Source organism: Schistocerca serialis, chromosome 4, assembly GCF_023864345.2.
Source record: "Schistocerca serialis cubense isolate TAMUIC-IGC-003099 chromosome 4, iqSchSeri2.2, whole genome shotgun sequence".
NCBI lineage: Eukaryota > Metazoa > Arthropoda > Insecta > Orthoptera > Acrididae > Schistocerca > Schistocerca serialis.
Genome location: NC_064641.1, coordinates 807,544,759 through 807,616,847, shown reverse-complemented (window position 1 = coordinate 807,616,847; position 72,089 = coordinate 807,544,759).

Here is a 72,089-nt window from a genome sequence, read left to right as displayed (position 1 = left end):
AGCTGCAACATGGAGTTCAATTTAACATGTAGATGTGTATAATGAAATTAATACTAGAATCGTCCAGAAAGAGTGCTAATATCAGTGATGGTAATCTTGCGTGGACTTGCATGGATTTAGGTATTAAAAGTTTAAAACGTTAAGGCGACAACCAAGGACAAGCAAATGGAAACACAGCGAGAAATGCATGCAAGAACATAAATGTAGATGGCGTGGAATAGGAGCTGATTTGGGTGGCTGTGAAGTTGTTCTACATGATCCCCAAGGTTACTGTGTAAGCTCATATAACTACCATCGTTTGTATGCGCATTTCGATTAACAATGCCCATCCCTTAGAACAATATTTGCCTGCCCCGAATTGAGATGCTGTATTCTGACACGACAGCTCCCATAACAGCACAGTTCACATCGTCCAGGAGTAGTGCGACAAGTTTCATTTCGCACTGAATTTCTCGCAAAATTATTCAAAATGGCGGATCCAAAATGGTGGCCACAAATGTGGCAAGGTCGCACTGACGTCACGACGGAAAATTCAAATTTTTGGCGGGAAAATAGCGCTACTAGGCTATCTCTACTAGCCAAACTCCACCCTCTCCCCTTCCCCTACCCTCTCCCCCCACTCCCCTAAACTCCCTTCCCCTCTCCCATCTGAAAATTTGTGGGAGAAGGCCCCAGTCTATGCTGGCCTGCGAGGCAGGATGGGCATCTTTATTTAGTTCCCAGTTTGGTATACTGTTTATTTAATTAATTTGAGATATTATTGATAGACCACTGGACAGTAGCTCCCTCCTGAGTATTCACTTTGAGGTCTGAAGTCTAACTGACATAGTTCACAACATCACCACCAGCAGTTGCTGTTAGCTCCCGCCCTGCTGAGTGGCCACGAGGTTAGAGGTGCCACGTCACTATTCGTGCGACCCCTCTCGCCGAAGGTTCGAGTACTCCCTCGGGCATGGGTGTGAGTGTTGTCTTAGCCTCAGCAGTGTGTCCCTTAGGAACTCACACGCATTGGAACATTTGTCGCCCCCCCCCCCCCCAACTCCCCTCCCACCTACCGTGAATTAGTCCAAGATGGCGGATCACGGTAAAATGGAGTCTAAATTAGCTCACTCGGTATCTAGCTGCACTGGGAGGATGAATGTAATTGTTTACTGTGTACTATGTGTTAAATGTATAAGATATCTGTGCTAGAGAAGGAGGGTGTATTAGCTGTAACCATACTGTGTCCAGAGTCACTTGCACGATGCTTGGAAACCAATGATATTTCTTGAATGTACAAAGAAGTCAAATATGCTTCATTAAATAATGAAGATGTAGGAGGTTGTGGCGAAGTTACACCTTGCAACTCTGGCTGTTAAATGAGGTGCTGTAACTGTAGATCTGTTGATAAAAGGCCAGTCAGACTTCCAAAACAGAAGAGGCCAGACATTCAGCAACTCCACTGAAACCATCCATGTCTACAATTGAGCAAATGCCGGGTTGAATTTAATAAGTGTATTGCTTGTATGCACACAGATGAGGACTGTATACATAGCGTTCTACACAATGAGTGGAAGGTGCAGATAATGGACAACTGCATTTTGACAGATAATGTCAATGCAGTGGGATGGCGTGAGGATGCATTTCATAACACACACACAGAGATGCTTGGCTGGAACTGCCTAAGTTTCCGAAACTGCCTAACAGTCCACATCAACTTTGCCCTATTCACCAACGATCCATAGGTGTTCACCTTACGGTTAAGAGAACAACTGGCCTACTTCAAACACCACCACCAGAGGGTGGTGTTGGCCTTCCGCCCCTACTATTATGTAGTCCATGATTGCAGTGCTGAAAGAGAAGGGTGGGAACCAAATGACATGCTGAATTTGGTCACGTGATAGGCTTCAGCCAATAGGATGACAGTATTTGGTGACATCATGCGAGGACATATAGCGTGGGCTCAGCAGCTCTGTAGCCTCAATCTCAGTTAGCAGCAGCAGCAGAAGAAGAAGAAGAAGAAGAAGAAGTAGAACCATGAAACATCTGCAGCTGCACTGTAGAGAAATCCAGCACAGCCCTGTAGAACAGGAAGGGGTTGAAAAATAAGTATTCCATATCATGTCTTTCTCTGTAGTTAACATTATTATTGTTTAATTTTTTGTCTTGGTCTGTGTGTAATGCTTCGTTCTCCTCGTTCAGAAATAGTCGAGGCCTGGAGGAGCGAGCACCAACATGTCGATCTCTGCTGCATCCGGATTCACAGCAACCTCAGCTGCCAACTTACCAGGACCTGCTCCGACCTCTAAAACAACAATATCAAGCGTGTCTGAACCTGTAGCGACCACATGGGATCCTGTAACTTACTTAACCCACTTGCTGGAGCAGGACAAGAAGCTGTTATTGTCTGTCCCACTCATCAGTTTGAGTTATGCGGACTCCCATTCTATTCCTAAAGCTTTGAATGCTGTTGGTGGCTCTAAACTACAGCAAGATGGACTTCAGTAATGGTCAACAGCGTATCACCGATCCCACCAGAACATTCCTGTGATGGTGCAGGGGCAAATTGCAATTGCTGTGGATAAGGTTTCACTCATTGTCCACTTGATGGAGCAGGACAAGGAGCTGTTGTTGTCTGTCCCACTCAACAATTTGTGTGATGAAGATGTACGGTCTGCTCCCAGTGCCTTGAGTGCTGCTGGTGACCCTAAAAAAATAAGATGGAGCATAGTGCTGGTCACTGACACAGACTCATCCCTTTTCCCTTCCCACCAATATCCAATGTGGGGGTGGGAAAGAGATGGGACGGGACAATGGGGAGGGAGCATAGGGATATGGGTAGGAGAGGGTTGTGGAGTTAGTGCAGGGACAGAATGAAGATTCTATGGGTAAGAAAGTATCAAGTGTGCCCATACTTTTCAGTTCTACATACAGTGAAACTCCCAGTGGAACAAAACGTGTAATTGAGGGTGTAGAAGAACATCATGACTGGGGGTTGCTGTGAGGATAGCGATTGAAAATGCATCGAAGGATGTTAAAGTACCTATATGTAAGTTCGACTGGGACGAAATGTGTTGCTACGTATTTGTTAGCTAAAGAACATAATGAGGGGCAAACCAAGGGGTTCTTTCCTCACAAAGATTTGAAGAAATTTTATGGACTTAACCCCTAGTGACAGTTGATGGAACACAGAATGAGAATCTTTACTTAAGTAGTTTTAACACTTAAGTTGTATTACTATTTACTGTTATAATAATGTTCTGATCTTAGTGCATAAAAATGTATTCTTTGTTTAATAGTATAGAAATCCTAAAAATAATGGATACCAACCTCCCTCAAGTTTTGGAACATATGTTTAAGAAGATCTGGGACGAAGAAAGAATTCCTGAAGACTGGCAGTGTGCCCTGATACACCCACTACACAAAAAGGGGGATAAGATGAATGTTAATAATTATAGAGGGATCTCGCTACTACCAGTAGGATACAAAATTTTGTCAAGGAAATTACTTCAAATCGTGGAGCCAGTTCTGGATAAAAATATAGGTGAATATCAAGCAGGTTTTAGACAAGGTAGATCCTGTGTTGAACAAATATTTAACCTGAAAACACTAATTCGTTACAGAATCTCAAGAGGCCAGAGATTTGCAATAGTATTTGTAGATTTCAAAAAAGCATACGACTCGGTAGATAGAGAAACATTACTGAAAGTATTGGAAGAATTTGGGGTCGATACGAAAACAATTCAAATTATCAAACAGACGCTAACAAACAGTAAGGCCAAAGTTAAATTTATGGGTGGAATTTCAAGGAAGTTCGAAATTAAAACAGGTGTTAGACAAGGTGATGGTTTATCCCCAATCCTCTTCAACTGCGTACTGGAAAAGATATTGAGAATATGGAAAGAAGAACTCAAAGGCACCAAGAATGACATCAGAATTGGAACAAAAAAAGAAAAAATAGAAGTGGACTGTTTAGCTTTTGCAGACGATCTGGCAATAATTACAGAAAACGAAGAAATAGCTCAGAACTACCTGGAGAAACTACAAGAAGTTTCGGCCAGAGCTGGACTGCAGATTTCATTTGAAAAAACCGTGTATATGTCTAATCATAGAAATAACAAGAAAAATCTTATTACTAAATACGGCAATATTAAGAGAGTAGAAAAATTTAAGTATTTAGGTGAAATAATTCAAGTGAATGGTTTAGACAAGAGTGCAAACCAGGCGAGAGCAAGGAAAATGGAATTTGCTTTTCAAAAAACCAAAGACATATATAACAAAAAAAACATTTCGATTCAAGCTAAATTAAGACATTATAAAACTGTCATTAGACCAGAATGCCTGTATGCATCGGAGTGCCTAACTCTTAACAAAAAGGGGGAAATAGAAAACATGGAAAAGAAAGAAAGGAAAATTTTGAGAAAAATATTAGGACCGAGAAAGATTGGAGAAGAGTACAAGCTAAAGAGTAATAAGGAAATATACAAAACTATTGAGAAAGTGAGTGAGGCAATGCGTAAACGCAGACTAACGTTTTATGGTCACCTGTCGAGGATGGATGGAAACAGACTAACAAGAAAAGTGTTTGAACATAGTAACAGGAACGAAAAAACCAACAATAAATGGATACAGATGGTGAAAAAGGATTTGGCCTATTTTAATGTCACCCGTGAGTCAATCAGGGACAGGGAAAAGTTTAGACAAATAGTGAACGAAATTAAGTGTTTTCCAGAAGAAACGAAACTAAAGAATAATAACAGGAAATGGTCGGAAGAGCGGAGGAGGAACCACTCGAAAATGATGAGGAAATATTGGGAAGAGAGAAAAAAAGATCAAAAAGCCGGGCAAGTGAATTGTTGAACGTGGTCCAAAGATGGCCGAAATCGAAAGAAGAAGAAGAAGTATAGTAGTTAATGCTATTTTTTAATAACTGGTTCTGTCATTTTTTGAGTGCCTCTCATGTTATTGTTGGTAAACAGAGGAGTTAGACTGAGATCAAGCACAATGAGCTGTTGAATTTTTTTGTAAATTACATTTTTGCGGTGCGACAATTACAGCGCCATCTAACACAAAGCGAAATAAATGGCCCAACTAAAACATTCATATTTCTTTACTTACTACACGCATATGTAACAAAAATGAGGGTTAATTTTTTAAAAAAACGCAGTTGATATCCGTTTGACCTATGGTAGCGCCACCTAGCGGGCCAACCATACCGCCATCTGGTTTTCCCCTTCAAGCTAGACATGTTTCGTTCTTTGTAGTTTTTTCTTTTCATGCTTATTTCTTGAGATATTTGGCCCAGTCACTATCAATGGACCAACCTGTATGAAGCACTTGTAAGTAACCTATTACAGAATTTACGTAATCTTGTCACACACACACACACACACACACACACACACATATATATATATATATATATATATATATATATATATATATATATATATATATATACACATGTGTGTGTGTAACATTCTCAATCATAAAAAGGACAGAAGGAAAAGAAAATAAGGTCCACAGAAAAGACCCAAAACCCTGGTCCATAGAAACCATCTAAGAGAAAAATTCCAAAGGTCTAATGTTAGCATATCTTGAAGTTACCTGGAATGCTTACAATCGTTACATATCTGGTCTATTTTGCCACTAAAGTTTACTCGAGGTGGCCATGAATAATACCCATATTTCACATAAAATCAAGAATTCCTGTTTTAAAGCCGAGAAAATTAAATAAAATAATAATGCTAATAAGGGCCAGTAGAATAGAGTAGAATATGCAAAGTAGCAAGGGGGCTTTATTCAAAGCGTTTCTAACCAACGTCCCCTTTGTTTGACAAATCCAAATCATGTACTACTAACTTCCTTAGCTCTTGAGAGCCTTAGTGTTGAAAATTTTAGAGTTCAGGCTTATAGTGTTTCATTCCTCAGTATTTGTGTCTCTTTGTGAGGTGGCCTCAATTTCCCCCCTTACGTACACTCATCCACATGATTTGCCGTGATCTACAAACACAATTAGGTATCATGTGATAGTTTGTACATCGCATATATGAATATATTAAATTGATTGTCATTGTCACATACGCCTTGTAAATAATTCTTAACGTTTATTGTATGAAAGGTGACAGTGTCTTTAGTATCATACTAGTAGAGGTTGGAGCGACAGTGGAAATTAAGTGGCAGGCAGAATTCAAGCTCTGTGTGGAAGGTCTGCACAGGTGTACGTCCTGCTTAAACACAGGAAGTAGCTAGGTGGAAGTCATGGCACCTGAGCTCTGGAGCACTATAGGGTGACGGCCAGCAGCTATTGTAGTAGGGCTGGAAGGATAACCGCATAATACTTTATAACTCTGTAAATATTGGAGGCAGGAGAGAGGAACGAAGAAGCATCGCCTCGGAAACCATGCAGGCTGGGTTATTTCCAAGGATGTTTACTCAGAGGCGTACCATTATATGAGTATCGGTTTTTCTTCACAAACTTTACGCGCTGGACGACAAAAGACTAAAAATATGGTCAGTTGGCATTCGGAAGAATCTATAGAGAGGGAGAATATTGCGTGGTTTTGGGAATATGATTCGTTTGGGGAATTACGAGGGTGGGGAGCAGTGCCTTGCTGGGAAGCCACAGCGGAGAGATGAGGTCTTCTGTTGTGAGCGCCTGTGTGTGATGGTCACTCTATATCAGCTTTGTTGATAGAGACAGACTTGCTGTTTTAGCTCTCAGGGGAGTTTATAGTTAGAACAGTTAGGCATTGTACTGTTGCAAACCTCCAGGTTGTAAGTCGTCGTTGATTTCAGTCCAGCATTCAGTACTTGAGAGCTCTTCGTCTGCCTGTTTTTATGTTGAGACATTAGCTGATATCTGTCCTTGTGGCTGGGATTTCGCGTTTCTGATCTGTAGAACACAGAGAGGAGAAGACAGTATTAGAGTATGTTAGTCAGAGGACCGCCTTCTGCTATTCTAGTGTTTGAAAGAGTTTATTGGTGGCTGGAGTTCTTCCATCGTTCCAGACGAATATGAGAACCATCACTTCGACATACTGGATGCAGTATATATGGTGATATCGCAAACTGCTTCGGATTATTAGGGCTATAAAAGCTAATCAGCTGTGATCACATTAGTTTATTTCTACTGTGGTTCCACACGACCATAGATCTTCTTTGAAAGTAGTGTCTCCTTGTGTTTGGTACATAGATGAAGACATTTATTTCACATTATTGAAATTAGAGTGCACAGCCATAATAAGGAGCAAAGTTGGGAAATTGATTAGTAATTTTACTTAGGAAATATAAACTTTGTAATATAAAGGATTTTCTTTAATGTACAATAAATATATAAGCAGGAACAACGTTTATCATTTAGTAGTATTAGTTGCCTTAATCATTCATTTATGTTATAATGTATATATTAAAGTCCATTAAGATATCCTAAGATCTGCTTCAGGGGGTAGTCAGACAGGGCCAAATCTTCATTTTAGCATTTATTATTTTCCATTGTGCATATTTATTTTTACACCCACCTGGAGTAGCATCTTGGATATGGCGACCCTGCTAGGATCCTACTTAGACTTTTCTGATAGTAGTCATAACGTGGTTTTGAAACCTCAGAAATTTTGAAAAAAATTTTTTTTTCCATTTCATGTTTAGGTGTTATTGATAGTGGTCACCAGCTTGCATGTATAGTTTGTAGTGGTAAAGTTACCCAAGAACATTAAAAATAATATTAGTGTATTTTAACATATTTCTTTTGTTAGGCAACGTGCTCTTGCCCAATGGCTGTAATTCAGTGATATTCATGTAATGAGTGCCTGTTAGACCGTCAGCGAGACGCACTGTGTGTTAATGCTACTAATATGGCGAGTACACCTTTCGCTTGTTACACATTTTTATGAGCTTCAAACAGGAGCGACTTCAGTTATCTATGTAGTTAGTAGTTTACTTTTGTAATTTCCTGCGTGTTCGAGGACTTTCTAGGCCCAATAACAGTGTAGTGTACAGTACCGCCTTTGCTATCGACCGTTGCATCAACCCTCGCATCGTACAGGCTTTTGTTTCTTTGGTTAGAATAGCTCAGTGTCAGTTAGATCGGCACTGAAAGAGCGCTTCGATCTCCTGCTGCTAATAAGGCAAGTACACCATTCGTTTGTTGCATATTTTTACGAGCTTAAAACAGGAGCGGCTGCAGTAATGCATAGAAACTGTGATTGTTGTGCACAGATACGAGCTGAGTTGGCGATCCTTCACTCACAGCTCAAGGCTGCGTTGACGTCCATCACACAGCTTGAGGCTCCTGGTAAGGGGAATCATTGTGGGGGTTCAAGTGTGGGGATGCAAGGGACGTCAAGCATGTCCCACGTGACCCCGATCGGTCCACTGCTGTGACTGCCCTGGGTACTGCCTTCACTGAGGTTGACCCCTCACCTGCGGTCGAGTGGGATATCATTCCAAAGTCTGGCAGGCAGCGAAAAACTTTCTGAGGGGCCAATCGTAGGGCCTCCACAGTTCGTTTGACGAACAGCTTTCAGGTGTTAACTGTGGCTGATGATGTCTCTGAGCCAGATACAATCGATCACTCCGTTCCAGAGGAAGCTTCCCGGCCCACAAGGTTTGGGCATTCACAGAGGGTGTGTTTACTGGTAGTTGGCAGCTCCAACGGTTGTCGCGTAATTGGGCCCCTTAGGAACAAGGCTGCCAAGCAGGGAAGGAAGCCAGTGTGAACTCCATGTGCATTCCAAGGGGGAATCGTTCTGGACGTGGAAAGTGTGCTTCCGGAGGCTATGAAGAGTACAGCGTGCAGCCAGCTGCAAGTGGTGGCTCATGTCAGTACCAATGAGACGTGTTGCTTTGGATCGGAGCAGATTTAGTTTGGTTTCGGGAGGCTAGCGGAAATGGTAAAGACTGCCATTCTTGCTTCCGAGATTAAGGCAGAGCTCACCATCTGCAGCATTGTCGTTAGAAGTGACTGTGGTCCTTTGGTGCAGAGCCGAGTGAAGGGTTTGAATCAGAGGCTCAGGCGGTTCTGTGACCGTGTAGGCTGCAGATTCCTTGACTTGCGCCATTGGGTGGTGGGTTTCCAGGTCCTGCTTAATAGGTCGGGAGTCCACTACACACAGGAGGCTGTGTGGAAGGCAGTGGCTGTTTGGAATGGACTGGACGGTTTTTTAGGTTAGAGGGTCTCAGGGAACCAGAGAAGAGGCGTCCGTCTAAAAGTGGGCAGGTAAAATACAGTAAGGTAGTTATAGAAACGATCGGTATTGTAGTTGTAAATTTTCGTAGCTGTATTGGGAAAGAACCAGAGATTAAAGCCCAAATAGAAAACACTGAAGTTCACATAGCTTTAGGTACAGAGAGCTGGCTAAAGCCGGAAATAAGTTCAGCGGAAATGTTTTCAAATGATGTAACAGTGTTCAGAAAGGGTAGGGTAAATACAGTTGGTGGTGGAGTATTTATTGCTGTCAAGTGGTAGTTTGTCTTCTAGCAAAATTGAAATAGATAGTTCGTGTGAAATGAATGTAGTCCAGTTAACTCGGATGATGCTGAGGGAATTAGATTAGGAAATGAGACACTTAAAGTAGTAAAGGAGTTTTGTTATTTGGGGAGAAAAATATCTGATGATAGTCGAAGTAGAGAGGATATAAAATGTTGACTGGCAATGGTAAGGAAAGCCTTTCTGAAGAAGAGAAATTTGTTAACATCGAGTATAGATTTATGTGCAGGAAGTCATTTCTGGAAGTATTTCTATGGAGTGTAGCCATGTATGGAAGTGCAACACGGACGATAAATAGTTTGGACAAGAAGAGAATAGAAGCTTTCGAAATGTGGTGCTACAGAAGAATGCTGAAGATTAGATGGGTAGAAACTAATGAGCAGGTATTGAATAGAATTGGGGATAAGAGGAGTTTGTGGCACAACTTGACTAGAAGAAGGGATCTGTTGGTAGGGCATGTTCTGAGGCATCAAGAGGTCACCAATTTAGTATTGGAGGGCAGCGTGGAGGGTAAAAGTCGTAGAGGGAGAAAAAGAGATGAGTACACTAAGCAGATTCAGAAGGACGTAGGCTGCAGTACGTACTGGGAGATGAAGAAGCTTGCACAGGATAGAGTAGCATGGAGTGCTGCATCAAACCAGTCTCAGGACTGAAGACCACAACAACAACAACAATATGGGTAGAGGTTATACCTGACAATCTGACTAAACTATTAATTGGAGCGTTTTTCCGACCTCCCGATTCAGAAGATGTAGTTGCTGAACAGTTCAATGAAAACTTGTGTCTCATTTAAAATAAGTACATCACACATATAGTTATTATCGGTGGTGAGTGCAATCTACCCTCGGTATGCTGGAAAAATTATACGTTTTGAAGCCGGCGGCAGGCACAAAACGTCATCCGAAATTGTACTGAATGCTATCTCTGAAATTTATTGAGAACAATAAGTTCATGAGCCCACACGAAGCGTAAATGGTTGTGAAACATACATGACCTTTTAGCAACAAATAATCCTGGACAAATAATGAGTATTGAGACGAATGCAGGGATTAGCGACCACAAGGCAGTTGCTGCTAGGCCGAATACCGTAACACCTACAACCCTCAAAAAGAAATCCAAAGTATATCTATTTAAAAAAAGCAATACAAATGCTCTTAACGCCTTTTTAAGAGACAGTCTTGACTCCTTCCGATGTGATCATGTAAGTGTAGAAAAGTTGTGGAATGTTTTCAAAGAGATAGTATCGACAGCAGTTTAGCGATATATACCACATAAATTAATAAGTGATGGTACTGAGCCCCATGGTACACAAAACGGTTCAGATCGTTGTTGCAGAAGCAACGAAAAAAGCATGCCAAATTTAAATGTATGTAAATACTCAAGATTGGCAAAGTCATACAGAAGTTCGAAATATTGCTCGTACTTCAATGCGAGATGCTTTTAATAATTTCCACAATGAAATTCTGTCTCGAAATCTGGCAGAAAACCAAAAGAGATTCTGGTCATTCGTAAAGCACACCAGTGGCAAGACGCAATCAATACCTTCACTGCGCGATGACAACGTTGAAGTCACTAATGACAGTGCCACTAAAGCAGAGTTATTAAACACGGTTTTCTGAAACTCCGTCACCAAAGAAGACGAAGTAAATATTCCTGAATTCCAATCAAGATCTGCCAAGATGAGAAACATAGAAGTAGATATCCTCGGTGTAACAAAGCACCTTAAATCATTTAATAAAGGTAAGGCCTCCGTTCCAGATTGCATACCAGTCACGTTCCTCTCAGAGAATGCTGATAAAATAGCTCCATATTTACAATTATACCCAACCACTTGCTCACAGAAAGATCCGTACCTAAAGTCTGGAAAATTGCTCATCACACCAATACCCAAAAAGGGAAGTAGGAGTGATCCGCTGAAGTACAGGTCTATAACGTTAACGTCGATTTGGAGTAGGGTTTTGGAACATTATGATGTACCTCGAAGAAAACGATTTATTGACACATAGTCAGCACTGATTCAGAAAATATCGCTCTTGTGAAACACAACTAGCTCTTTATACTTATGAACTAATGAGTGCTATCGACAGCATATTTCAAATTAGTTCCATATTTTTAGATTTCCAGAAGGCTTTCGACACCGTTCCTTACAAGCGTCTTCTAACCAAACAGCGTGTCTACGGAGTATCGCCTCAGTTGTGCCACTGGATTCGTAATTTCGTGTCAGAAATGTCACAGTTCGTAGTACTAGACGGAAAATCAAGGAGTAAAACAGAAGCAATATCTGGCGTTCCCCAGGGAAGTGTTATATGCCCTCTAGTTTTCCTGATCACTTTTAATGACATAGGTGACAAACTGAGTAGCTGTCTTAGATTGCTTGCAGATGATGCTGTCATTTACCTTCTTGTAAAGTCATCAGATGGTCAAAACGACTTGCAAAATTATTTACGTAAGATATCTGTATGGTGCAAAAAGTGGTAATTGACCCTGAATAAAGAAAAGTTTGAAGATATTCATATGAGTACTAAAAAATGTCAGCTAAATTTCGATTACACGATGAGTCACACAAATGTGAAGGCTGGAAATTGAACTAAATACTAAGGGATTGCAGTTACAAACGACCCACATTGGAACGACCACATAGATAAAACTGTGGGGAGAGAAAACTAAAGACTGCGATTCATTGGCAGAACTCTTAGAAAGTGCCACAGGTCTACTAACGTGACTGCTTACACCACGCTTGTCCGCCGGATTCTGGAGTATTTCTGAGCTGTGTGGGATCCGCATCAGGTGGGACTGACGGAAGACATCGAAAAGTACAAAGAGGGGCAGATCGCTTTATATAATCGGGAAATAGGGGAGATAGTGGCACAGACATGACACGTGAATTGGAGTGGCAATCATTAAAACAAAGTTGTTTTTCCTTGCGACGGGATCTTCTCATGAAATTTCAATCACCAATTTTCTCCTCCGATTGCGAAAACATTCTCTTACCACCCACCTACATAGGGAGAAATGATCATCACGATGAAATAAGAGAAATCAGGGCTCGCACAGAAAAATTTAAGTGCTCGTTTTTCCCGCGTACCGTTCGAGAGTGGAACGGTAGAGAGCGAGCTTGAAGGTGATTCATTGAACCCTTTTCCAGGCACTTTATTGTGAATAGCAGAGTAATCACTTACATGTAGATGATGTACTTATTGTCAAAACTGCTCATTCATGATGTTGTCATTAGCTTAGCTTTTTTGTTGTAGATATTTATCTTATGTGCCATTACACACTAAATGCGGATATTGTAAACTGAGTGTATTTTAAGAGAATTTTTTATCAGGGAGTCCATGTTAACTAGGACGAAAGCACACTTAGTAGCACAACAGAGCACTAGTTGTAACAATATAGAAATGGCAGATACACGGGGTAGTCAAGAAAGCCTATGGGATGAGAAAGAGTTAGCTAGGTTAGCAGCACAAGGCACTGATGAGGAGAATACCGATCCAAGGTAATTTTCTGAGCATGACACAGTGCAGCCCATGGTGGGCAATTTGATAGCGAAGCTGAGGAACAGTGACACACTGATGCAATCGTAAAGATACGGGAATATAATGTAGGGAGTACACGTGAACGCAGAACAACTAAGAATAGTAGTAGATCGCCGTCAGCGGCAGCATCACAAGGCAGCTTATCAGGGGCACGTGGTGACGACTTTCTTGAACACCAAGAAATGGAAAGGGAAAAGACGAGAAGATCACCCAAGAGTATAGGAAGAGAAGATGTAGAAAACACAGGTGTGTCGGATATGCTTGCATACCTAAAAGAACTGGGGAGTAATATTCAGAAGGTCAGCTCAGAAATGGGAAGTAAAATTCAAAACGGTTGTGCAGAAATGGGAAGCAACATTCTAAACGTCAGTGCTGAAGTGGCAAGTAAAATCCAGAACGTTAGTGCTCAAATGGGTAGTAAAATTCAAAGCGTTAGTGCCGAAACTCAATCAATGAAACATGAAACGAGGGAAGTGAAAAATGAGGTAGTGACGCTCAGTAGAAAACAAGAACAAGAGATTACGGAGGCCAGAAGAACCGCGAGCGAGGCGCGAATACTAGCGAGGGGGCAAAGCGGATTGCTACTGAAACACTACAGAAAATGTAAAATACGACAAAGATAGGTAGATGTGCATTAACGAAGTTGCAGAGGTGCGTGAAACAAGTAGAAATAACGCAGCTGCAAAAGACGGAAATTCCACCAAATAAGGCATTGACCAAGGAGCTCTCCCAATTTAAACAGAACATAGAGAGCGAAAGTAAGCAATTATCTCAGGAAACCAGGTCGCAACGAAGGCAAAAATAACCTCTCAGATAAGAAGTAGTGGGCGATTTGGATACAACAGAAACCGAAAGGACGAGTTCAAACTCTACACGATCAAGTCCAAGCCCAGACGATATTATAATGTGCTCGAATGTAAGAGTTGCTCGTCAGCTACAGACTGAAAGTGTATCTGCAGAGAAACGAAATATCGCTAGATATATGGTCCCCGCATCTACACAGGCACAACTGGGTCGCAAATTGCGAATACGGAGCACAGCAATGAAATATTTCGTATGTATAATTATTACCCAATAATGAGCGCCACGAAGCATTTTTCCACTGATGAGAACGTAACAGGGAGTAGAAGAGAGGAAGCCCAAAGTAATGGTGAACCGGAAACGTTAGCGCCAAATGAGAATGTGATAGGCTGAGCGGGAAGAAACTCTAATGAAATTTTCCATTTTAAGCATTTCATCTCTGTACGAAATTTTCAGCACTACAAAGACGAGGGTAATGTTTTACACCCGAAAACTTTCATTGGACAATTTGATTTATCATTACCTCCTCACTGGCCTTTGATGCACAAACGGGACTCCGTGTGCTCACATATCGAGGGAACAACGGCCGAAAGCACGCGGAACATTGCCAAAACGTGCACGTCATACGAAGAGTTTCGTGACGCGTTTTTAAACAAATATTGGTCCAAGGTGACACAGGACAGGATCAAACAGGAAATAATGGTGAGCAGAGATTTGGAGAGGTGATGGTTAGGTAGACCGGTGAAGTTTTTTGAAAACTTGGCCAAGAAGAATCAGTATTAGGACGACCCATGCATACCGGCTGAGATCGAGAGATTGTGTTACATTAACTTGCCAATGTGCTACCAGAAAACGCTCATCGCCGATGTGGAGGTGATGCAGAAGGATTCAAGGGTATCCTATTATAGTTAGAGTTGGCTTTCAACGAGCATCAGGCGCGAGAAGAACGTAGGCACAGAGACGTGCAAGTTGAAAGAAGGGAGAACAACGGAGGTAATAATAGAGGCCATAATTGGCAGAACAATGTAAATCGTCCACCTCACCAAAATATGGACCAGAGAGATCGTAGCAGGAATAATGGGCAATGGAGGAACTATGGCAGAGAATAAAGGCAACAAAATGACCGGAGATGGGAGCCATAAAATAATTGTGCATCGTGGGGCGACAATAGAGAAACTCGTTAACGGTCTGATGAAGGATGGGATGGAATGAATAGCAACAGGAATCGGGAACAATAAATTGGAATTAGACCACCTAAACCTTGGAGAGCATGCCAAAATAACATAGAAAATGAACAATGACTAGACCAGACGACGGGCACTAGATAAAATGCGCCTGCAAACCGTCTCGGAAATAATAATATAAACATTATATAATATGAAGACATGAATGAGATATTACTTGACGAAAGGGAAGCGTTACTTAAATAAGGTGGTAAAAATTAAAATTGGAGTAATTAGGAGTACTGCTGTAATAGATAGTGGAAGTGAACTCTCAGATATTTCAGATAGGCTGTTCGCAAAATGCAAAGAGTCAGTTTATACACCGGTGCTCGCAGCACGAAACACAAAGGTACGAGGTGCGTTAGCTGGAAAGGGTATGGAAATACCACCACAACCACGTCTAGATTGTTTGCCAAGGACACCATATGACTGAAAAACTGTTTATAATACCGAAACTAACAGCTGATATAACAATCTGTGTAGATTTTCTTTCAGCGTAGAAAGCTATCATCGATATACGAAGAGGGGAGTTAACGTTGGGGAGAGGGAATGAAATAAAAATCAGATTTGATGAGAAGGCAATAGAAGGTCAAATTCCGTCCAGCTGTTTAGACCTGCAATTCACGGGTCAACATGCAGTTCAGAGGGAAGAGTGTAAAAAAGATAATGAGAATAGAGCAGAGTTAAAGTCAGAACGCGAGCATATTAATGAAATTAACTGTAGCAATGATGTGAAACTCGAGAATCTGGAGTAGACAATAAGGATAGAAAAGGGTTGGAGCTTTCCCTCAAAAGTAGCACAGAGTTCTTCGTACCCAAAACCGGATTCATTAAGGGGTATCAATATAAGTTTGAGGTAAAGAAACATATACCATTTCGGGTACCCCCTCATACCATCCCATGGTCATACCGGGAAAGGTTTCTAAGTGAACTATGAAGAATGGAGGACGAAGGTGCAATTGAGGCCGCGAGATCTGAGTATAATAGTCCACTACTCTTAGTAGACAAAGAGGACGGTAGAATTAGAATGGTGTTAGACACACGAAAAATAAATAGCAATCGGATCGCCCTGAAAGACATGAGGAGCTCCTTCAAAGATTTCACGGGGTTTCAGTGGTTTCCTCACTTGATTTGCGCTCGAGCATTTGGCAAACAGAGATCGATCCTGAATGCCGAAAATACACGGCCTTTATTGCCTTCGGTAGGTGTTTTAAATTCAAAAGGCTCTCTTTTGGATGGAACTTATCTTCAGTTGCATTTATCAGGGGATTCAGCAAAATATTGAGTGAAGAGTTGAAAGAGAAGCTCACGTGTTATGTAGGCAATATATTGATAGCAGAAAAGACGTGGGAGAGACATAACAAACTCTTAGAAGATGTGTGAATCTTCAGGTTTTCGCGGCGCAAAGACTGCTCCATTAAGTTTCGGGAATGCAGCCGCATAAATTCTGCTTCTTCTTCTAATATTTCGGCTGTATAACTTTCAGCCATCTTCAGAGAGAGCCGTACGACTGACGCTCCAGCGCTCGCTCCATAAGGAGATTTTAGCTTTGTTTCACCATGTGATGACCTCCTCATATTTTTATTTAATAACGACTTTTTTGGACAGACTGACGGTGTTGCCATGGGTAGTCCTTTGTCACCCTTGGTGGCCAATTTATTTATGGAGGACTTCGAGGAGAAGGCCCTGGAGTCTGCTAGTTTGAAGCCTACAGTTTATTGGAGGTACGTTGACGACACCTTTGTAGTGTGGCCTCATGGCGAGGACAAATAGCAGGACTTCTTAAACCATCTGAATTCCATCCATGGACAAATTCAGTTTACAATGGAAGTGGAAAAGGAGGGATGTCTTCCATTTTTGGATGTCTTGGTTCGGCGCAAAGAAGATGGCACTCTGGGTCACGCAGTATATCGGAAACCGACCCATACGGACTTATATTTACATGCAAATAGCTGCTGTCACCATCCTTCGCAGACGAGCAGTGTTCTAAGAACTTTGGTACACCGAGCACACGTCATATCTGATGAAAGTAGTTTAAAAGACGAACTTTTACATCTGAAGAGAGTTTTTGAGGACAACGGGTATTCTCCACAACAGATACGTAAGGCACTACAAATAAAACCTAAGGTGTCGGTAAGGAATGCAGAAGATGACGAGGAAACATTTAAATCCATGGCTGTCCTGCCGTATGTGGGAAGCCTTTCATCCAAAATAGGACTGAACCTCACTAAACATAAAGTAAAAGTGATTTTTCGTCCACCGGCGAAGACGGCTGCACTCCTGGGTTCTGTTAAAGATGACTTACTACTCCGCAAGCCTGGAGTTTACAAGATACCATGTGAATGTGGCCTTTCATATATCGGACAAACGAATCGTACAGTCCAAGAGAGGTGTACGGAACATTGCAGGTACACTCGGCTCTTACAACCCAGTAAATCGGCTGTGGGGGAGCATTGTATTGATTCTGGTCACTCTATGGTATATAAAAATGTCAAAATTGTGACTTCTGTTTCATCTTTCTGGGACTCCGTAGTAAAAGAGGCCATTGAAATCCGCTTGGTGAAGAATTTAATTAATAGAGACAGCGGTTTCACATTAGATAAATCATGGAATCCGGCACTTTCAATATTGAACTTACAAAGACGTCGCTACAGTTCAGCTCCCAGTAATACATCGACCTCCCAGCATGGATCGAATGCGCAGCCACAGACGTAAATCATGCATATGTTACGTCTTTGCCGCCGATCAACATCACTGGCGCCTTGTTTATCTGTGGCCGCATGCGCAGTGGCGCGGTCCGCGAGTTTAAAGGGATGGAGCGAGCGCTGGAGCGTCAGTCGTACGGCTCTCTCTGAAGATGGCTGAAAGTTATACAGCCGAAATATTAGAAGAAGAAGCAGAATTTATGCGGCTGCATTCCCGAAACTTAATGGAGCAGTCTTAGAAGATGTGTTAAGCAGTGAAAAGACGTGGGGTGACCGCAAACATTGAGAAGTCTTCTTTTGGGAGCAGTAGCTTTCTGGGACATGTGATAACAAGAGAAGGGATTAGTTCCGAGCCAGAGAGGATGGCAGCAATTGCAAATTTTACCACTTCTGCAACCAAAAAACAACTGAGAGGATTTCTAGGAATAATAAATTTCTAGAAGAAGTTTATCTATGTGGAAACATAAGCAAGTCTCCGACGCTGCCAATTAACAGGAAAAGGAAGACCCTAAGTTTGGGATGAGTGTGCACACCAATAATTCAATAATTTGAAGGTGGCACTCGTCAATGCTCCTATTTTATCACATCCTGACTTATTACAGGATTTTTTCATGGCCACTGATAGCACGAAGACCGGTCTGGAATTATGGAGTTATAGGAATTCGAACAAGATGGCAAATTAGTACAAAAACAATCACCTTTGGTACCAGGGTACTATCCAAAAGTGAAAGAAATTACTGTGTTACCGAACTTGAAGCTCTTGCATGGGGATTTAAGAAGTTCAGATACTTTCTGTTTGGTAGAAAAAACAAGTCTATACGGACCATAGGGCGCTAGAGTTTCTCCTAACCGCCAAACTTCCGCAAGGAAGACTAGCGAGATGGGTAGCTGTGCTTCAGGAATACGTTTCCTACGGTCTATGTACCTGGTCCGATAAACGTCATCGCTGACGCCCTGTCCCGCTCACCTCTTGGTATAACAGAAGAGAAGGCGAAGCATTAAAGCAAGAGCACTTTTCGTTTTTCTACCTTAAAGGCGCGGTATTTGAAAACATAGTTATCGATGCGGAATACCCAGAATGAGCAGGACAAGGAAGCAGAGTTAGTCAAAATAAAAGAAAAATGGAAGGATCGAACGTAGGCCTGCATAAGACAGCACTACCTCTTCAGAAAAGGGATTCTTTTTTATAGGGCAAACGTTAATGATTCGTTGTGGGTGGTGTGCATACCAAATGAGTTAATAAATATGCTTGTATGGTATACACACCTACGTTACGCACATTCCTGACCACGAAAATGTTATATGAAACATAGAGGCACGCATACGGAAAGTACTAGTCATCTGTAAAAACTTCGAAAAGGCGAAATACATAACCGTACGAACCCAGCGTCCTTTACATCCATTTATTCCTGAGAAGCTAAGGCATATCTCAGCGACGGATTTAATGGGACCATTACCCAAGACACCAAGGGGCCATCAATATATATATATACTGGAGTTCACATCCAAATTTGTGACGTTGACACCACTAAAAAGGGCGACTTGTGCAACCATACGTAGAGCCTTGTACAGAGACTTCATAAACCAAGTGGGAACTGAAGACGGTATTATCTCAGATTATGGAGCTCAATAAAAATCTGAGGTATGGAAAAGAACACTAAGGAGGTATAAGATAAACCCCATATTTATCAGTAAGTTACACCTCAGTCCGAACCCCGCAGCGAGAACGATGAAAGATTTGGGTAATTTATGTAGATTATACTGTGGAAAGGATCATGCTAGCTGGGATGTATTTCTTAAAGATTTTCAGGATGTGATAAACGAGCTTCCCCACAGTACTACGCTAATGCTACCTATGATGGTTCTGTTGAATAGGGACCCTCCAGATAAAATTCGAGGACTGATCGATTTTCCACAAAGGACGCGCCGACAACATACAGTCATAGTGGAGGAGGTTTTGCGCAATATTCGGATAGCTGGAGCGAAGCGCAAGGTGCGAGCAGGCCAAATGGCGCAAGTAAGGGTACTTGCAGTTGGACAAAAAGTCTTAGTTAAATCTTACGGGTTGTCCAAGAAACTAATGAAGCTGTGTCAAGAGTTCTTCAAGAGATACAGCGACCCTGTACATATAAGAAGACTAGCTCATGCAAATGAGGTTCAAATTCAGTCTGTGAAAACAGGAAAATCTTTGGCACTCCATCATGTGAGCCATCTCTAGCCGTTTATGGACTAAGCAGGGAGAATTGAAGGGAGCTTGTATGGCAAAAGCATAGTATCTTATATAGTTAGCAATTATGTAAGACACTGAACGGATCTGTAGATTTATCAAATTTTCTATAATACTATCATGTTAAAAGAGGTACTACAGTACATAAAAGGGCAGGAAGTCGTGGGTAAGAAAATTAGGGTATGTTTCTTGGTAGGTCATAACTATGTGCTCAACAGCTGAGCGTACAGTTTTAGAAGAAGAGAGTTTCAGATGTGCTATCTCTCCATGAAGGAATAAAGTGAAATTGAGAGACTTGTGGTACCGCAAAGTGCTATAAAGATGTGTGACAGATAAAAATTGTCAACCAATTGATGTGGAACAGTTCAGGAGAGAAGGTCAGAAAAAAAATAATTTGAAATGTGGATCTATTTTACATGTTTAGCAATAGGATCACAAACGAGTGACTTGCTAATAGGGTTTGCGGTGACACGCAGGTTGTCGATCAAGTATGATTTGTCTCCATTAAGAGAAACAGGACTTCAATAGGTGGCTAGCTCCACGTTTCTACGGGAGAGCGCACCGTTATTTGTATGTGTTTATGCTGTCCAAAGAGACGGAATAGTTGTGTGCATGGCGGCCATTTCTGCGGAATTCCGTATGAGCGCACCGAAATATTATTTGAGTATTAGAGGGACATGAAATGGAAGTGTAATGAGGGGATATAGACATGTAAAATGTAATAAAGGAACAGTACGAAACTGTACGTTCAAAGCACATGACACAGAGGGCAATACGTAAGGACATTGCAGTCGTGTTGATGAGCAGTGATTTTATATAATGCATGAAATCTTTATATTTCCAGGTACCACCAACAAAATACAGTATAACTTTATTAAGAAGAAAAGAAGAAAAGAAGATACCACCAGAGAACGTTAACAGCAGTAGATCCGAAAAGGGGGACAGAGATGGGAAGGTATTACTGAGTAAAACCATGAGAAAAGGTACGTGAAAGTGTGATTAAAATAAAAGATCAGTAATTGCACTTAAATTGCTATGTAGTATGATTCTCCACAGGAAGGACGCCAGGAGCATGAAATGAAGAAGAGGCCCACCTAATCATTTATATGTGTATGTTTGTGTGTGCTGACATGTACTTTATCGTTCAAAGATATTCATGACGGCAGCCACGACGGAACCAAGAGCCATCATATCGGACGATCGTGTGATACCCACTACAGTGTAGTAGTTAGACTTGTATAAACATCCTTCTGACCAGTAGTTTAAGAAGTAGTTAACAAGTAGTTTAACAAATAGTATAACAAATAGTTTAACAACTAGTATTTGCAATTATTAACATTTGGATTTGGTGATGATTAATTGTATTATTGTACGAACAACTATTAAACATTTAATTTTATAGGTTACAGGTGCCGACAGATATTTAATAATTCACTGAAATAGCTAGAGTAATATTCCTTTATAAGTAACATTAACTTGGTACATGAAACTTATCAAGATAATAATGGTAAAACGTGAGTGTCTTGGCTAATCATGCAAACAGAAAAGTAATGTAAGGGCAAATGACCTCACTAGTGAATGCATCTTAAAATTTTATATTTCATAAATGTCAGTAAATTGTGTTATGTATTGTACAGTATTTGTTGTAAACCGGAAACTAATTATGGACATTAGTGGGCACAGGATGCACAAATAAAAAACTTGGTCGGACACACTGGAAGCCACAATGCAGTGTGCGGTTGGAACGGACAGGAAACGAGGAACACTGTCGACCAGGACACAAACTGCTGACCCATTCATGCGGCTACCTGAAGATCTCGGGCGGCAGACAATGACGGCACAGCCAACATGGTGCAGCCACAGCAGCCCTGCTCGTACAGGTCAAGACAGTTGTTAAAACATCACTAATAACTTGTCTCCACCGTTGTACTACACGATCGAGTAGAGACAAACCAACTGCATACATAATACAGTCAGTTACGCCTGCAGTGCAACTGCTAATAGCTGTATGGAACTTTCAACTATGCTTTACTTCTGTGGTCCTTCGCCAGACAGAGGCTGATAACAACTTAACATATAGCAGTCAGTCAACTGGCACTGACTTCTGAGAAATATGAGTCACACACAGCGACTCAAGTTCAATTCTATAGTGTCACCAAACAGAGAACCTACCTGTCCTCAGTTACCGATATCCTTATCCAAAATACAACAGTTATATCAAGAGAAAGAAGCGGTATGAGGAACAGAAGAGTAGGAACACAAACATAGTAACCGAAGAAACATGAAGACCAGAAGAGTAGGAACACAAAAATAGTAACAGAAGAAACATGACAAACTAGATACAATTACACTTCTCTTAGCTGATGCAGAAGAATTCTGTGTGACCTATACGATCCTACCCGACTGTACCTCCCTCACACTGTGTGCAAATTCGATGAAAATTTGGCTGTTTCAAAACATACACCCACTTACCTGGCGATATAATCGGAGGATTCTTTCACATTATCAATATCGTGAGAGACTGATTACCTGACGGGATCAACAATCAGCCCAGGGTCCAAACACTGAGTTGTAACGGCGAAATGTCCCATCTCAAATAATTTCCGTGTCCTAAACATCACAAAAAAAAAACTGAAGCTTTCATCCCAGTACACAAATGAAGACGAAAGACTGTTGTGAAATCCGAATCAGTGTGTGACTCTTGATAAAAAAAAAGGTGCATAATGTAGTAAACACTGAACGGCTACACCTACAGACTAACAGTTTCCGATATCTATCATTGTGTAAACATTTTGTAGTTATTTTTCTGGGTAGTCTTAAAAACTATTTGTATGTATTCACGAAAACTATGTCTCACATTCTCTTTGATAATGCAATGTATTTCACTGTTTTTATATATTAGTGTATTTCCAAAATTTTATTAAATTATGTAAAATTATGACGTTATGGGTTTTTTAATGTTTTTTTGTATTACATTTAACACACTGTGAAGAAACACATTAGTTAAAGTTGGTGGTCGATTGTAACTCTTATTAGAAATATTAATTGTCACAGTAAATGTAAATGCAATTTGTCAAAGAACGCGCTAGACCATAAGATTTTGGAAATGTTGAAAGAGTATAAACATTAGGGAAACACTAGATTTGGTCAATCAGTTTGTGAAATGATACTTTTTTTGTGATGTAAGCATAGAGCATAAATATGACCAAGTAAAATTCGGCACAATGTTTCATAGAATTTCATATATTTGTATATTGAACAATAGATAACCTCTTGAATAATTGATGTAACTGCTTGCTTTTCATGTTAATGGATAAATAAAGCATATGTAATTTATTGGATGACCACTTGGAGAAGATTAGGATACTTTACTTTAATATTTCTAGCCTCAACCTATGTCTTAAGGATGGATGAATGACAGACATTGTGGGCCTTAAATGTAAAGGAAGATGGGAACTACCATGATTGAAAGAGCTTAAAAATTTTTGTAATTTTAGTTACATTTATTTGATATTATATACTCCAATTGTCTTTTCTCAGAACATTATAACAGATTATAATAAACATGTAACAAGGAAATTTATGGCAGTAAACCCATGAATGAATGCAGAAGAACATATCATGATTCAAGTGTTCCTCGCTCTCGTATTCTTTTTAGTTTGATTGTACAGACAGTCGATGGTTTTGTACTGGATGAGATAACACTATAAGAATTATCCCATCCTAGTACAAAGTAGTTCGTTAGGTGGGGGTATTTTAAGGTGGCTATAATTTTGCACCTTACAAGCTCTCATTCACATACTTATCCATGATCAACAAACATAATTAGGTATCATGTGACAGTTTGTACATCGTATATATGAATATATAAAGGAGACTGACATTGCCACGTACACCTTGTAAATAATTGTTAACGTTTATTGCATGAAAGGTGATGGAGTGTCTTTGTTATCATACGAGATTGGAGAGACAATGGAATTGAAACGGCAGGCATAACTCAAGCTCTGGCTGGAAGGCCCTCACAGGTGTTTGTCCTGCTTAAACACAGAAAGTAGGTGGACGGACGTCGTGGCACCTGAGCTCTGGAGCACAATAGGGAGACGGCCGGCCGCTATTATAGTAGGGCTGGAAGATTAACCAGATAATACTTCCGAACTCTGCAAATCTTGGACGCAGGTGAGAGGAACGAAGAAGCGGCAGCTCGAAAACTACGCAGACTGGTTTATTTCCAAGGATTTTTACTCAGAAGCGTACCATTGTACGAGTATAGGTTTTTACTAGTAAACTTTCCGCACTGGACGACAAAAGACTAAAATATCTTTGGTCGACTTTCGGAAGAATCTGTAGAGAGGGAGAATATTCCATGGTTTCGGGAATATGATTCGTTTTCTGAATTACGATGGTGAGGAGTGGAGCCTTGCTGGGAGGCCAGCGGTGGAGAGACGAAGTCTTCCGTTGTGAGCGCCCGTGTGTGATGGTCGCTCGATATCAGCTTTGTAGCTACAGATGGACTTGCTGTCTTTGCTCACAGGAGAGTTAATAGTGAGAACAGTTAGGCATTGTACTGTTGCGAACATATACGATTCTGGACTTCATCTCCAGGTGAGTAGTCGTTGAGTAGGCAGCGTTCAGTAATTGAGAGCACTTCCTCTGCCTATACTTACGCTGAGACGTTATCTGAACTCCGTCCTTAAATCTGGGAGTTCGCGTTTCTCAGTCTGTAGAACACAGAGAGGAGAAGAGAGTATTAGAGTATATTAGTCAGAGGACCGCCTCTGCCATCTTAGTGTATGGAAGAGTTTATTTGTGGCTTGAGTTCTTCCATCGTTGCAGACGAGTACGAGAAACATCACTACGAAGCACCGGACACAATACATATGGTGATTTCACAAATTCCTTTGGCTTATTAGGGCTATAGAAGCTAAACAGCTGTGATCACGTTAGTTTATTTGTACTGAGGTTCGACACCACCGTAGATCATCTTTGAAACTATTGTCTTCTTGTGTTTGGTACGTAGCTGACATCAGTCGTTTCGCGTTGTTGAAATTAGATCTCGCATTGATAGTAAGGGGCAGAGTTTGGCAACTGATTAGTAGTTTTACTTATGAAATGTAAACTTTGTAATATAAAGTTTTTTTCAATCTACAATACATATATAAGCAGGAACAGCGTTTATCATTTGATAATATTAGTTGCCTTAATCAATCATTTATGCGTAGGTTGTTATTTATATGTTAAAGTCCATTAAGAGATCCTGAGATGTGCTTCCTGGTGTAAACAGACAGGGCAAAAATCTTCATTTTAGCGTTTATTATTTTCCGTTGCGCACATTTATTTTTACACCCGCCTGGAGTAGCATCTTCACGTCGCGACTTGACTTTAGATTACACACCTTTTTCGGACATTTATTGCCAGGCTAAGGTGTGCCCATTCATATTAGTGAATCATATCAAAGAAACTGCGTTAATAAAAATTATAGTGTCCTACGATTTCAGACAAAGTATTACGAGAAATGAACCGTGTATTGGATTATCTCTTGTCAATAATAAAAATTACAGTTTATTACATATTTATATTAAAAGGACTAATTTTCAACAGACAAAACATCGTGCTGTGTAAAATGGACCCTGTTACTATTGAAGGAATTACTTCGGTGTGTATACGCTACGCAAATCAAATATATCAGTTCATTCTGAAACGTGAATCGGATGCCTAGTAATTCATATTGAGCATCTTTGGTGGCAACCTATAAACAGCTCAACTAGCCGAAAGTAATAATTTGCATTTAAGCTTATTAACGAAAACGTCTGACTCAAATTAGTGCAAAGAACCAACATATTCAACAAATATTAATGGCAGTAGCAAATAATATTCTGAAGATTGTATTCCAGTAAACCTACAGTTGAACACAGATGAATGAATGACTGATATTCATTGTGTTTTCAGTAGTTTACTCAGCTCTAGCAAGTGGACGAATTATGTTACCTAGGTACATCAACTTAGTGCTAGTACAGGTGAATGTGAATCACATTTGGGAAGATGTTGGAGTCCGAATAAAAAATAGAGAGTGTTGTTCGGAATAGATGTACTGCTATTCATATTGTTCATATTTTGGCACTGTTCGCTGCTCCAAGCAAAAGACGTGTGTTCTTGTTCTTCCACAATTTTGGGAGTTTTCACCGAGAAGAGATGCCGTTACAACATTCTTCTCCTGTATGCCAGTGTAGAAGCTGTCACAGTATCAGTGAAATAAAAAATGCACGCTATTCGCTAGTTTACTAACAAACAAAGTCCTACTTCTTGAATTTCCTGTGTGTGAGACAGCACATGGCCTATTTCGTTTGCGGATTCGAAGTTATAGATTCAAATATTTGATTGTTTGCGACTTTTTGTGGGTTATTATTCTCCTTGTCGTATTTATGAAGCGCTATATATAGGCTTTGGCCTCTCTTATGGATGTTTTTATCACAAGCTAATCGTTTATCCATTTAGATTATCATTTAATGTTACAGTACTTTATATAATTCTTTCCCTTGTCCTGTAAAGACGTTCAATTATTCGGGAACTGAAACTTCTTATCCAGCAATACCAAGATGGGAGCACTTATCATCATACTTGATATCGTCGTTAACCACATGTGGCACTGAAATTATATTCATTCACTTCCTGATGTTCTGTAAAATATCTTTCAAAATGTCAAATAACATATTACAAGCACCAGTACGTGCAGACACTGTTCTTAACTAATGGAGTCAGAATAATGTCTTGATCCCGAAATTAGCAGGAAATATCAATTCATTTCACACTTCTACATGATAGTCTACATTTTCTCTGATTTGGTTATATGTTCACATAAAACAGGTAGAAACTACTAATTAAACAACTTTATTTGGCAAATACCATCCAGTAGTTCTTAGAAACAACCTTTTACTCGCTAAAAGAGCAGGTTATATATCAGTAACTATTCAAATGCAATATTATTCACTTACTATCCACAAATATTCGTAGTTATTTACAAATTTAAAATTATTAAATCAGTTTATGTATGTTTCCAAAATCCCAGTTAGTGGAATGTCCTTAATATATCAAGAATAGTGTTGTCATTTACTAATTAATAATAAAGAATAAAATACTTATTAGCTATATCAGTCAAACAGTGTGAATATTGCTCCATCAGATCGTTATAGAGATATGATTTTCATTGACACATTGTCATTCCAGATTTCTAGTACTTCCACACAGTTTCCTTCAAGTGAGTGGAGGATAGATCATTGTCATCGATCACAGTGATTAATATCCTTTCCCGTTTTGATTACATAACTTTGCCTATTAATTTTATGTGCTGTCAGAGCACTTAATTTATAGTAGTACAGCGTAAATAACAAGATATAATAGTATTCAGTGACTATTATAAATATCTCCATAGCTTACATCTCATTACATGATATTCTCAGCTCCATACGAAAAAGATTTCAACAAATGATTTATCGAATTTTAGTTAATTCTTTAGATAATTTCCAATTTATGTGGTCCATTGCTGATGTAATTATGACATAAGAAGAACCTACACTGTTTAAGAAGAATAGTTTCATATTATGGCTGTGAATGAACAATACTTGAAACCCTGCTCCCAAGACGTCAGGCCAAAGTAAAAGTACATTTCTCTCTATTTAGCACACTTAAGCTTATCCTTTCACGAACATTTGCCATAACATTACTTACCTATCCAGTACCTTGATAATAGTTACATTGTGAACAAATTACCTGCTTCGACTTGAGACAGTATACATATTATCCTTCTCCTATGCACAAAAATTCTTATATAAATGTTCATTTATCCATCATGTAAATATCATACCTGGTGGAAGTTCGATACATTCGTCTCTTCCTACATTCCACCATCCTGACCAAATAGCTTCTAATGCCCATTAAGGCAGTGCCAATCGACGATTCCCCTTAAGGCACCCAGTTTAATATTACAGCGGTTGTATTACTTTTCTTCACTCACATTAGCACGTGCAGTCCTGTTGATGTACAGCAACTACACTGAAGAGCCAGAGAAACTGGTACACGTGCCCAACATCGTGTAGGGCCCCCCAAAGGGGACGCAGAATGCTGCAACACGATGTGGCTTGGATCGACTAAAATCTGAAATAGTGCTGGAGGGAACTAACACCATGGCCCCTGCAGGGTTGTCCATAGATCGTAAGAGTATGAGAGGGTAAAGATCTCTTCTGAACAACACGATGCCAGTCATCCTAGATATGTTCAATTACGTTCATGTCTGGGGAGTTGAGTGGCCTGCGGAAGTGTTTAAACTCAGAGAGTGTTCCTGGAGCCATTCTGGACGTGTCGCGTGTCGCGTTGTCCTGCTGGAGTTGCTCACAATGGACATGAATGGATGCAGTTGATCAGACAGGATTCTTAAGTGCGTGTCACTTGTGAGAGTCGTATCAAGACGTATCAGGGTCCCACATCACTGCAACTGCAGTGCTCCACACCATTACAGTGCCTCTACCAGCTTGAACAGTCCACAGCTGACATGCAGGGTCCACTGGATCATAGGTTCCCTCCATACCCAAACACGTCCATCCGCTCGATACAAATTGAATCGAGACTTGTCCGACTAGGCAACCTGTTTCCGTCATTAACAGGCCAATGTCGATGTTGATGGGAGTAAAACTTTCTGCCGTGCTGTCATCAAGGGTACACAAGTGGGCCTTCGGCTTCGAAAGCCCTTATCGATGATGACTCGTTGAATGATTCGCAGGCTGACACTTGTTGAGGGCCCAGTACTGAAATCTACAGCAATCTGTGGACGTCTGTCAAGATTAACGATTCTCATCAGTCTTCGTTGGTCCCCTTCTTGCAGGATCATTATCCAGCCTCAGCGATGTCAGATATATGTTTTTCCGGATTCCTGATACACTCGCGAAATGGTCGTACGGGAAAATCCCCACTTCATCTCTACCTCGGAGATGGTGTGTGCCATCACTCGCGCGCTCACTATACCACCAGGTTCAAACCCCCCTAAACCTTGATAACCTACCATTGTAGCAGCAGTAAGTGATCTGATAACTGCGCCAGACACTTATTTTGTTATACAGGTGTTGCCGACCGCAGCGCCACATTGTCCCCGTTTGCATATCATGTAATTGAATACGTTTCAGCGTAGTAACTAGTGCACCTACTTATTTATTAATGATAATAACATTCACAAATGAAAACAGAAATGAAGCTGCAATTTTGCTCAGGTTAGAAGGTCAAGTGTTAGTACATTTCCTAAAAAGAACGAAAATTACATATAAGAATGAGTTGGAATTGGGAAATAATTTCTTGAGATATCATGTAGAGAGTGAACTTCTCGTTCTTGTACCATTTTATTAGTGCCAGATTTTGTAAAAAGATTCAGAGGTCAGTGACCAAAGGCATGTAACTTTTAGTCCTATAGATGCAGGGATAAATCCCAGAATTCTTATTTTTTTATATTACAAAATTCTTTAACAGGAAGAGAAATATTGCTTTCCGGGCTTGAGGAACACTCATCACTAACAGTTAAAAACTAAGGAAATATTAGTTATTGAAATTAAATTGTTTATTGGTATACTGTAAGTATCTGAGGTCTGGTTGGATTAACATTTTTGTTCAACTTCAATGTCCGATACTATTTTAATCGACAACCGGAAAAAAATGTAAGGTGAGGAACAGATGGTAACGTAGATGATGAAAATCTTTATACACGGTGAACTAGCAGCCCGTTTACCAAATTTCACAAGCATTTGACACATATTGTCAGCAGATTTTCTCGTAAGGGTTATCATGGTCTACAGTTTGCTATTACAGCGCATTTTCATTTCGTTTGCTTTCTAATTGCTACTAATTTTGATATATTTATTGCACTGAAAGCGTCTGTGCGTAAAGACGTCGACGGCATGAGCTGTGCGTCGCGTTTTAAAGTACATTTCATTCATTCCCTCGCGAGGCTGTATGTTGACAAAAGTAGTTTTCGCCATAGTGCTCGCCCTAAAGTTAGAAATGGGTTTAATTTCCGGGTGACTACTTGTATGATGAAAGTTAGACACAGGATTACCAGTGAGGAGTTGGTCCATGTCCACCTCGATTTGTTTTACTGAATGTATTTTGGGAGTTTCAAAGCGACACTGTACTGAGCTTTTCCCGATGATACGGTCACCACATCTCAGTATCTTTGCACCTTCGCAAATTTTACACTTCTTTTCACCCTGTAGAGGGAGAAATGCAGTATACCGAACGTCATATTTGACATGTATTACTTCTACTGTCCCTCGAATAAAATGTAATGTTTTCGTTAATGTCATCACATATATTTATCCCAGTTTGTTTCTGTTTCGTAGTGTTACATACAGGTTTGTTCACAGCGGAATATGTCGAAGTACGTATAGTAGACTCTCATAGTCAAGGCAGAGTGAAAAGAAATTTGAACTGTTTCTGGATCGTATATTTTGCTTCAAATTCCATATTACTTCTCTTTCAACTTAACAGAATACAACATTTGCTCCTACCAATGTAGGATAAAGAACAATTTTAAACAACACTTTTTTAATAAGCTTAAAATTTTTGTTGTTGACGTACCGCTGGTCTTCGAGGAAATTGAGAACATGCAATGTTCATCCACAAAGTTTTATGGATTCCTGAAGAGACTCCTTCTAATAGAAGAAGGAAAATAACTTGCTCTTCTGTCACTACTTTGTCTCGTCATCGATCCAGTCACGGAAGTAGGCGACATTAGTGAACAGAACTACAGCCTGCGAAGCACCAGTACAACTGGCACGGCTGATGATGCCTATCTGCCGGTCACCGTAGGTCAGCGGTCCCCCGCTATCGCCATTGCACACGTCCGTGCCTGCAGTCTTTGGGCGTGCACAAATAATGGCTTCCGGCTCGGTGACGTCAAAGCCGGCTCCTGGCACGCACCACGTATAGTTGTCTACAATCATTTCCATCTTCCTCAACTTTGGCGGGCTGTTTTCATCTGGACCTGCCTTGCCCCATCCTAAAATGGTCCCCACAGTGCCGTTCTCCACTTTATTACTGGATAGCGGTAGCGTCACCACCTGTCGACACACGAAGCGCCACCACTGAATTAAAAATAAATAAGTGAATAACTTACTTACTAAACTACTGAATAGAATCCCAGCATATGACAAAAAATCGAGAAATTGCGATACTTCAGTATTCCCGTCTTCGTATGCTTCGTTAACTATGGGTTACCTGGAAAAAGTTGTGGCAGATGTTTGCACAAATCGGTGTTCAACCACACTTAATAGCACTGATCAGAAGTCTGATTTCTTCAGTGTATAGAGTGGTGTTAGACAGTGTTCTGTCTTCCCCACCGTACAACATCTATGCACAACATGGCATTAGGAGTGCTCCTGATGGTTGGACTAAAGGCATTTCAGTTGGTGGTAGAACTATTAACAACCTGCGACTTGCTTGTGGCCCGCCCTTTTAGCCAACACCGGATAAGAGTTTGCTGAGCTATTAATGGAGGTACAAGACAGTAGTCTTTCCTATGGACTGGACCTCAAACTCAACAAGTCCAAGGTTATGATAATTGAGCAAGGAGTACAGGTTTACCTCAAGATAGATTAAGGGAACAGGAAGTAGTGCATTCTTTCGTCTATCTTCAGTCAACCTTCCTGACACACGAAACTGTTAAGATGAGATAAGAACCTGGTTCACGCTATTGCGAGTGGCTATGAAGAAGCTCACCAAGAGCCGGCAGAACAGAGCGATAATGAACACCACAAAGGAGCGGCATGTTGAAACACTCGTATTTTCCGTCTTCTTTTATGGTTGCGAGACACGGGCTTTTCATGCCAGAGGCAGAGACAGAGGATCGATGTCATTGAGCTTTGGTGCTGACACACGATTCTACGTATAAAATGGACTAAGCGAAAAAGAAACGTATCCATTATTGAGCAACTCAGTATCTTCATGCGCTATTCTTCTCGTGTGAAATAAAATTGTGTAGTTCCTGGGCCGTATGGAGAAGAGGTGAAATTACCTATAGAAAATAATAATGGAAAAGAACATATAGGACAAGAGACCGAGGGGAAGAACAGGGAACAGTTGGACTGAGCAACTGAAGAGGCCCTGTGGTCTACCTCTTTGAAGACTATAAGAGACGCTGGTTACCATCTCGGATGGAGACGTTTGGTTCGTGGGGTCACGACACTCAGCATTTTTTTTTTTTTATTTATTGTTCCGTGGGACCACATTTAGGAGAAGTCTCCATGGTCATGGAACAAGTCAATACATGAAATTATAACACGATTGTAGAAACAGATAAAATGATATACAAGAAACATATTCAGGCGACAAGTCGTTAGTTTAAATAAAGAAAATCAAGAATGTAACACTGGAATTTGCTTAATTTTTTAGCTCTTCCAGGAGCTCCTCGACAGAATAGAAAGAGTGAGCCATGAGGAAACTCTTCAGTTTAGGCTTAAAAGTGTTTGGGCTACTGCTGAGATTTTTGAGTTCTTGTGGTAGCTTATTGAAAATGGATGCAGCAGAATACTGCACTCCTTTCTGCACAAGAGTCAAGGAAGTGCATTCCACATGCAGATTTGATTTCTGCCTAGTATTAACTGAGTGAAAGCTGCTAACTCTTGGGAATAAGCTAATATTGCTAACAACAAACGACATTAAAGAAAATACATACTGTGAGGGCAATGTCAAAATTCCCAGACTATTGAATAGGGGTCGACAAGAGGTTTTCGAACTTACACCATACATAGCTCGAACAGCCCGTTTTTGAGCCAAAAATACCCTTTTTGAATCAGAAGAATTACCCCAAAATATAATACCATATGACATAAGCATATGAAAATATGCGAAGTATACTACTTTTCGTGTTGAAATGTCACTTATTTCAGATACTGTTCTAATGGTAAATAAAGTGGCATTTAGTTTCTGAACAAGATCCTGAACATGGGCTTTCCACGACAGCTTACTATCTATCCGAACGCCTAGGAACTTGAACTGTTCCGTCTCGCTTATAACATGCCCATTCTGTGTGATTAAAATGTCAGTTCTTGTTGAATTATGGGTTAGAAACTGAAAAAACTGAGTCTTACTGTGATTTAGCATCAAATTATTTTCCACAGGCCATGAACTTATATCATGAACTACATTATTTGATAATGTTTCAATATTACACACTAGATCCTTCACCACCAACGTGGTGTCATCAGCAAACAGAAATATTTTTGAATCACCTATAATACTAGAAGGCATATCATTTACATAAATAAGAAACAGCAGTGGCCCCAGAACCGACCCTTGGGGAACGCCCCATTTAACAGTGCCCCATTGGGACTGAACATCATTACCACTCTCAATTTTGCGGAGGATTACCTTCTGCTTTCTGTTCTTAAAGTAGGAGGCGAACCAATTGTAAGCTACTCCCCTTACTCCATAATGTTCCAACTTCTGCAGTAATATTTTGTGGTCAACACAGTCAAAAGCCTTCGTTAAATCAAAGAAAACACCTAACGTTCGCAACCTTTTATTTAATCCGTCCAAAACCTCACAGAGAATAGAGACTATAGCATTTTCAGTTGTTAAGTCATTTCTAAAACCAAACTAAACATTTGACAGCAAATTATGTGAATTTAAATGCTGCAGTAACCTTGTATATACAACCCTCTCGATAACTTTAGCAAACACCGATGGCATAGAAATAGGTCTATAATTGTCAACATTATCCCTGTCTCCCTTTTTATAAAGTTGCTTCACTACCGAGTACTTTAATCGGTCAGGAAACCGACCACTCCTAAAGGAAAAGTTACAGATATGGCTGAGCTAACATATGTGGAACAATACTTCAGTATTCTGCTAGATACCCCGTCATATCCATGAGAGTTCTTGGTCTTTAGTGATTTAATTATTAACTCAATCTCCCTCTTGTCAGTATCATGGAGGAGCATTTCAGGTAACAGTCTCAGAACACTTTTTTCTAAGAGCGCTATATGATTCCCTGTTGGGACTACGTTTCTATTTAGTTCACCTGCTATATTCAGAAAGTGATTATTAAGTACTGTACATATTTGCGACTTATCAGTAACACGGACATCCCCACTACGCACTGATTCTATATCCTCGACCTGTCTCTGCAGACCAACCACTTCCTTTACGACTGACCATATGGTTTTAATTTTATCCTGAGACTTAGCTATTCTATCTGCATACCACATACTTTTTGCCTTCCTAATAACTTATTTAAGCACCTTACAATACTGTTTGTAATGGGCTGCTGCATTTAGATTTTGACTGTTTCTAACGTTTTGATATAACTGCCACTTTGTTCTACAAGATATTCTTATCCCTTTAGTCAGCCACCCAGGCTGCCTGTTTGTGCTAGTACCCTGTTTTGAACGTTCTAACGGAAAGCAACTTTCAAAGAGCACGAGAAAAGTCTTGAGGAAAGCGTTATATTTATCGTCTACAGCATCAGCACTATAAACATCTTGCCACTCTTGTTCCTTGATAAGGTTTATAAAAGTTGGTAACTATATTTAACACGTGTTGCAGCACAAAAATCTTTTAGACTTAAAATTTGTGCATCATGATCTGAAAGGCCATTCACCTTTTTGCTAACAGAATGCCCTTCTAATAATGACGAATGAACAAAAATATTGTCTATGGTTGTTCTACTGTTCCCTTGCACTCTCGTTGGAAAGAATACGGTTTGCATAAGATTATATGAATTAAGGAGGTCTACCAGCATCCTTTTCCTTGCACAATCACTTATACAATTAATATTGAAGTCACCACATATAACTAACTTTTTGTATTTCCTATAAAGGGAACCAAGAACCTCCTCTAGCTTTAGCAAAAATGTTGTGAAATCGGAGTCTGGGGATCTATAAATAACAACAGTAAGAAGTTTAGCTCCACTAAATTTAACCACACCTGCACAACATTCAAACACCTTTTCAGTGCAGTACTTTGAAACATCAATTGACTCAAATGGGATACCGTTTTTCACATACATGGCTACTCCCCCACACCGCAAAGAGCTCCTAGAAAAGCTGCCAGCCAACCTGTATCCTGGTAAAGGAAGCCTCTAAATTATCTCCTTATTTAAGAAGTGTTCAGATATACCAATAATTTCAGAGTCAACATCTATAAGCAGTTCACTAACTTTATCTCTAATACCTTGTATATTTTGATGAAATATACTAATTCCCTCATTAATCGGATACCCAAGCTTTGTAGAAAGTGGTTTCTTTGTTAGAGAGACTTCCCTTAAGTAGGAATACCTATCAGCTGACTTCAATCTAAAAAAGGTACAGCTCTAACACCCACAACTACCGGAATTTTCCCATGAGTGATCCCACCACCCCCACCTATGCGGTCACCTATAAATTTTGCCAACCTCCCCTTCCCATACCTGTTGAGGTGCAGGCCATGTCTAGTGAAACCCGTCCTACTGATAGACTCCACCGACACCACTGAAATGTGACTCATGCCTTCTGTCATCAGCGCACCCCCAAGTCTCATGTTATTAGGCCTGACGGCTGTATTAAGATGAGGCCGATCGTGACGCTGAAACAGTTCCACGAAATGCACATTCGTGTTGCCAGTCTCAGTGGCTATCTTTTCCAGGTCACCATCTATGTCATACTCCCCATCCCTATCAATACTATTACCAGCCCCACCCACAATCACTACCTGATCCTCTTTAGTAAAATCCCTACATAACCCCCCTATGTTAAAAGTCACCTGAGCCAATCCTGCATTAGGCTTCACTGCTGGGGACCTGGTACTCACTCCCCAAAACCTCCTGCAACTGCTGGCCTACACCTCTACCATGAGAACTACCTAACAGCAGAACCTTCTTCTTTCTCTTAGACTTTGCAACTGTCCTAGCCACCGTAACTGCTGAGGTCTGCTGCATACTTCCTACATCTACAGCTACTAGAGATTCCTCTCCACTAGACTCTGACAGTTGGTCATATCTATTACAAACACCAATAGTAAAACTATCTGAAAATCTCCTTCTCCTAGCAGATCTCTTGCCAACAGCCAGCTCCCATTCCCCAACCCCCTTCTCGCTCCTCATCCTATCTAGCTCCTCCTGTGCGTTTTTCAACTGCACCTGAAGGGCACAGATCTTACGCTCCTGCTCCTCTATCAACTTACTCTTGCTACATAACCTGAAGTTCTAGGAGAGGATCTCACCAGAATGCCCACTGGCTTCCCCACTGCATTCCCCCCAGTGAAAATACTTCGAACAAGTCTCACACCGCAATCCACTACTCACGAACCTACGGCAAAGCCCACACTTCTCACTCATGGTAAAATTTTACAATTATTGAAACAAGAAAACAACTTTATCTAAGTTCCGCTACTACAATAAGAAGATGTTAAAAACTGACTACAATTATCACAAAGGGAAGTAACTACTATTATTGACAGTATTAATCAACAACAAATGAGAATATAACAAAATACGAACACAGAAAGAAAATCAAACGTCTAATGACAGTAACGAAACTGAAAGCAGTTCGCAAAAATTTCTACTGAAGTTATTTCACCGGAAAACACCAAGAACACCGGTTGAAGACTACTAAAGTTCCTAAATAAACTACTATACACAAACAATTAATTAGTACTTAGCTTTCGATGCGCCGCTACAGCTGCAACTGGTCAGCGCGGAATGTAAACACGGGTAAGAGGTTAAGTTGATCGATACGAAACACTCACAAATATCAGGCCACAACACAAGAAATGCAGAGGTGAATGAAGAAACCACTAATAAGTCACTTATATAGTAAATATTATCACAAAAACAGTTAAAATATATATCTGAAACCTAAAAATAGATGAAAACTTAGAGAGCGATCTCACACGCAGTCACGCGCTTATGACGTCACACCAAAGACGCTCTGCAAGGACTTGTGATGATGATAATGATGAAGAAGATGATGACTGTAAAGTAAGTAAATTAATAAACTGTTCCGAAGAGAGTCGCCCCACATCTTGGTCAAGCAAGTACATGATTATATGAGTCGCTGTTCCAACTAAAGATTTATCAATGGAGATACCAAGAAAAAACCACTTATATGGTCATAAAAATACAAAACATTCCAAAAGTCGATTATAAACTTTTGCAATTCCATACTGAACTGTGTTGAGCCTTACTGAGAATGCATACATGGGCGCATGGACTGATTAATAGTATAGATAGTTATGTTGAAATTATTCGGACGTTTATATATAAATACATCTTCTTTTCTTTCCTCAGTAGGCGTTGTAATCAGTTTGATATCCAGTGTACATTAAAGCTATATTCTCTTACACCAAATTCGAGCAAACTGGGAGTAGGCGAGAATGGATCGCACTGTGATTTGAAGATTTGAATTAATGTGACAGATGATACTGCAAACGTGTAAGGGAAAGAGAGACATTACACGGATAAACAATATAGCTGAAGAATGTTAGCACCTAAATTTATCAGATCACCTATGACGGTTGGTGACTGGTCAGTTGTGAGGAGTTCAGTTTGTGAAAGGAGTGGGAAAGGAATAAAATGAATTTCCTTCTATTATTCGTTCATAAGGGCACAAATTAGTGGAAAATGTTTTCACTCAGTGTGTGTTGTATGTGCCCCAAAACATACTGCATTAGAATAACAGTTTCATATCTAATGCTTCCAACGGTTCTCTCTAGTGAGAGTAAGATAACATTGATTTCTGTGGGAATAAGTGCATGTATGTACATGCACGTGCTCCTTATTAATACTTAAGGAAGGTTACCTTCAGAACTGTCATACAGTTTAGTACATGGTATTTGGAAGCAACAGAGATCTATTGCATTCGTAAATCAGATCCAATAAGATTCTATATTACGGAAATAGCGTTCGTATTTGAGAAGTGCGGAACAATATCTCCAGCCGGAAAAGTTTTAATTTGTGATCTTCCATATCTTCATTTACATGTATACGTGTTTTAGTTAATCCATACCTTTCTGTGACTATTAATACGTACAAACTACTCGTTTTTAATGTTCTTTGTGGAAGAATGGCTTGAGTTTTCAAAGTTTTCTTCCATTTCCAGAATGAGATTTTTACTCTGCAGTGGAGTGTGCGCTGATACGAAACATCCTGGCGGATTAAAACTGTGTTGCGGACCGAGACTTGAACTCGGGGCCCTTGCATTTCGCGAGCAAGTGCTCTACCAACCGAGTGAGTCGTGCTTGGGTAGCTCAGTTGGTAGAACACTTGCCCGCGAAAGGCAAAGGTCCCCAGTTCGAGTCTCGGTCCGGCACACAGTTTTAATCCGCCAGGAAGTTTCTTCTTAAGTTCACTTAATTTTATTCACCCCAAGCAAAAGCATTCTGGTTGTGTCCAGTATATCAGCAATTCAGTATACTTCTGTTACAAAGTTGAATAATCCACACTACTAACCATTACAACCTTACTGGTGCTCAGAGGTATTTACACTATATTTTATTTGAAATTTGCGTAGATAATTGTTCTAAACGTTTAGTCTTGATCATAAAATACGCTTAAAAAATGAGAAAGTTCCTGCAGAGTTGATGACAACTTTAGTCACCATTGAATACTGTAAACAGGGCTTTATGTAACGACAAGAAAGAAGATTGCAAGTATTTTTATGGCAGCAGCTTGTTATTTCATTTCATCTGAAACGTGAGAATGTGTGGAAATGTAAAAATCACACGCAGTTTTTCAGAATAGGTAAACAGTGAAAAACCTATCCGGATCAACCGAAAATTCTCAAATTTACCCTAGTGGAAACTGTGTTGTTACTGCACTCCTTGTAGTTACCCGTCTTCGTTTCTCCTTTTCCTATCTGTTAATTTGTTTTTTCTTGTTCTATCTATTCAGTTGTCTCCATAAAGGTGAGGACTGTGAACCAGATCTCAGTTATCAGGCACCATTGACTCACAGATTCCGCAGTTACACTTCTCTTCTGAAACGAAGATTGATAATAACGTGTCACGGCTCTCTATACTATCCAACTTCGGACGCCGCATGCAACAAACACTTAAGCAAGAATACTCCATCAACACATTTTTATCGTAGGTTGTCTCCGAAACTGAGCTGTAAAAATCGTGCAGGTCAATTCTTACCATAAATGATCTATACTGTGCATTTAAACATTTTTGCTTTTCCTTTAGGCTCTACGGAACCGTTAAGCCTGTTCTTTGCTACATTTTCCGTCACTAACAGAGGACACCTTGATAACCGCATTGTCGTTCCACTGGATCAGTGAAAGCCGATCGAGACAAATCGCAACCTCTGTCCTCTCTTAGATTACTGGAACTGCTCTTACGTTGCTAATTTCATAGCTTTACCAACTTTCTTCCTTCATAGAGTGCCACTTACACCCCTATTTTGTCTGCACAATTGTTCCAACAATAGAACAGAAGTCGAAGACAGCGGTTCAACTTCCACATGCAATACATCGTGATTCACACAGTGGATATTCTTAAAATTCTTCTTACTCAAAGACTGCCTGTCGTCTAACAACCTGGACATGACAATTAGCAGCATTTGCTACTACACCGCATCCAACAGACAGGAAACATCATCTGTATCAACAGCAGTGACCTCATTTGAAGGAGTGACTCCAACTGACCTGATCTTGTCCCAGGACCTTTTATTCTTTATTAGAATAGATAAGACCGCCACCAATGAACAATTTGTCATCACTCGTAAAAAAAATAAAGACTCAGGTGTTTACTTACCACATTGGTCAGTGGCAGCTTTAGTTGACAAATGATTGTTAACTAATACTGCTTCAGCCAACTCTAAGACGTGTATATGAAGTAAATTCATTTACTTAGGTAGGTATTTGAACACAGAACGCATCAAGTTACTTTTAAAATTTATAAAAATTATAAAATGTACTATAATTTCTTTGGAAGTGTGTTTAACTCTAACAACCGACAGTTATAATATACTGTCAGCATTTCTGCAAAAATACACCAAAAGCAACAACAGAACATTACCAGTGATATAGTTGTAGATTCAGTAAACCAGTCTTTACAGCAATGCTCAAATTTGAAATATGTGTCTAGTGGAATTTTTAAAAGAATATGACAGATAAAGTTGTCAGTTATTATTTATTCATTAAAGTAGTGTAAGGACACATTTATCAAAATATCAAACTCCATTTATAAAATGAGGTCTTCCTTTCTTTATATAAATTCCATTAAAAATCCAGTGATAACGTAACTCTAGGAACTTCTATAAACAATGTATTAGATTTCACTTGTAATTCAAGTCATTTCTCTAAAGATTTGCAAACGGCAGGTTATCGAGGATTCCGTGGTTTGAGTAAATATCAGCAAAGTAGCAGATTCTATTTAGGAAGTGGCAATTGATTGTTCTCAGTATGAATTTATTATTCACACCTTTTTGTAGCGCATGAGGGACCAAAAAGGTGAACACGAAGTTTAGATGAGAGACAGCAAAGAATTGAGGTCGGAGAGCAGGACAATGAAGGCCAGAGAGAAGTGGGTCTTCAAATTAACGTTTTATTTTCGCGGTTACATTACCACCACGTCTACGGGATGAAGGTTAGTTTTGGTACATATTAAAACATGTACAAGATTAACGTGTTTGGTGTATTATCTTTGCTTCATATTTTATACTAACTATAGCTGAGGCATTGTTAATTGCATCGTTAAAGTGAGATCACTTAATGGCAAAACAAGTAACAAGATAAACGTTTTGGTATGTGCAACTGTTGACTTAAATAAAAATTATCTGTACAGATGTAAATACAGTTGTATAAACCATTTGATTAGTATAGCTTTTTCCTTGACGTAGTGTTGTTGTGCAATGGTGGCTAGCTATGTGTTGAACACTATGAGTCAATAAAATCGGCAATAATTGTAGTGATAACTCGTAAATCTTCCATTATAGTGATTCTATCAGGCGTCTAGAGGGGAGAACCTGTAAACGTCCACTTAGTCGATGTGACTGAATGGTCACAAGAACTACTATTCTCTAGGATATCAGTATCTGCTATTAATGTAGTACATACACTGCCTCTACTATCGTTAAAAATATGTCCTCTTCATACGTACTGAATAACTTCTTTTGATCCTTTATACACTTTTGCCTCTCAATTCAACATATGAAGAACTATCACGCACGTCTACTTTGTGTATTGTGGTAAGTTGTAGCCTTGGTCGTAATGACCCACTCCATTCTGGTGCTCGGTAGAGTGTGGCAGCATCCTTAGGCAAGAAGCACGGTTATGTAGAAATAAGGCAAAGACGATGATGTTTAAGAGTAGTAAAAGGATAACGGTAATTCATATGTGTTTCTATCTGGTAATAACGCCAAATTAATGAGGAACAATAAAACTTGGTAGCCCACATTTTAAGCCTCACCTGTAATTAATTGTATGTTGCCACACAAAATGAGTTTCTTAATGGAGTGTGGAATGCGTATGTACCACCACACCTGAACTATTGAAAATCTTTGACGAGCGACAGAGGCTATCATCAGTTCAAAAGTACTGTAGTAGTTGCCCTTCCGCTCAAGATTTTTGGTGGGCGTGGAAGTTGTGCAAGTGAAGTGGTGATGCCACAGGTTTAGGAAGCAAAGTTCAAGAGAGAGTGTGGGTGGCTATCATATGCCCTACAGAGTCAGTGAAACATATCTGGAATAACATTTGATTAATCCGTAAAGTGAAAAGAGTTATGTGTGTCTTCAGAGCTACAGGCGGCAGCCAGGTACAGAAGCCCACACTCCGCACAGAAGTGCTGATGAAATGTCAGCGAGTTGCCTTGCAGCTGCAACTAGTGTGTGCCATGGAGGGCGCTGTATTGGTGGCAACGGCAGGCGAGGAAAGGCTGATAAACCAAATGATCCACGATGACGCAGTGAGGTTAACACTCGGGCACTCTCGAAGTCGTCGTTAGGCGAATGTCGACTGCATATTGCAAACGGTTGGTATCATGCAGACGAAGCGCGCAAAGGTCGTCATCAAAGCGTAAAGCTATGCAGACGATACTACATCCAGCGTGGAAGTCAGTACTAGATGTCACGCCCAACAGGTGGTAGGTGGAAGTCTGCAGTAACTCGGTTTGGCCGTTCGACAAGGGAAGGCCCTGGATCGCCAGCATTATCGCCATCCATGGTGGCAAGGCAGAAGCGTCACCTTGCAGCGGCTAAGTTTCACTACAGGTGGTGCGCTGTTATGCCCGAGGCGCAGGAGACTGCATATCACGATTAGCCAGTCTGGAATTACTCTACTGGCCATTAAAATTGCTACACCATGAAGATGACGTGTTACAGAAGCGAAATTTAACCGAAAGGAAGAAGATGCTGTGATATGCAAATGATTAGCTTTTCAGAGCATTCACAAAAGGCAGGCTGCCGTGGCGACACCTACAACGTGCTGACATGAGGAAAGTTTCCAACCGATTTCTCATACACAAACAGCAGTTGACCGGCGCTGCCTAGTCATACGCTGTTGAGATGACTCGTGTAAGGAGGAGAAATGCGTACCATCACGTTTCCGTCTTTGATAAAGGTCGGATTGTAGTCTATCATGATTGCGGTTTAACGTATCGCGACGTTGCTGCTCGCGTTGGTCGAGATCCAATGACTATCAGCAGAATACGGAATCGGTGGGTTCAGGAGGATAATACGGAACGCCGTGCTGGATCCCAACAGCCTCGTATCACTAGCAGTCGAGATGATGGGCATCTTACCCACATGGCTGCAATGGATCGTGCAGCCACGTCTCGATCCCTGAGTCAACAGATGGGGATGTTTCCAAGACAACAACCATATGCACGAACAGTTCGACGACGTTTGCATCAGCATGGAATATCAGCTCGGAGACCATGGCTGCGGTTGCCCTTGACGCTGCATCACAGACAGGAGTGCCTGCGATGGTGTACTCAACGACGAACGTGGGTTCACGAATGGCAAAACGTCATTTTTTCGGATGAATCCAGGTTCTGTGCCGGCCAGAGTGGCCGTGCGGTTCTAGGCGCTGCAGTCTGGAAGCGAGCGACCGCTACGGTCGCAGGTTCTAATCCTGCCTCGGTCATGGACGTGTGTGATGTCCTTAGGTTAGGTAGGTTTAATTAGTTCTAAGTTATAGGCGACTGATTACGTCAGAAGTTAAGTCGCATAGTGCTCAGAGCCATTTGAACCATTCTTGACCTAGGTGCTGTTTACAGCTTCGTGATGGTCGCATCCGTGTTTGGCGACATCGCGGTGAACGCACATTGGAAGCGTGTATTAGTCATCGCCATACTGGCGTATCACCCGGCGTGATTGTATGGGGTGCCATTGGTTACACGTCTCGGTCACCTCTTGTTCGGATTAACGGCACTTTGAACAGTGGACGTTACATTTCAGATGTGTTACGAGCCGTGGCTCCACCCTTCATTACATCCCAACGAAACATTACATTTCAGCAGGATAATGCAGGACTGCATGTTACAGGTCCTGTGCGGGCCTTTCTGGATACAGAAAATGTTCGACTGCTGCCCTGGCCAGCACATTCTCCAGATCTCTCACAAATTGAAAACGTCTGGTCAATTGTGGCCGAGCAACTGGCTCGTCACAATACGCCAGTCAAAATTCGTGATGAACTGTGGTATAGTGTTGAAGCTGCATGGGCAGCTGTACCTGTACACGCCCAAGCTCTGCTTGACTCAATGCCCAGGCGTATCAAGGCCGCTATTACGGCCAGAGGTGGTTGTTCTGGGTACTGATTTCACAGGATCTATGCACCCAGATAGCGTGAAAATGTAGTCACATGTCAGTTCTAGTATAATATATCTGTGCAATGAATACCCGTTTATCGTCTGCATTTCTTCTTGGTGTAGCAGTTTTAATGGCCAGTAGCGTATTATAACTAGCGAGACTGTCAGTCTGTCAGAATCAGAGACGCAAATGGATGACCAGGCACTGACAGCCAGAAATAACGTAAGTCGCAGACGGGAAGCCGTGATTTGCGTTCATTATCTGGTGGCATCAGCAGAACTGCCCTATTTTGATGCCTCCATTACTGCACAATTTTATATGCAGAGAGAGGCGTGCCAGGATAATCCGTGCGCTGTGTGAGTCGCTGTACCAAGGTGGCTTAGTGGCTAACGCACCTACCTAGTAAACAAAAGACTCAGGTTCGAACCCCAGCCTTGGTACAAATTTTCACTTCGGTCTAAAAAAAAATTATATCTGTATGAGACAGTAAGGTCTCTGAAATTGTGTAATTTTGTTTGTATTTCATGTTTCACTTGCCATCGTATTTTCTGTCCATAGTAGTATAGCGTGGAGTGCCTGAACACGATTTTACTTGTTATGGCTAGTGCAAAGCTCGTTAAATGGAGCATTCGTTGCTGTAATACCGCGCGGTCTGCGCTTCTGGACTTCGTCTTTGTAACGTAGAACTAATGATGTGCCACAGATACATAGTGTCATCCGGGTCAGAATACTTGTCGTCTGCGTAAAGTCATAGCTTTAAAATGCATTTGTGCATCTGGGAATCGATTTTTGCCGCGCAACGTTGCTTCCCCTACCACGAAATTCGCGCAGAATCTTATTTTGGTGTACCCAGAACAACTGCAGATTAGGTAGATTACACTGGAACTACCTTATATAATGTGCAATACTGGTTAAAATCCTACGTGAGTGAATCACGTTACTTGCTGCCATTTAATTCAATTTTTTACTCTGGTAACAGGGTCGATATTCCACTCACTGTACTTGCTACAGTTCAATGACAGGTACTGTACAATCTAGTTCCTGTTTCTTAGTTATAGCGTCAAGCCATTGTATGGGGTTGTGGTGGAATGTTAGGTCCGGATGTCTGGCAACTTTGTGCCTCAAGCGTAAATAGAGTATACAAGTTGCTATGGTTATCTACTGAATGTACCAGTTTCGGATTCAAGCGTCATTAGGATAGGTTGGATTTTGACTAAGTAGGATATTCAAACATTTTTCTACGTAGTGCTTCATTGGTAGTGATAAACTGATCGTAGTTTTACCGGTAACGTTTGTGAGTAGAAGAATAGTTATCCCACCTATATCACAAGTCGTGCCATTGATCAAGTTACCATTATTCTGAAGTTCCATTCTTTCCATGCGTGTAGGTCTCCCATCTTCGTTAGAGTTAATGGTTATGGCCTGTAGTGTAAAGACTGAGTAAAAGCAGTGGTTTTCGACTTTCTGAAAGTGTCGTTGATGTTCTAGCACTTACATGGGGCGTTGTATCAAACTCATTCACTCCTTAGCAAGTAAACTTCGAACGACTGCGCATGTGTGCCGATTATTGGAATGAGACATATGGTAACGATTCTTGTTCTACAGCCTCGCGACTTATCCAATATCTTACAGCATGTACATTACCTCATTCTGAGATCAGTCTGAAGCTGCACCCACTAATTCCTGATTTTCCATTTCATTGGACATGGATGGACACTTTCACACCGATAATGGTTGTTTCTACGTACTACTGGGAATCGTATAAATATAAGCAGTGTCGATCACTCCGCCTTTACTTCTAAGTTGTTGCGTCAGAGAATATGTTAGATTCTCTTGTATTAAGTCAGTTACTCTGCTGAGAGTTCCTTCTGTGTTCGGTTTAATATTTCCAAAAGACGTTTCGGTGGCGTTAATCCTGAACTTAACTGTCCGTGTGCTGCATGATGGACTGCTCGTTGCATACCCGACGCTTTGAACTCTGGCGTCATTAATGATGTACGTCTACATCCACAACAGTCTATCGACAGTCGTCTTTTAATGCAATGCCCTTAATCGTTTCTTAATTATGGGTACGTTCTCATTTGTTGTTGCTACCCTAATACCAAAGCACTCCATGAGTTGCCCAGCTATCTCCCGTGTTATTCAAGTATTGTTCAACACATTCCCCTTCAGGTTCGTGAATTGTGTGTTGTAACGGTCTACCGATGTGTTCAGGTCCCACGGAACTTCTTCGTTTGCTGCCACAAATGAGGCTTTTAACATGCTCCCTTCCGCTTTGATCCATCCCCTTTCCGTCCATATCATTCATTGCCGCATTACATCTGTTGTTTGCAGCAACTGTTCCTTAAGTTCTTCATAAGATAATTCCAGTTCTAGGCACCCATCCAAATGTTTTTGAGAGAATGGGCTCTCTTAGTGTCTCCCCATGTAACTCGTAGGACCTGTCTTGAGGACTGCGAATATCGCTCTTATCTTTCCCAACTTCGAAACATAGTCCCCGTGTCCAATGGCGATCCATCAACAGGACGTCTGGCTACTTGAAAAAAAAAAAATACTGCAGAGCTCAATAGCTGCTTCAGGACTGCATAGCCTACTACTCTTCTTTGATGACCAGTTACATCCAATCGCATTTTTTGCTTTGTGGACCACCTGTTACAGTTAGAGACTAGTAACAGTATGGTCTGTGGAGTTGAATTGGCCCACCAGTAATTGGAGATATAGATATGTGTCCATATCTGTATGTTCACTCTTAACATATTAATGTATCCTCTTCTGAACCAAAAGTAAATGGTACAAGTGTTCCATTAAATCAGTCCAGAAGATCATACTCTGATCAGTCTAGAAAGGTTCTTGTTAATAACCTTAAGAAACCAGTTATTCACTAATGGTAAAGCAGCTGCAGCAGCCTGATGGTCACGAATTTCTGTAATCCTCATAAACCACGGCAAATGATCAATGATCATCAATATATAATTATTATAAACTGGATTCCTATTAAAAGGCTACAAATTATGAAGCCCTATTACTTGACGAAGTTTGGACGACACTGGCAATCTTTGAAGAGGAATATTTTTATGGCTTCCATCAGCCCGTTGCACACATAGTACATAGTTAAATACATAGAGGCACAATATGATTCCTTGTTCATCACCAAAAATGTTTTGGCTACGCTCTTATCTGCCCCTCTTTGGTAATCATGACCCGACAACACATATTCATCTGCCTGTTGCAATTCTTCGTTCCCCAGCGTCATGCATATCATTTTTCTGATATGCATTTTAACTCCTGGTACATTATGAATTGTGGTTGTCACTCAAATTTCTGAGAGTTAGCGTCATTTGCTTCCGTTCTCATCCAGTCACCAACAGTTTTTCCAAGTGCTTCCACTGCTCCGACCTTGCGGCTCAGAGTACATGTATTTGTGTGATTTTTACCATGTTTATGAATGACTTCATAGTCGAACTCACTCAAATGAAGACCTTACCAAGGAAGCCTGCTAGAGGAATCCCTCGTCCCCAACAGATATTTCCGTGAAGCGTGGTCTGTTACAACTACGAATCTTCCCGCACAGGTAGGTGATCCCACGAATCACTGCTAACATTTATTTCTCTGTGGCAGAGTATTTGTTTACCAATTTTTGTAGCTGTTGTGATGAGTATGCAAGAGGATGCTCTTTACCATCTATGTTCTGTCTGAGAATATATTCAGGAGCACTACTACTAGCTATTTGTATATTTGCAGTGCTTGAAATTTGTTGCGGCATTCCATTCATTATTATGCCCTCTAATTGCTTCAACATCTCCTGTGCCTCTGCTTGCTGCTGGCTTTGACCTAACGCGCTTTATTCAGTTTCGGAACTACGAAACGTTGCAGCTGATGATGGTAGTCCAGCAGCTCGTTAATGCGCATGGTGCAGCTGCATATACTCCGCCACAATAGCCAACCACATCCGCGGTAGGGTCCCCGTGAATTCCTCCATTCCAAGCTTTCAATGAACAACAGGAGGAATGGAAAGAATACTACGCTCAGTTCGACGTTCATTGTGCTACACATTAAGTGCAAGGTACTGTGGAACTTCCTTATATCTTGTCAGTCGCCGGAACAGTAGTTTAGCACCTTGGTCAGTAATTTTTCTCGACTAGTTGCTTGTTCCTGAAGATTTAGTTTTCAATCACACTAAGTATTATGAGGATCAGGTACAGGTTTCTGCAGCTCGTTGCAAGGTCTTTCGATTGAGGAAAATGCCGTAACAGACATATTGTCAGAGGGTAATTGAAATTTAGGGTTTTATAAAGTAGCTGCGGTGAGCACTATATTATTTGTGATGCAATTACGTATAACGTGCCAGATAATAGGATTCGTAAACAAATTCTTAAACACTCTGATCCTACTTTGAAACAGGTGTTAAAAATTATGGAACATCAGAACTTATGTGATAGTGCCATGGTATTATTTGAGGTAGCTTCTGTTCGCAGCGTAACACAAAGTGACAAACAGGCGCAGCACCTGAGACCGACCGCCTTACACAAACAGGCCATCATACTGTGGACAGAGCGAACAAGTGTCAACGTGTATGTCTATTCTGAAACGTGTCCTTCGCAGTACTCTACTTGCTTTGTGGATCTTCAGGTTCTGGCGGTGCAAAGACTGTTCCATTAAGTTTCGGGTGTGCAGCCTGTAATGGTACTTGAATTATGTAACCATTACGGCACCTCACCTCAACCTCTCGATACCAGCAATATTCTACTGTGTTTCTGTAAAATAGTTATATATTTCATTGACAACATTCAGATTTGATTTCATTAATGTAGAGGTACTGCGATACATCGAATATGTATATATTACAATGATATTATTCTTTCTTTTGTCACTATCATCTTTCACGTACTTGTAACTCTGATTTTTGGGCGCGTAAGCGGTTATTAGAGAGTCAAGCTTTGGTCGTCATGTTAAAAAGACACAAATTGTAGTCAGTTTATGAAATGTGAACTTTAACAGTGAGGAAGATATTTTCAAGTATGTTTTATATTGTGACGTGATAACTAGGAACGAGTTACGTGATATTGCAGCAAAAGTAATAAAAAATAAGTGTAACTTAAATTCGGAGTGCAGATTACTTTTTTACATCACCATTGCCCTAACTTGCAAAAGTTTAATCTTCAAGAATGGTTTATGAAACACATCTATAAAACTTTTGAATATCGCAGAATAGCACCGAGGCCTCTTTGCATTGAGCTTGGAATCATCACTACGTAGATTGTCGACGATTGAGTCATGAGTTCACAGCGAGAGCACCGTGGGAAACACGAAAAGATGCGTGCCTAGTTTATCCATTATTTCAAGATATGACTTAATTAACTGTGCTCTAATGACACCTGCCACATAATATAACTTCGCTGTGTCCCGAAAATGCCATATTTAGCAGCGTGAGTAACACTATAATCATAATTAATTTTTGACCTTTGTTGTGGTAGGGTTGTTAGAAGCCGCCAGAATTCTCCTTCATCTTCTAATATTGCGGCTTTATAACGTTGAGCCATCTTCAGGTTGAGCCGCAAGACTGCCGCTCCAGTACTCGCTTCGTCCCTTTATACGCATGTACCACGCAATTGCGCATGCAGCCACAGATGCAAACGCACCAGGGACGTTGGACGGCGGCAGAGACGTGCACAATGCGCACGTAAGGGACTGAATTTTGCACCCATGCTACAGGTTCTGCCATTACCTTCGTTTATCAGCGCCACTGAAGAAGCGGGTCGACCACTTCCCTCGGATTCAGCAGAGGAAATAAGACGTGAAACATGCCGTGCAATTATGAAGGCTTGCCCACAAAGGAGCAATTTATCTGTGGCAGAGAGGGCTGCAGTACGTATGTTTCGCAAGTATACTCAGACGGTGCTGCTCCTAGCGGATAAAGGAGATTCTACTGTTTTATTGTCTCGGGGCGAATGCCATGACAAGATGTACAATTTATTGAGTGACAGCATGTACCGGAAGATCTGCCGGGATTCAACTAATAGAGTGACTCTCCCTTCCCACCAGAAGTTGTTCGGAGATTGAAACCATGTGGTGCGGTGCCCCCTAGATTTAATGAACTACCAAAGGTCCACAAGAAAGTTGTTCCTGCCCACCCCATAGTGAGTAACATAGGCTCTCCGCCCTATGACGTTGCCAAACACGTGGCATCGTTGTTGATGCCTCTTGTGGGAAAATGTGCTCACCACATAGGACACCCTGCTGATTTCATTAGTAAACTGAAGTCATCGAAAATGTACTCTTCTGAAATACTAATTACACTACTGGCTATTTAAATTGCTACACCAAGAAGAAATGCAAATGATAAACGGGTATTCATTGGACAAGTATATTATACTAGAACTGACATGTGATTACATTTTCGCGCAATTTGGATGCATAGATACTGAGAAATCAGTACGCAGAACAACCACCTCTGGCCATAATAACGGCCTTTTTACGCCTGGGCATTGAGTCAAACAGAGCTTGGATGGCGTGTACAGGTGCAGCTGCCCATGTAGCTTCAACACGTTACCACAGTTCATCAAGAGTAGTGACTGGCGTATTGAGATGAGCCAGTTGCTAGGCAACCATTGACCAGACGTTTTTAATTGGTGAGAGGTCTGGAGAATACGCTGACCAGGGCAGCAGTCGAACATTTCCTGTATCCAGAAAGGCCCGCACAGGACCTGCAACATGCGGTCGTGCATTATCCTGCTGAAATGTAGGGTTTCGCAGGGATCGAATGAAGGGTAGAGCCACGCGTCGTAACACATCTGAAATGTAATGTCCACTGTTCAAAGTGCCATCAATGCGAACAAGAGGTGAACGAGACGTGTAACCAATGGCAACCCATACCATCAGGCTGGGTGATACCCCAGTATGGCGATGACGAATACACTATTCCAATGTGCGTTCACCGCGATGTCGCCAAACACGGATGTGACCATCATGATGCTGTAAACAGAATCTGGATTCATCCGAAAAAATGACGTTTTGCCATTCGTGCACCCAGGTTCGTCGTTGAATACACCATCGCAGAGGCTCCTGTCTGTGATGCAGCATCAAGGTAACCACAGCCATGGTCATCTAGCTGATAGTCAGTGCTGCTGCAAACGTCGTCGAACTGTTCGCGCAGATGGTTGTTGCCTTGCAAACGTCCCCATCTGTTGACTCAGGGTTCGAGACGTGGCTGCAAGATCCGTTACAGCCATGCGGATAAGATGCCTGTCATCTCGACTGCTAGTGATACAAGGCGTTGGGACAACGTTGAGATTCTCGTAACTACATCATCTTTTTGGGACTCGATAGTGAAGGAGGCAACTGAGATTCGCTGTACGACGAATTTAATTAATAGAGATAGTGGTTTCAACCATGATAAATCATGGAATCCGGCACATGGTGTAATAAACTCACAAAGACGTCGTCACAGTACTGGTCACAATGATACATCGATACGCCAACAAAGATCGACTGCGGAGTCATAGATGTAATTCGCGCATTGTGGACATCTCTGCAGCCGACCAACGTCTCTGGCTCATTTGCATCTGTGGCCGCATGCGCAGTTGCGCGTTACACGAGTATAAAGGGACGAAGCGAGCACTTGCGGCTCACTCTGAAGATGGCTGAACGTTATACAGCAGAAATATTAGAAGAAGAAGGAGAATTCTTGCAGCTGCACACCCTAAACTTAATGGAACTACTTGCTTTGCTTATAGAAAGCCAGGTCATATACAGTCCGTATGTTGGCAACAGAAAGAGACCTCTACCCTCGTTCGCTCTCGTAAGCGCGGACAACCTTGTCACCCAGTAATACGGTTTTTTCCAATCCGGGTACTGATACTAGTAGTGATCAAATTAAGGATGTGCTTTCACTTCAGCCAAGCGCTGTGCAATGACAATCAGACAAACTGTTGGTGAACCGTGTGTGACCTCAGTTAGACACTGACGCTTCTCAATTTTAATTTTAAACCAACAGCCACAGTTGCAAGGATTACCTAGGGGAATGTGTCTTCTTATAGGACAACTATCCAAGAATTTCCACCCGATAATAGCGAAACAGCAGACTCTGTACACAGTTTATTACATTGGCAATTATAATCTCTTTTAAATAACAACAAATTCATATAACTTACAGAGCTTAACAAATGGTTACAAGAATGAGCTTTAAATACAATAACGGCTCCTTGCCATCATAAAATCAAAGAACCTGCTACATTAGTGCTTTTAGATTTTACCCAAGAGACAAAATCCAATAATAAGTTAACTTGGCAATACAACATAAGATCATTTACAAAAATCGTTGAGAATGACAATGACACTTGGCACCATAATATCGGAAAACATGAAGAGCAGTAATAAACAAGAAAATAACACTAATCGCAACTTGGCGCCATAAAATAAGAGAAATTTCTTCTGCAAGAGCAAATTACAATGGTTCAAGAAAAATGTTCAAATGTGTGTGAAATCTTAAGGGACTTAACTGCTAAGGTCATCAGTCCCTACACTTACACATTACTTAACCTAAATTATCCTAACAACAAACACACACACCAATGCCCGAAGGAGGACTATAACCTCCGCCGGGACCAGACGCAAAGGCCATGACTGCAGCGCCTTAGACCACTCGGCTAATCCCGCGCATGAAATCACAATGGTGCTTTAAAAGATTTTATTCTACAGACCAAGATCCAATAATAAGTTAACATGGCATTACAATTTAAAATCATTTATATAAAAAACCTTTGAGAAAGTTAATCACACTTGGCACCATAAAATCAAAGAAGCGCAACACACAACCAATTAATATAATAACAAAACAATAATTTGACACAACCAAAGGGCAAGGGCAATACCCACCGCAATCACAGACGAACGAGCTCTCAACACTTCGGAGCCTTCCCACTAGATACGGTCCCCGAAATAAATTGCTGAGAGCTCCCGACATGCATCCCACAACTGCCTATCACTTACGCACCTTGGTTATGTTCTGCAACACACGACAGATAATACAACACAAGATCAAATTCAAAAATCAAATAGCAATATAACATCCCGACAGCACATGATAACCAAGGCCCCGTTAACTCGGGCGCTCTCCACAAGTGCCGGAAGCCAACACACACAAATCTTAATAAATAATTCTCGCTTCTTAAAACAAAACAATAAAAGTCAAGCGCAAATGAATAGTCAACCCACAGTCTTAGAAGTGCGTTAACGACACCAAACGCGACTGCTCCACCAAGTTAATAATAACAAAGTGAGATAAAAATACAGAACATACCACTAAATGCTGTTACACAAACCAAATTGTCAAGATCGTGTTGTTCAGGTCCCAGAAGACCACATATACCAAGCAGCAGTAATTCACTGTGCATATACTGTCCTAAATCGCCTTTCTTATGCAGACTTTACATAACACATCAAATGCCAAATATACCATACATGAACACAACTCCAAGCAGGTAACAGTAACCGCCTACGTGAATTCCTTCAAAAAGGAATAAACAGGCACCACCAAAGGTAACGCTGAGCATACCGGGTGGGCAACGACCCACTCAGCGGAATAACCAAAAGATACTCCAGTTGAGCAAATAAATTAGTAACAACAAATGTCGTAACGTGCCACACACACACACACACACACACACACACAGCAAAAACTTCCAACAACGCCGTCCCACATCAGAGTGAAATTCAGAAACCTGCTGGAGCTTCCAGCGCGGAAAATCTGACGAGCCAACCGAGCCCGTATCCTAACCTGGCAGACGACTCCACAATTCAGCAACTAGTTGTTTCCGGGTCAGAGTATCACAGGACCCCACCGGACCTCCATATGAGTGAGACAGGCAGAACAAGTACGCTGACTCCAATTAGCCACCATCGCATGGCCAGTATAGCGGCGAGTCACCTCCGGCCCAGACCACTTTGCTCATATTGCGAGGCAAAACAACCTTAAGTCGTCGGCACACGAACCGTGCATCCGAACGTTGAGCGTTGAGCCTGCCGAGTTTCTGACGTCTCAGCATGGAATAGCACGCTCGGGAGTCTTTCCGAACGTGCAGAGCAATATCTGGCACGTCAGATACTCTGAGCGTGCGTCTGAGCGTTGACCAATGAGATGGCACAACGCCACCTACGTCAGACACACACGCCGTGTCCCTTCAGTACAGAGTTATGAGGCGCCATATTGGCATTCATTTCAAGCCTATATGCATATATGCCGTTCCGAGCACTAGCAAATTGAGAATCACTGCAAAACCCGTTGTTAACTGTATGATTCGTTCCAATAAAGTAATGAGAAACATCATATTCGTAGCAAAAGAATTATTGTAACTTGTGTATTATGAGAGTAGGCTATTTGAAGGCAGCGACACACTGAAGATCCACCCAAAACGCATTGTTCTTGGTACAATTTGTTATAATTAAATTTCAGTTAGTAACATATCTACGATTAAGGTTTCTGGCAAGTGGTAAGATAGTATGATTAGATGCGCAAGGTGTGATGTTGGTTTAGCGTAATGAATAGCTTCACCGTCCTAATATGAGTTTTTTTTTTTGTCGGGGCAGTGGTTCGTGTCCTGACACAACCAATTTTTTTTTTTTTTTTTTGCTAACATTCGCGATTTTATTAGGTTCTGATACTTTATCATTAGTTTAATATAAGTATAGACTATAATATTTGATGTTACCTAAATACAAGTTCACCATTTTTTGAGGGGTGACTTTGTTCGATTGGCTTAATCTAAAGGACAGCTTGCGCTACTTATATAAAGATATTTTGCTCCTTCTTCTTTTACGCTTCGTAATTCACATGTTACAAAGATTCAGCTACTGGGTAGTAACAGTGATCAAATACGACTGACCTTGGGGTTTTACTAAAATGTGGGAATGATGAAATAATGTTTATCTTATGCGGAGAAGTATTCCAAATTCGTTACACACCGTTTGTAATGGAACTTTTATAAGCCTGTGTCCTTATTCATTGGACATGGTACTTTCCTTTTCGTGGACGATGGAAGAAATGTGCTAACGTGGGAATTTTACGCGCGCCCTTTGAGTAAACAGTGTGATTTACGAACTAGAAACATCCCTCAACTGTCGCTGGAGTGCGTTGCCATCGCGTATACCACGTTGGGGCCCACGTACCGTATGCACATGTCGCATCGTTCCTGAGCGTTCAGCAGCACGTTGAACTTGGCACGGTCAACGTTAACGTTCGACAGCACGGTCCGTGTGCTGACGGCTTTAGCGCTAGTCACCAGCAGGTCAGACAGAGCGAACTACACGTTCCGTGCAATACCCGGAAACCGACTACCCTCTTGCTTTCCACCGGCCACCCCAAACACACGCCAGCGGCGAAACAGCAAATCACAACTTGAGCGCCACCCGCACCAGAACAGCGAACTATAATCGATTATAGCGCGCGCCCTCAACAAGATCACAGGATAGTGGTGCGTGCCAAATCACCTAAATTTACCTAGGTTTCAGTAGGGAAAACCCAACCTTCTTCAGAATAAAAGTAACTACCGTTTGTCCAAAGGGGACATCGTCTAGCAAATACTACAAATCCATACATTATCGTCAGATTGTAAAAACCTATCTGAAACTGCCTTGGCCCAACTTAGCGACAGCGATGCGGCAGCCACGAGTGCTGTACTGGAACTGACCGCAGCGTCATCAGCCCCGCCTAGGCGGACGCACTACCTTGCGGCTGTGCATCAATTGTTTGATATGTACTTGTTGGGACAAGACGCGAATCTAACTCCTGACTTTGAATTCACTAGTAAAGTGAAATAAAAGAAAGGTACTACTGAGGAAACGGGCGTGATGTTATCCTGTGCACAACGTAGTTAGATCGACTGTCTTAACGTTTATGAAGTTTTCGTTGGTCATGATACGAGAAAAACATCACGTGCTTACAATGTTTGGCCTGTCTAGGAAATTTTTGCGCTCAAACACAGGTTTCAACACCTTAAAGAACTTAGGAATGGGAAGGATAAAGCCTACATCGTCATTATTAGGACTGGGTCTAAAAGTTATTTTTGAGGCGTAAATGTTAAGGATTTGTTTAGCTTAGGTTACAATGCATGAACATCCTATTGACTTAGCACACAAATTGTCATGAATGAACTTATGAACAAGTCTACATCTAATCTTATATATGAATATACAGCCTACAGTATAAACAATATCAGTTGCTGTCGCTGCATAAAAATGTTTAAAAAAATACATCTAATCTGTAAGATCCGGCAATGCGGGCCATATAATATTGATGGCCATTATTCAAGATTAGTATATTTGACATGAAATGGTCTAGAATCAAGTCAAAATAAACTAATGCGCGTGCCTGATTGAGCTTCATGGTGAAGTTAAGGTTATGAGTTACAGAAAACACTTAAGTAGGGGATAATGTGGCAGCAATGGGTTACTCAATTTATCTTCATGGAGGTGATCCACACACATACTGTAAAACTGTGTGTGGAACACTGCCATCATAAGTTGGGCCTGGTGGCCACTGCCATTGATCTTAGGGAATGACATCGGAATTATATTTAAAGCTAAAGTGTAACTTGGCGAACATCGCTCCAGTCAACACACTTAAAGCCACCCTATATAGTAATAAAATATTAGTTAGGTAACTGAATATTCCTATATAACTAATAGACACTTTCATAGATAGATCCAAAAAATTTTTCGGTGTCAACCTAATATACCTAGCTATTCAACCTACGGGAGTACAGATATATGTTGGCAAGGGTAAAGCATACCCCGCATAACATTACAGTGGATGTAATAATAGTTTTTAACTAAAAAGAAGCTTCTGTTTCGCTGCTGGAGTTGGTCGTTAAGAAGGTTGTTTTTGTCATGTAGTAAATGTTAAAAAATTTGCATTTACTCTAAAATGTCTAACCTTGCACCTTCTACTTCACAATGCAAGAGCTGAGTATTGGGGTGGGTGGGGGGTGGGTTGAGGTGGGCGTTGGTTGCATGAGCCAATTGCACTAAATATTCAGTAAATGTCGAACCACGTGTGCAATCTCCCTTTTTAGTGGGAATATGTTCCTTGTACCTTGTTAATGAGTCTCTTCCTGTTTGCCCAATATAAGATTTCGGACAGTCGCCACACGTCATCTTGTATACTCCAGGTAAAGACAATTTATCTTTAGGCTTTTTTAATCTAAGAATCAGATTCTTCTGCAGACTATTAATAGTGGAAAAAACTGTCTTAAATCCCTGATTTTTCGAAAGACACCCAATTTTTTACGAAACTTTGCCTATAAAAGGAATAGGTACTATGGCAGACGGAGTAACATCTGGTGCGGTGCCTAACGTACAAGCTGTCATCGTTCTGTTATTGTTTACTTTCTTGTTATAGAGCCGTCTCGTAATTTCGGGCTCATATCCGTTATTTCGGGCTATTGTTTCAAGAGTTACCAGTTCATGTTCCAAGCTTTCCGCGGATAAAGGAACCGTTATCGCTCTATGTAAGCTAGAATAAAAAAAATGCCCTTTTATGCGCTAGCGAGTGCGCCGAATCAACAGGTATAATATTAAGCGAAAACGTACATTTCCTAAAGATGTCTCATTCTGTGTGATTATCTACTATAGATACCGTCAGATCTAAGTAGTTCAATGTCCTACTGGGCGACTCCAACTCAAGAATAAAATTAATTTTTTCGTGGAGATCGTTAAAGGCTAAAAATATCTGACCTATGTCTTCTTGGGAGAGAATATCATCACCGTGTCTTGCATAGAACTGCATTTTCTTGGCTATTTCCACATTACTTGCAAAGATTGAGATTCCATCGCGTTCATAAAAACGACGGAAAGAATGCCTGCTAGCGGGCTACCCACTGCTAACGGTATGGCTGGCAATATAAATTATCATTGAAAGAAAAATAGTTATATTTGAGCAGGAGATTTAAGAGCTCGTCTATTTCAACATCTGGTAACTTCTTACGAAAATGTAACTTGTGCTGTAAAATTTTTTAAGACTGATCTACATGTATATTCGTATAGAGGCTGAAGATGTCTAAGGAAGCCAGCTTTGATATGGCATGGCATATTAAATTATTTAATTTATTAACCAACTCGGCGGAATTTTTGATCGAATAATTTTTCTCGAAGTCGAAATTGCCTTTGTTTTATAATGTAAACACCGGGCCAGTTTATGATACGCACTATTCGTACTGTCCTCAATTGGACGGATTGGGTGGAAGTCTTTATGAACCTTAAACTGGCTCCTTAGTACGGGCGGCTTTGGGTTCATATTCAGGAGCCATTTCTTTTGAAACGTTCCTATCAATTTATTGGTTTTCTTTAAACCTGTTCTTATCTGCCGATCGGTGTGGCCGAGCGGTTCTAGGCGCTTCAGTCTGGAACCGCGCGACCACTACGGTCGCAGGTTCGAATCCTGCCTCGGGCATGGATGTGTGTGATGTCCTTAGGTTAGTTAGGTTTAAGTAGTTCTAAGTTCTAGGTGACTGATGACCTCAGAAGTCCTATGGTGCTCAGAGCCGTTTGTTCTATCTCCTTCTGTATGCTTGAGTAGGGTCTGAAGCCATATGAGCTATACCATTTTGATCGAAAAATGCCTCTGTTATCTCTATGTGTTCCGCTTTGGACACTATGACTAATGCGTTTCCCTTATCGGCTTTTGTAATTAAAGCGCTATTTCTGAAGTTTACTGTTAATGATTTCTACTGTTCTATATATGGAAGGTTTTCATTGAGCGACTGATAGTTCGTTTTCCAAGAATCCACAGGAATCGTAGGCTAGTCGCATATAAACAGTCTTCGGTTCTTTCGCACGTTCTAAACCTAATTTAAGGTATGCTATAAAATTGTCTACCACGTACGGTTTTGTAATCGCAGGTACAACATTGAATTGAGCCGAACGAGGACTGACGAAGACGTTCTCCTCTCCAGCTTATATAGTGCGCTGATAGTACCGCCGTGCATGCGTTGCAATAGCGGAGACAGAAGGGCCACACCGCCCAACGGCAGCGGCGTCGCTGGTGGAACTGCAATACTCAGCTGCCGTCGGTATTGTCGCTGGCCACAGCTACTGAAGTCTTCTGGCGTCTTACTCTCGAGCAAATTTCGGAGATGACGGGATTCCACGTGTTATTCAATTGGTAACCACTGTCACGGTTCATTAGATTCACCGCAATGCGTATTTCAACGGATTCTTTGATAATTGAGTTCCAAAAAGCTGTTGCTGTGGCCAAAATCGAAACACTCCATTGAATGTCCGTTAGAAATACAATGTTCCGTAACTGCAGACTTACTGGGTTGCACTTGGCGAGTGCAACGTTCATGTTCTGTACAACGCTCTTCCACTGTACGCGTTGTCTATCCTATACAGGCCATACCACATTGACACGGTATTTTGTAAATTCCATCCTTCCGCAGTAACAAATGATCGGTCACCGATCCCAGCAAACGTGAATTCTTAGAAGGCGGACGAAAAACCACTTTCACATGAAAATTATTAAGATTCCTCGCTATCTTGGGAGATATTTCCAACGAAGGGAAGAAAAGCTAGGAACTTGGCTGGCGCTTTCTCCTGTTTATCGACTTCCCGGATACTGGCTCTAGTTGAGAAGGCCCTGTTAATTTGCGGGGTCGAGTACCCATTGTCTCTGAACACCGTCTTCATATGTACAAGTTCCTTAGGCTAATTCTCTTCATCCGACACCGTATGTGCACTAGGGTTTTAAGTTCGCTCATTGTCTTTGAAGGGTGATGGCAATCTTTTTGAACAGTTGATTTTACATCAAATTCCTTGTTTCTTGTCAATGGTCAGCGCAGGTGTTTGGCACCTTGTTCAGAAATTTTTCCCGAGTAGTCGGCCGGAGTTGCTAATTTCAAAAGATTTGCTTTCCACCCTGACTAAGTATCAAGAGGATCAGGTACAGGTTGCAGCCGCTCGTAACAAGTTCTTTTGATTGAGAAACGCCAGAACAGACATACTGCCAGTGGGTCAGTTAACTTCAGCGTTTGACACTACAGTATCGCTTTCAGTGTAGCTGTGGACAGCACTACAGTGACACAATTATTTGTGAAGCAATTACGTATGACGTGCCGGACAATAGAATTCGTGAACTAATTCTCAAACATTCTGATCCTACTTAGAAACAGGTGTTACAAATTATTGAACATCACAACTCGTGTGGTAGTGCCATGGAAAAATATGAGGCAGCTCCTGTTTGCAGCGTGACACAAAGTGACAAGCAGGTACAGCCTTTAGCCTGATCGCCTTAAATAACCAGGCCACCACACTATGGACAGACAAACAAATGTCAATGTGTATGTCTACTGTGAAACGTGTCGTCATTTCTTTTCCACGGTCAAAAAACAAAACTGCCCTTCGCAGAAAGCTACTTGCCTTACTTATCAAAAGCCGTGTCATGTACAGTCTGTGTGTTTGCAACAGAAAAAGACCTGTAGCCACATTCGCTCTCGTAAGTGCAGAGAAACTTCCCATTCAGTAAATACAGCTTTTTCCAGTCCGGGTACTTGTACTAGTAGTGACCAAATTCAAGACGTGCCTTCACTTCGCTCAAGTGCAGTGCTATGACAGTCAAACTGTTTGTGAATTTGGGCGATTGCATGCATTTAATTGAAGGCCCTTGTAAGAAGTCCATGACTAAGTAATTTATTGCAGTCGAGCAGATGCAACTTCGATGCCTGCGATATTTACTGCTCACGTGCTGCCTGCGATATGTAAGCTACATTTGAATCGCAGACCAGAGAGCAGTGTCAGCAGCAGTAGTGGTAGTAGCTCCCAGTCGGGCTGTTGGGTCAGGTCGTTCGTAGAGAGCAGTTGTCGAGTTGTACAGCTCACAGAGAGCACTTGTGTCCTGGAGTTCGGACGATACAGTCCAGCAGTGGTGTTTTGTAGCTCGAGAAGAGCAGTAGAGTCATGGAATTACCAAGGCTGGTCGTGGAGAACGATGGCGGTGCCTGCGCGATGTAGTATAAGGTAAAAGCAAAAGTTATTGTTCTTTATTACCGCGAGCGTATGTTAATTGCTACAACTTATTTTTGTTCTATTGTTATATCAAAGTCCCATTTAAATGTTTTCTAAAATCCTTCAATAATAACCTTTCTTATAAAGATAACTTTTGACAGTCATTCATCTAAATTTAAAGTTTTTACTAATTTCGCCTATCTATAGTCATCCGATTATCGCAAAGAAAACCAGTTGTTTTTTATGCATAACAAAATCTAGTGGCCAGCATTGCACTGTTCTGTGCCGGAAAAATTTCTTATAGGAGCAGATACATACGCGTTATCCGGCTACATCATTTAGGTAAGAATTTTCAGTTTATTCAGAATGATTTTTCAGGGCCATGACACAGCTCTGCTGACGTCCATATTTACCAGTTTAGGGTCACAGTCAGTTTATTATTGAAAGGTTACATTACGAGATTTCTTTTGAAAGGTTATGTATGACTCACATTTTTATTGGGAGGTTAGTCACTAATTTATTGGGAGGTTACACCCTGCCGGATTGCTGTACCATCACCAGAAATGACAAATAGTGTCACTTGATACCCTCCATCACGAACCATACAGTGGCTCACAGAGTATCTATGTAGAGTTAGATATGTACTTGTCGACTGCGAGATTCTTCTGCAGATTTTCTGTCCCGAGAATCGCGTCCTACCAGAATCTCGCGGCCGCGACGGCCATGCCGGTTCAGGAAGAGGGTGGGCACCCCTTCAGGTGCTATCCGACTGACGTTTCCCCCTCGACTCAGGACGGGCTCGGTGCTGTTGCGGCTCCCAGCTCCTCACACCACCCAACTACCTGCTCCCCTCACCCCCCCCCCCCCCCACCACCCCGTCCGGCCATCACTGTTCAGACCCAGTTAGGCTGGAGACTTCGAGAGTACCAGTACTGATTAATAGAAAGACAATCCTTAGCCTGCGCTCTGCGAGTAGTAATAGTGGGTATAGTGATTACTTGTAGGAAGACCAGAAGCACATCAGACTGCCCATAACGAGAAGATAAATTTGGTTTCTTTTCTTCTCAGAAACAGAGAACTGTGTACAGATCACGTTGGATTCCTGTAACTAGCCTCGCTACTTCTCTCCTTCCTTGTTCGCGTCAGTGCTGACTCACACAGTAGCCCACACAACAAAACCTGTGTGGTTCACTGTTAAAATTCCGAAGGTTTACATTCCTAGAAGACTTAACAATAAATTACTTCCATCTATGTGTGTTGTTATTGTTATGGTCTTCATTCGGAAAAATGGTCTGATGTAACTCTGCATGATAATCTATTCTGTGCAAGCCTCTTCACATCTGAATAACTACTACAACTAAGTGAATCACATGCTTTGACAATATACTCAATCAGAAATAGTATCACACAGAAATAAGCACCAATGTGAAACAAATTTCCGCAAATTGTGTTTCAAACTGTTGAGATAAATACCCTCCACACAAAAGCGTATAGTACTCTGTGGAAGAGCTGTAACATTATCTCTGTCAACTGTGCATCTTAAATGTCTTTGTACATGTTAGAGTATGTAAGTTATTTTCGATGTATACTGTGCCTTGAAAGTTGTGTGTGATGGTCAACATGTGTGAGATCTTACACAAATGGATCATAAGAACATGGCTATTAAATGTCCTTCCAAGTTACGCCACTGACTACGTATAAAAATCGATAACCAACGAAAAACTGCGCGCATTTCCTTAAACGCTTCGTGTACAGTACGAATAAAAGAAAGTCGTGAACGGTAACGGAAAAGTTACTTATAAACAAACCCATTGTTTTCGTAGTCGCAGGCTTTCACAAAACCGTATATAATTCACAAAATCAGATTGAACATTCGTTTGATCCTGCTTACTGTACTAATCTTTTGAAATTACATTATTTCGATGTCCGCCCCTGGTAGCTGAGTGGTCAGCGCGAGGGAATGTCATACCTAACGGCCCGGGTTCGATTCCTGGCTGCGTCGGACATTTTCTTCGCTCAGGGACTGGGTGTTGAGTAGTCCTTGTCACTATCATTTCAACCCCATCGACACGCAGGTCGTCGAAGTGGCGTCAACTTGAAAGACTTGCACGAGGCAAACGGTCTACCCGACGGGAGGCCCTAGCCACACGACATTTATTTATATTTTCGATTTGTTCTTTTTGATATCTGGTAAGCTAGCGTCGGTGCCACTACCTGTGGTGACTGGACTTTGCCTGTTGCGTCGCAAGAGGGTGTGAGTTTTTTACTATCTTTGATTTTTAGATTAAAATAGAACAGCCACATCTCTTTTGTTTTCTCATTATATATTTTTAATTCGCTTGGCTGAAGAACGGAATATTGTGCCACTGACAGCCCACCCCTCGTCCATACAGCGAACATGGGTAAAATTACTATAATGTAAAACAAAAATCTTTGCTTTCTGTACTTGTTTTGGAATATTTTCGTGTCGTGGGTCTAGGTTCTGATCCAGCCACGAAGGTAGTTCACTGGGGTGTACCAGCTGTGGCATCATTGCTACAGCCATTAAAAGCATTTAGCGGAAGATAATATCAAACTTGCATCGATCGACTCACATCGTATTGCTGGTTAGTGGTCTATGTGAGTAAACACACACTAGCGAGGTCAGCTGTCCCATAATTTACGTGTTTCATGTTGAGAAATCAGGTGCCAAACATTGTGGCACAATATTTTAGAATTATATGTTTCTTTAAATTATGTTCGAAATGGGAATGCTAATAGCATTTTGTGTACTCCTATCAGTTAATTTACCGCTGGGTGGAATCATCCGTAAACTTCACCTTGTTTTGCCAATTCGATGTACACTGTTGAGTTATTGATATCTCGCTACTCTAGTAACTTCTCTTAACTCTGTGGTTTCAAACGTGGGGGCAATTACTCCCTGAGGAGTAAAATATAATTATCTCAGCGGTAACAACAAAAGGATTCAGTTTTGTTTGATCATGAAGCAAAATTTTTTGTAAAAGGTCGTAAGTAATATCATTCTTCTCCCTCAATAGACCACCCACTACACACGTACTTTGCACTTCGTACCTTGCATGTATATCAGTAAAATTAAGACGTATACATCACATATGCTTAAATATCACATGAAAATGCCTTTTAGGTAGTTCCTGAAATACACTAAAAATTGTTCGACAATTCATTCCCGAAACAGAAGAGAACCTATTGGCTGCACAACGCAACAGCAACTCCATAGTGGTTACGGCGCTGCTGTGGGACCTACACTGTATAGCTATAACTATTATTATTACCATTATTATTACTAGCAGTGGTCAGGCACAAAGCACAGGTAGCCTGAAGTCTGTAAACTCCTGCCATTTCAGAAATAAGGAGTCCAGCAGTCAAGTGATTTACAAACAATAGGTCTGAGTATGGAGCAAACAATTTAAGCTGGTTTGTTTTAGATAGGGATGCAGAGTGTGGTCGAAGCAAGTACCCCCAGGGTGTATAGTCATGAAGCGGAAATATATTTTGTAACAAGTGTGCACCCTCAGTGTCGATAGTTACATTTATTCTCTGACAAGGAATTGCAGGTAGCTCTTGTGATGTATATAAAATTGTTTCATCATCCTATAAAAATGATTGTTAGATATAAACCGTAGAAATTGTCGTACCGAGTCATTACCACATGATATAATGAAACATCTTCGAAAACAAAACATCACTCAGTCATTTAAAGATGAGAATATTCAAGGAAAACTCTTTTCATTTTAAATTTTAGATACATACTAATGATCATAGTGTGGGGTGGAGGGGGGTGGAGGGTAATTGATAATATCTCATTGCACTCAGCAGGAATCGTCTTAGAAAGGCTGCGACCCAGTGACTTAATTCATATGAAGTTGTTGTGGAGTAATACTGGTTTTTTGTGTGTGTGTGTGTGTGTATGTGTTTTAGATCTCTAAACCTAATTCTTTTACTGTAATTAAATTTGGTGGGACTGCCTATTTTGAAATGTAAATATGTCAATAACTGCTTCTGAAAAAAGTTTTTCTAGATTATTTCCTTACGTCCTTCACACGTTATTGGTTCGCCTATTAGAATTGTAAATAAATTGTGGGTTATTATTTACTTCACTTTCTTGGAATTCTGACAGCTTTAAGTTTATAGAGATAGTTTTAATGAACAGTTTTTGGGATGGTCGAACAGTCTACGGGTATACTGCCGGTTCATAGTGTCCAACGGGCACCCGTTGGACACTATGAACCGACAGTATACCCGTGGATTGTTCGAGCAACAAATACGCTGGGAGAAACTGAAGAATCACAGTTTTTTGGATGTTTATAACTGTTTTCCTTATTATTGCCTTTTAGGTTCATAGTGTCTGATTCGATTTTAGGCGCTTTCAAATGATTTTTTTAATGTTTCTGCTGTCTGTTTTATTTACTTTAAAACCCTCTTCCGGTTTACATTGTCTGATTTATTCATTCGCGCTTTTAAACAATTAAATAATTATCTTAGAGTGTTTCACATAATATTTAAGTGTTTCAGATTAGCAGGGTGCGCATTATGTAGCTTGTTACAGCGACATAAATTGTAAAAATTTTCCGTGGGCTCAGTCGTTTATCACTCTCGGATGCCAGCATCCTTACCATTTTAGTTTTCAGAACCATACAGTTCTCCACTAGGAGTTTGGCGATTCCTTGAGGCCTTGCGATGATCTCATTATTTGATCCCTTGATTTAGTCAAGTTCTGCCATCAACTTTCGGTTCCCCACTTCCGTCATTAGTTACTGATGTACCCTACCAAACAACAGAATTCTTGTGCAGCACCAAGCTGTATGTATTCTTTTCCGGTCTGAACTGTTTATCGTCAACGTTTCCCTTACCTATCAAGGCTACATTCAAGACTAATACCTTCACAAAATATTTTCGAGCACTTCAATATACCTTATACGTTAATAAATTTCTCTTCTTCAGACATATCTTTCTTGTTATAACTAATCTGTATTCCCTCGGCCATCATCACTTATTTTGCTACGTAAACAGCAAAATTCATCAACTACTTTTAGTTTCTCATTTCTTAATCTTTTTCCTTCAGCGTCGCCGCATTAAATACGACTACATTCCATTAGCGCTGTTTTACTTTGCAGATGTTTATCTTATAACGTCTTTTCAAAATGCTGTCTATTAAATATAGCTGCTCTTCTGTCTCCAACAGAATCAACGTGTTGTCGGCAAACCTCAAATCTTCATTTCCTCTTCACGAATATTAATCACATTCCCAAATTACTAATTGGTTTTCTTCAAAACTTTCTCATTATACAGATTGAGTAACATCAGGGATATTTTACAACACTATATCACTCCCTTCACAACTACTGCTCTCCTTTCGTGTCCTGAAACTCAGTATAACACGTAAATAACCTATCACCTTCCTATATTTTATCCCGGTTACCTTCAGAACTGTCATGTGTGGAGCCCAGTCAACATTGTCAAAAGTTCTCTGTAAGCCTATGCATGAGGTGGAATAACTTTCCCATGGTTGGCTTTTCCAAAAATTTAAGTAATTCTGAGAGAATATTGTAGGTCCATGGGCCTTGTTGAAACTTCAAATCAAAACTACTCAAATTCTACTTGTAGCATAATTTCTTCAATCTCATCTTAATTTACTTCCTCCCAAATCCAAACAGATCCTTCAGGTTATTATCTCTTGTATTGACATTCTACAAATGCCTTCTACCTTTTAGCTTTCCTCCTTTCCCAGCACGTGTCTACCATCTGAACTGCTTCTCCATTCTCCATACGTCTTTTTAATATTTCTTAGGAGATATTTGTCGTTCTCTCATTTATCCATCCTTCTTCAATCTTGCATTTGTCACGTAGACATTTCAGATTTGCTGTTTTACGCTATCATTCTCACTTGTTACATGTCTGTTTTCTCTTAGTTTGCAACACTTATATGGAGTTACACTTGTGCAAAGGTGAAATATGTTCAGACTAGCGTGGAGCCCACGACACTTCAGGTAGTGGCACTCGGAACAGAGAGTTCCAGAAGTAGAATACACGTGCCTGTCCGTTGCTTCATCTGACGTGGTGCTGGGAATGGTCACCTCATCCTCTAAGAACCCTTCTTGCACACGGATTCATTCAGAGAAAGCTTTCTCCCAGAGTCCAGTACTGCAGGTAATCTCTGATTGGAAAGAAATGTTGTGAAGGTGGAGTTCACCGAAACAACCTAAGGGAAGCCTTTATTGCTTGACCACAAGCTGTAGTCAACAGTGAACTACGTCATCTTCCTGACGTTGGACAAATGCTGCAAGAAATAAATGCAATACAAGACAATCCACAAAGATAATATTGTTTTGGTTGGCGGCAACCAAGTTTGTATTCCTGATGAACTGGAGTGACCCAAAATTTTGTTAGAGCAAAAAAGCATGCTTTAGAAACTTACACTGCAGCTTCATCAGTTGACACCAAAGAAGCAGGGCAGGTCTTCAACCGAGGCTACGATTTAGTAACATCGTTATCATCACACGGAAGTTCGAAATAATAGGTGCATTGCACTATGAGAAAATACATGGAACCTCTACATGAGCCGACCAATTTTGGAGCAGTATTCTTTCGAAAAATATGGCTGATGAATGATAGAGGCAAAATTTTACCTGCAAGTGGCGACAGGGAACCGAATGATAGAATTGTGGTGTCCGCCAGCAAAAAGGGTCACTCATGTTTACCAAGCTGTGAGTAAATCTGTGCGAAGGGAACGTTCAAGAGTTCGAACAACAGTTTGGTCAATTTTGTATATTTCAGGCCCATCTTACAAATTATTATCAGGAAACAGACAGTGTTCCCGCCGCCTACGTTCTAATGCCGAACAATGAGAGAGAAAACTATTAAAACAAACGTGTTTGAATATATACCTGCCCCTCTCATGAAATTACTAACATTATGAAAGGTAGCAGCTAGCTTCCTGGTTCGAATCCTGCCTTGAGCATGGATGTGTGTGATGTCCTTAAGTCAGTTAGGTTTAGGTAGTTCTAAGTTCTAGGGGACTGATGACCTCATATGTTAAGTCTCATAGTGCTCAGAGCCATTTGAACCATCTAGCTTCCTGATACAGAGTTTATGGGTTGCAATTTTCACTGTTGTAATTTTCAATGTTGGTGTAAATTATTGTTCTGTTCCTGTCTATAAGGAAATAAAATAAACGCACTTTTACATAAGCATGTGTTCAGTTCTCACATATCTTCCCCTCGAACAGTTGGTTCCCTGTTCACTTGGGCACGTCTTACACCTAAAAGCTTCGGTGCTAAAAAATGATTCAACTGGCTCTGACCACTATGGGACTTAACTTCTAAGGTCATCAGTCCCCTAGAACATAAAACTACGAGTACTTAAACCTAACTAACCTAAGGACATCACACACATCCATGCCCGAGGCAGGATTCGAAACTGCGACCGTAGCGGTCGCGCGGTTCCAGATTGTAGCGCCTAGAACCGCTCGTCCAACGCGGCCGGCCGCTTCGGGACTCTTACAACTGGCTTTGAACCGACGGTTCCATACAGCACATACTTCAAGAGATGTATAGAACTGCAGGGGACGTTGCAGTAGTAAAAACAAACCTATAATGTATCAGCATGGTGCACTGTTGGCAAATTAATTTTCAATTAAGATGTAAAATTACTAGATCCGCATTATTACGATTTATCGCGTTAATAATCCACGAAACATGAAACTAACTGAAGAAAAATTTGCTACTAACGACGTCTCTGAAGGTCGGAACCGAAGGATAAATGCATTCATATAAAATTTTCACCAAAACCTTTACTCACTAGAAAATTTTTTTCGAGAAGATAAGCACCACCATGTCCATCAGTTTGACCAATTAATTTTAAATTTCGATGGGAAAAATAAGAAATAAAACCGAAGTTAAGAATCTCAACACCACTGCAAAAGCATTAAAAAGATTCCTATTGACCGCCACTCAAAATAATTTCTGAATTTTGTGGCGTCCACACAAGTATTGCAAGCATTCTAATTTATGTAAATATTGAATAGCGATTCATTGGAAATCTTGTAAATATTATAAGAAGTTAAATGGCGTACGAAGCGAGTTGACCTAGTCATGCTTTTCCTTGGGAAACATACATGGCTAAATGTCTGTTGCAGTTTATAAAATACACTATATGATCCAAAGTATCTGGACACCCTAAGAAATATACGTTTTTCATATTAGGTGCATTGTGCATTCACCTAATGCCAGGTACAACACATCAGTGATCTCAGTAGGCATTAGACATCGTGAGCCAGCAGAATGGGGCGTTCCGCGTAAGTCACGGCCTCTAACGTGGTCACTTGTGTTATACGTCTGTACGCGAGATTTCCATACTAGTAACAACCCTCGGTCCATTGTTTCCGATGTGATAGTGAAGTGGAAACATGAAGGCACACGTACAGCACAAAACCGTACAGACCACCATCGTCTGATGACTGACAGAGACCGCCGACAGTTGATGAGGGTCGTAATGTGTAGTAGGCAGACGTCTATCGAGGCCATCACACAGGAATTGTAAACTGCGTAAGGATCCACTGTAAGTACTATGACAGTTAGGCGAGAGGGATTTCATGGTCGAGCGGCTGCTCATAAGCCACACATGACGCCTGTAAATGTCAAACGACGCCTCGCTTGCTGTAATGAGCGTAGACATTGGACGATTGAACAGTGGAAAAACGTTGTGTGCAGGGGCGAATCACGGTACACAACGTGGCTAGCCGATGGCAAGGTGTGGGTATGGCGAATGCCCGGTGAACGTCATCTGCCAGCGTTTGTAGTATCAAAAGTAAAATTCGGAGACGTGGTGTTATGGTGTGGCCGTGTTTTTGATGGAGGCGACTTTCACCCCTTGTTGTTTTGCGTTGGGACAATCATAGCACATGCCTCCATTGATGTCTTAGGCACCATCTTGCTTCCTACTGTTGAAGATCAATTCGGAAATGGCGATTGCATCTTTCAACGCGATCGAGCACCGGTTCTTAATGCACGGCCTGTGGCGGAGTGGTTACACGACAATAACATCCCTGTAATAAACTGGCCTGCACAGAGTCCTGAGCTGAGCCCTACAGAACATCTTTGGGATGTTTTGGAGCGCAGACTTCGTGCCAGGCCTCACCGATCAACACCGATACCTCTCCTCAGTGCATCACTCGGTGAAGAATGGGCTACCATTCCCCAAGGAACTTTCCAGCATCTGACTGAACGTATGCCTGCGAGAGTGGAAGCTGTCATGAAGGCTAAGGGATGGGCCAACACCATACTGAATTCCGGCATTGCCGATGGAGGGCATCACGAGCTTGTAACTCATTTTCAGCCAGGTGTCGCGAAACGTTTGCTCGCATAGTGTATTTACTAATGAAGGACTATGTCAAAGGCCAAGCCTTTTCTAGGGAATGGTCGCATCATTCCTCTTGAGAAGTGGTTAGTATTAAATTATGTGTCAATGGAAATAGAATACTAACTCGTTGCCGTGGAACTGCTGGAGAGTGACATACGACCACATATATTCAACCACCCTTCGCCTGGACATGTGCTTGTACTGTGGAATGCTGTGTAGCGGAAGAGTAGCAACAGGCTCCGTGGAAGAGGCATCACTCCGTTCAAGTGATCCATCCCCGTTTTCCCCTTTCTCATGCTTCAGTTGCTGTGTTTTTTTTATATTTTCTCCTATTCGTCAATGAAATTCAATGTCAGTTATTGTTTTCGTAAGCTCAGCTTTAGTTAGTTGTCGCCTAATACTCCCTTTGAAACTCTGAAAGACTTCAGGTTATTTTATTTTATCCAGATTTCATATCCGTAATTTCATACCAAGTAGAAATATTTCAAGATCGTAACCAATAAATTACGGTCAGGGCCACATCTGCATCTAGAAACGACTTACAGTTTGAAATCTGTTTTTAAAATCTCTGTCTTGCAATCATATAATGAATTTGAAACCTTCCAGGGTCTCTTCCACGTATACAGTCTTTCTTCATAATTCTAAAACGAAGAATTACGGATGATTTAATTATACTCTCTGTAACATTCTTCTAGGCGTTTTCACTGCAGTTTCTCTCTCCCCTAATTATGCTCTCAGTAGAATTCTAACAGGCGGCTTCTCCTGTAATTTCTTTCGCCCCTTCCATTTTCTCCTATTACGCTTCCTTCTCTTCATTTTCCGTCCGCAGTTTTCCAGCCACACAGCAAAAATTAAATTTTTTTCTCTCATAACTACCTGATTATCTTCCATCATCTCATCACACATTCTTTCAGTCTCTTCATCATTTGTGGTGATTGCTTTCATATGACTTTGCGCTTTTCTGATGGATGGTTGCTTCGTGTCTATCGCGACTATGACGATGCGTTAGCCGTGTAGTGCACACTAGCTTCCTAGCATTCCCGTTTTCATATTACTGATTAGATAAAAACTTCTTTTACTTCTGTTTGATTTTTTGATAAACCTGTGGTGTCCTTACCAGGAGTCCTATTGTTCCTGCCATCACACTTCACTAATCACCACTATATCTAACTTTAACAAAGCAATTTTGGTTTATACATTCTCTAGCCTACTTATCAGATTAGAAGATCTAACACTCCACGTTCCGAACAGTAGAACGCCGGTTTAGTTTATCCTGAGAATGACATCCTGATGATTAGTCCTCATCTGGACATGAAAATGGGGCTATTCTTACCTCTGGAATATTTTATCCGAAAGGGTGCCATCATAATTTAACCACACCGTAGAGCAGCCTTCCCCGAGAAAAGTAATCTCAGTAAATTGACTATGCTTTCAATATTGCGCCGTAGCAGCACATTTAGCTCATGTTGGCTATGTTACTAAGACAGATCACTCAGTCATGCAGACGGTTCCCCATGCAATTACTGAAAAAGCTTTCTCCCTCTTCGGGAATTAGCCGATGGACTGGTTTTTCCACAGATACCTTCCGTTGTGGGTGCACCTGACTATCTAGAGAAATTTCATGAAGGTAAAGAGATCTGAGCTAATCGTATGTTTCCAAGTATCGTTCCTCGCTCTGGCCTTTTCCGACGAGAACAGAAAGAAGATATTTACTAAGTACCATTCCTCACACATCATACGATAAATTGCAAGGAATAGATGCAGATTTTGGTGTCCGATCACTAAGCATGTGCGTTATACAGAGTGTTGGCTTTAGCTCGAGGTAACTAAATACCTCGAAAAGCCCGCATCACATGAAATAAATGTTCAAGCTGAAACGGGGACGTCTTTCTGTGTTACAACACACCACTACCTCGACGCGGTTAAGTTTGTATTTTCAAAAGGGACCCACACATTTTATTGCACTTTCGGATTGTATCAACAAAAAAAAACCTGGAATTTACCCA